Source organism: Lepus europaeus, chromosome 7 (genome assembly GCF_033115175.1).
Source record: "Lepus europaeus isolate LE1 chromosome 7, mLepTim1.pri, whole genome shotgun sequence".
Lineage (NCBI taxonomy): Eukaryota > Metazoa > Chordata > Mammalia > Lagomorpha > Leporidae > Lepus > Lepus europaeus.
This window is the reverse complement of record NC_084833.1, coordinates 14136184-14188252: the sequence shown is the minus strand read 5'-3', so window position 1 is coordinate 14188252 and position 52069 is coordinate 14136184. Positions and strand designations below refer to the sequence as shown.

General features: G+C 51.4%; 2 protein-coding genes across 2 annotated transcripts; both read right to left on the bottom strand.

The window, feature by feature from the left end:
* Positions 1-692: 692 nt before the first annotated feature.
* PRG2 (proteoglycan 2, pro eosinophil major basic protein) lies at positions 693-22295 on the bottom strand. Its single transcript, XM_062197423.1, has 7 exons — positions 22226-22295; positions 3160-3257; positions 2800-2868; positions 1951-2273; positions 1596-1727; positions 1003-1114; positions 693-816 (listed from the first exon to the last, which is right to left on the bottom strand). Exons 3-7 carry the CDS (start codon positions 2855-2857, stop codon positions 758-760), a joined length of 684 nt encoding a protein of 227 aa, XP_062053407.1. The 5' UTR covers positions 2858-2868; positions 3160-3257; positions 22226-22295; the 3' UTR covers positions 693-757.
* SLC43A3 (solute carrier family 43 member 3) lies at positions 20329-39775 on the bottom strand. Its single transcript, XM_062197422.1, is given in 14 exon segments — positions 20329-20433; positions 22226-22349; positions 22974-23160; positions 27170-27274; positions 27486-27578; positions 27581-27661; positions 28951-29051; positions 30697-30836; positions 35047-35211; positions 36542-36555; positions 37498-37544; positions 38981-39110; positions 39354-39461; positions 39464-39775. Coding segments are annotated over 14 exon segments (1446 nt in total). The 5' UTR covers positions 39510-39775.
* Positions 39776-52069: the final 12294 nt, after the last annotated feature.

Sequence of the window (52069 nt, the reverse complement as noted above, 5' to 3'; positions counted from 1 at the left end):
GCTCTGCCTCTTGAACCAAGATCCAGCCCAGCCCCACATTATGCAGAGGGTAGGTCTTGCCATCTTGAAATTTGGGAGGTTCAGAGACACTGGTAGGAGAGCAGAAAACTCATATGGGGAAGAGAAGGTAGCCAATGAGATGTGTCTTATAAGATCATGAGTATCTGGAATTTAATCCCACTGGGAAATCCTTGGAAACAGCACCCAGTATATGCCTTAGATTTATTCCACTTGAGGGCCAAGGGACTGGAGTACTTATACATGCACTTCTGAGAGTGGCCTTGGATGTTCCCAAGGATAGGTTGGTCTCCTTAAATGCCAAACCAACCACCATTCTGGAGTTTGGAGACCAAGGGAAAAGCATCCTGGAATGTGGCCACTGGGAGTCCACTTGAAACATTGAAAGGTCCAGAAGATGTGTTTGTGGTCCTGGCAACACCTGCTACACAGGTGCCCAGCAATTGGGTGTCCCATGGAGAGACCCACAAGAGCACATTCCTCTCTGTCCACAGAAGGCTCCAGACTGCCCCTCTTCCTCCACGACCTCTGACCACTTCGGTGAAAGTGGAGCGGGGAGGCGTTATCAGGAACTTCAAAGGTGGAGGGCTAAAGAGCATAGATCAATAATTCACAGAGAAAAGAAGTCTGTTTCAGTGAAGCAATTTTATTGCAGGGAGATGGGGGGAGGGGCATCAGGCAGGGGAAGGAAGGCAGGTGCCCCGAAGCGGATGGCTTTAAACTCCTGGCTGGGGTCTGTTCAGTAGGAACAGACAAAGGGGAGCCTAGTTGCACAGTGAGATCGATGCCAATGGCCTCCTGTGAAGGCAGAACAAAGGGGATCTTCAGCTTCTTGTCCATCCCCCACCTGACCCACAGCACCACCAGCAGCAGCCCCACATCTCAGTGGAGGTGAAGGCTAAAGACCCAAAAAGCCTCTTCCTAGCCCCTCCTCTGAAGAGCACCTCATAGGCCTTCCCATAGTTCACCCCAGACCCACCTCACCTTGGGTACCCAGGCTTATGCAGGTGCCACTACAGCCCCAGGGCTGCCGTTGACTCCAGTATGCAAAGTTCCAGGAGCTGCCATCAATCCAGTGAAAGCGTTGGCAGTTGCTCTAGGGAGGATGGGGGGAGGAGACGCAGGTTGGAGACAAGGCAGACAGGAAGAGCCAGTGCTGCCCCTGACTGCTGCTCCTGTTGCCCACCAGCCTGTGGCTTTGGTCTCTGAATCATTATGGACACTTCTTGGTCCGTTAAACTCCTGGTGCACGGTGATTATCACCACCATGTTCTTTGCATCCCAGTGACACAATTGTCCCTCTGGTGCTACCAAGAGGTAGGGCAGGTGCTGCCAACCTCACCCTAGAGATAAGGAAACATGCTGATAGTCTTACACTAATCATATAGTGAGTCAAAGACTGAGAAAAAATTGGACCTAAACTTCCTGTGTGATGTCTGGGCAGCCCCCTGCATCTCTTCTGGGGGTCTCTCAATCCCAATTCTTCAGGGGACCATAGAGCAGCACAGATATGCAGCCAGTAACACACTGACTAGGGTCAGGAGATGCTCTCCTATTAGAGCTGGAACCCCTCTTACCGGGCCTGTGACTGTGGCCCCAATCCAGACTCGAACATTGGTGAGTACATGAACGGCACACTGAATTAGGTAATTGAAGTTGAAGCTGTGGATGGAGACCAGGTTGCCCCGGTAGCACTTCTGGCACACAGCCTGCAGGGCAGGATAGAAGAGGAAGATTGGCACATGCCTCCCTCAGGGACTCACATCTTGGGTCCCTGAGTCTGAAAATCCACGCCCTCCTTCCTCCACTACAGCCCTCTAAAGGCTGTAGGCCTTTGTTCCACGTAGCCCTCCACTCTCACCCCAGCACCTCTGCAAGCTTCAGCCCCTGCTGACACCCCCCTCTGAGGGTCTTCTGCCCTGGGCCACTCACCTCAGCTGCATTAAAGGTCTGGGCATGCCTCACCAGGATGTAGCGCTTGCAAGTCTTGCATCCAGGGCTGATCGCCAGTTTTACCGTGTCCTCTTCCTTAGGACATTGTAAGGCCGTGTCCACCACATCCAAGTCTGAACCTGACTCAGCAGCTCCCTCTTCCTCAAGGGCACCTTCACATCGGAAGCACCCCTCTTCCTGCACCTCCTGCAGCTTCGTCAGCGCTCCAGGGGGCGTCTCCTCAGCCTCCTGTCCTGCCACCTTCCCATCCTGAGGCAGGGTCTCATCTCCCAAGGGGCTCTCAAAGTTGGACATTTTAGTCCCTGCCAGGGAGAAAGGGCAAGTGGTGTCCTGGCTTCGCATCTTTCCGTTGCTCCCCAGAACCATGGACAGCTCCTTGTTTACCCTGGGCACCAGTGTGCTCAACCTTGCCTGGAAGAGGAACCTGGAACAGGTCTCCATGAGGAGAACCCAACCTCCCCCAGGAAGTCAGAACATAGGCTTAGAGTCAGGCCGCTGTGAGCCTGGGTGTTGATTCCATCATTTTCTGGTTTGACTTCTTTGTGAAATGAGAATAGGAGACAACTTACCTTATATAGAAGATGCTCAGTGAAGGAAGCTATTAATATTATGAGCAATATTAGCATTATGTGGGAAGGACAAAAAACAGCAGAACCAAGAACATAGCAGATGCCCTCAGGGGGTTCCTTCGATTCCTAGTGCCTGCTCCTTCAAGTGTACAGAAAATCTTGGGTAGGGGATGATCAGAGAAGGGCATGGGGATGTGACTCTGACCCCATCTACTGCAGAAAGGAATGAAGAGAGAGGCTGAAGTCAAAGAAGACTTACTGAGGTGGAGAGCAGAAACCGCTCCAAACAGAAGAGCCAGAAGTAGGGGGAGTTTCATGATGTTTCGTCCTGCAACGGAGAACACATTTTATCACTGAGATGCATGCGCATGTGTGCGCACACACACACACAAACACAAACACATATCACAACCACCCCACTGGGGGACATTGGGAGTGAGGTGGAGGAAAAAAGGCACAAACAGAAATCAGGATAGGTCACAAAAGGGAATGCTGAGCCCGGTCCGTGCCTCTGCAGGGTGTAGCAGAGCATCCTGCAGGCCTGGAGCTGCAGAAGAGGATGCTACATTGATTCATTGGCACTTAATGGTCCCACAGAGTTTGTGGAGAAAGCACTCACCTGATCAGAGGGCTTTCTTCAGGGCTTTAGAAGTTCCCGAAGCACAGCCCCTCCATCTCACAATGATCTCTTATATAGGGGCCTTGGAGGAAGTTCCCCTGAGGAAGAAGGGGTTAGCCTCAGCCCAAGGGCAGTAGGAGGGCTGATAACACCCATTTCATCACTTTCCTGGGGAGCCCCATCTGCTGCTATAGTCTCTCCCAGCACCCCCCTTAGGAAACTGGGGGCCTGCTCAGGACTGAAGGTTCTCCTTACGGGCTGCACCTAGGAGTCTCCAAAAGAGCACTTCCAGAATACACATCAGTCCTGCTGTACCTGCAGGGATCGGAAGTGCCACAGACATTTTGCAAACATATCTGTCCATGTCTACTGGGGTAAAAAATGTGTACTTGATCATTTGATCAATTTCACACTTTGTTTTTTTTTAAAGATTTATTTGAAAGTCAGAGTTACATGGAGAGAGAAGGAGAGGCAGAAAGAGAGGTCTTCCATCCACTAGTTCACTCCCCAATTGGCTGCAATGGTTAGAGCTGTGTTGATCCAAAGCCAGGAGTCAACAGCTTCTTCAAGGTCTCCCACGTGGGTGCAGGGGCCCAAGGACTTAGGCCATCTTTAACTGTTTTCCTAGGCCATAGCAGAGAGTTGGATCAGAAGTGGAGCAACTAGGACTTGAACAGGTGCCTATATGGGAGCCCAGCACTGCAGGCAGCGGATTTACCTGCTAAGCCACAGCGCCAGCCCCTATTGAGTATTTTTTTTGAATGAGTGAGTGGATGAATGATTCAGAGCACTGAGGCTGGCCCAGGATTGCCTCCCTGGTGAGAGAGGCTCAGAAAGTACCTGTAGAATTGCAACAAATACGCTTAACTCTTAAACTCAGCTAGACTTTCTCCAGGGGGTAAAGTCAATCAATTCAACTGAGCAATTCATTCAACACATAATAAAAAAGCTCCTGCCATGGCCTGGGCAGGGTTCTAGGCAGTGAAGGTCCCTGTTGTCATAACATTTACTTCCTGCTGGGGAACACAGAAAACAAACAAGAAACCAATAGATAAACAAAACCATATCATTTTGGTCACTATTATGATGGAAATCAGTGGAATGATGTGGAACAAAGTGACCAAATGAGAGAGTGGGGAGGGTGGGCTTCCGTCAAAAGAGTTCCCAGAGGAGGCATCTCTGGGAGGTGACATTAATCTGAGACCTGACAGATGGGAGGAAGTCAATGCAAAGGCTTTAGCTTGGCCAGTGGAACTGGAGGGATCACTCCTCCTGGTCAGGTTGGATCAGTAGGCAAGAACCCAACCGTGGAGAGCCTTGCAGGCACTGGCGATGAGTTCCTAGTGCACGGGAAGACTTTGAGGGTGAGCCTGGGGATAATGGGCCTTGAGGTGTTACCAGACGTGCTGGTGTGGGCCAGTGAGGAAGAAGTAGATGGACTGGGGCTGTGGAGAGGTGGGAGGTGGGGTGGGGGCACTGCTGCAAAGATGGGTTCCTTCGAAGCTTGCTGAGTGTTCTCCGTCTCTGGGAGAGTGGAGGCCCGCAGGGGAAGGAAGTTAACGTGTAGCAGGGAGTGGGAAGAATGCTGACTTGGGAATCAGGGTATCTAGGTCCACATCTGAGACACGGAGACCACCCTGGATCATCTCTAAGGACCCTTCCAGCTCCAGCTTGTCAGTCCCCTTGGCCTCTGTCAATCACTGGGACGTGCAAATAGAGAAGTTCAGAGGAGCTGTTGTCAAGGCCGATTTCACAGAGCAACGGTCCTGGTCCCTATCTCCTGAGCTGCTCACCCCTGGGATGGTGTTAGCCCTTTCACCACCTCTTATCTGCCCCTGTGGGGATGTTGACCAAGCCTGGCCATCAGGCAGTTGATCAGCTCTGCAGATCAAGCCCCTGGAGCCCATCACTTCTCTGAGGGCCAGAGGAGTCCTCCTGAGCAGGACTGCAACTACCAGGAGCTTCCTGGCTTCCTGCAGCCTGAGGCGAGCAGTGCTGAGACCTTGAGCTGAATGGAGGCTCCGTTCTCTTCAACTTCGCTGCTGCGCTGTCCCCGGGCTCTTTGCCAGCAGGTCCTCAAGCCCACTCCTTTGGAATACTTCTCTGGACTGATCGCCCCACCAGTAGCACCAACCATGAATTTACTCCTGGGAAGGAGACGGGTCTTGAGCACTGCAGGCGTCATCATTCCAGCTAACACATCACCACCCACATGAAGACTTCAAACAACATTCAGCCATCAACTCATAGCTCTCTAAGAAGTGTGGGTACCCCAAGGCTGGGTTTTGTGCTCTGGGTCCCCCAAGGCCAAAATTAGGATGTTGGGTGGGCTGTGGGATCTCCTGGACTTCAGGGTCCTCCTCCAAGCTTATGTGGTTTGGGTAGAATCCATTCCTTGAGGTTGTTGGATTGAAGTCCTTGTTTCCTTGTTGGCTGTCGGAAGTGGGGAACAATCAGAACCTCGAGGCTGCCCCTCTCCCTTGCCACATGGTCTCCTCCATTCTCAAAGCCAGCAACAAAGAATCTCCTTTGGGTTGATTTCCCCCCGTGCCTGCAATCTCTGATCTCAGGAACTGTCCAGGTCCTTTCAAAGGGCTCATCTTGCTACCGCTGATAGTCTTCATTCCTGACAAAGCCACCAGAATGAAATCAATCATATTCATAGCCCTAGGAATTGTACATTTTATGTGCTGCAGGGTTGGAGATCTTGGAGGGCATCTTAGAATTCTATCACAAGAGTCAAACAGGACTCTGTTGGCAACCAAGGATAGCAGGGTCATTCCTGCCTCTTTGGCGACAAATCCTGCAGTAAAACCAGAGGATTTTTTTGGTTTTCTTTTTGGCCTTTGGAGAGGTTATGAAAGAATTGAAATATTGACCCCCACCTAGGATCATCACATCACACACAGTCTATGATTGCAAGGTTCATGTCTCCTTGAAGTCTGTTCGTGTTTCCAGATTGAGAAACCCTGGTGCAGGTTATGCAGGAGGGATGCATGTGGAGATGAGGGCTGGGCTGATCTGAAGCCAGGAGCCACAAGCCTCCTCCAGGTCTTCCCATGCTGCTGCAGGGGCCCAAGGACTTTTGCCATCTTCCACTGCCTTCCCAGGCCATAGCAGAGAGCTGGATCAGAAGTGGAGCAGCTGGGACTTGAACCGGTGCCCATATGAGATGCCGGTACTTCAGGTGACAGCTTAGCAACTATGCCTCAGAGCCAGCCCCAATTTCATACTTTGGAAACTAAACTTCAGGTGTAAAAGCATCTGTAAGAACAAAGTTTACAAAAGTGTGTATCACTAGACTGTTTTTAATATTTATTTTATTTATTTAAAAGGCAGAGAGAGAGAGAGAGAGAGAGATTCCATCTGCCGGTTCACTCCCCAAATGACTGCATGCCTAGAGCTGGGCTGATCTGAAGCCAGGAGCCAGGAGCTTCTTCCCGTGTTGTGCAGGGGCCTAAGCACTTGGACAACCTTCTGCAGCTTACCCAGGCACATTAGCAGGGAGCTGGATCGGAAGTAGAGCAAATGGGACTTGATCCAGTGCCCATATGGGATTTTGGTACCACAGCTGGTGGCTTTACCCTCTATGCCACAGCCCCAGCCCCAAAGATTCAAATCTGGTTCTCTCTGGGACAAAGCTCTTCCCCCTCCCATGTACCTGCTGTGTCTCAGGACACTGTGCTTTCTAGGTGGAGACAAAACAGAAGGAGTCAGGGACCTTGTCTTCCATTTGCTAAGAGGAGACCGATCCAGGCAAAACCAGAGAAGGGTTAGAATTCAAACTAGGATGCACACCACTGACTGATGAGGAAGTCTGTCTATAGTAGAAGACAGCATAAAAGGCTTTACAAAAATATGGAGCTGGCTCCTGTCCCAGTGGAAAGGAGGGGAATAAAAGAGAAGGAAGCAGGCATTCAGATGGGAGGAATGGCTGAGAAAAGGTGTGGAAGGAGATGACCTTCAAGTATGTGCAGGACAGTGTCATTCTGGTGGCTGCAGAGCCCACGGTGCCAGAGGATGGATCCTGAGCCCAAGCTGTCCCTGTGACATCCTGGGTGCCAGCCACAAGGTCTGCATCTCAGAGAAGCAGTGTGGTTCTCCCTGGACCCGCCCGTTCTGCAGCCTGGTTTTGATCTTGAGTCTGGGTCTCTAGTCCCTCCTTCAATTTTATGAGCTACCTCATTTCCTCTCAATAAACTCATTTTTCTACTCTGATCAGCCCAGGAGGGTTTCTGTTGCCTGCTACTAAGAGCCCTGACTGATGCTGATGTGCAGCATTTAGCACAGGAACTGACATTTAATTACTGCTCAATAAATGAATGCGACTCATATTATTAGGCCCAGAAGTGATCAGAGTCTCTGGGGTTGATGCACATTAATCAAAGTCTCAAGAGACTGAAGTCTACATCTGGTTCCAATAATATCATTTAAGTCCACCTATACACACAAGGGGCCTACTTGCCTGATCAGCACATTCTGTCCCTGTATCACAAGCTACAGTTTGCTCAGAAGACCTGGATTTTGAAAGGAAGCAAAGAGCTGGAGGTTTTGGGGTCTCACGCTTTTGAGCAAGAGGGGGCTGAGGCCCACCATCTCAGCTAGAGCCCCAGCCTTGCCTCCTTCTCCAAGAAGCATTCCATCAACACCACAGGATCCTGAGCCTCACAAAGCCCCCTTTTGGGGTCCAAAGTTAATTCAGAGTCCAGGAGCCACTCACCTCAGTACCTGTGCTCCTGTGGGGGACACTAACAGGTCAGCCCTGCCTTTAATCTTTCCTGATTTCAAGGCACTATCCCAATCTAGTCCCTGCTTCAGCCTGTCAAAGGGCAGAACTGGCACCCTTCTGTGCCACTGGTATCACATGTGTGTCCCAGACATGGAGCACAGCTCACCTGGGTATCACGGCCAATACTCAGAAGCTGCTTTATGTCCTTCACATGCCCAGCCCTCAACTCATGGAAGTTTGAAGGTAGGAAGCACTGCAGCTCAGGCTCCCAACTCATACCATTCAGCCCTCATCTCCACATGCATCCCTCCCCCATAATCTGCACCACAGTTTCTCAATATGGAAACACGAACAGACTTCAAGGAGACATGAACCTTGCAATCATTAGACTGTGTGTAATGTGATGCTTCTAGGTGAGGGTCAAAACTTTCCATTCTTTCATAACTTTTCTTTTTTTTAATTTTTTAATTTTTTTGACAGGCAGAGTGGAGAGTGAGAGAGAGAGACAGAGAGAAGGTCTTCCTTTTGCCGTTGTTCACCCTCCAATGGTCGCCGTGGCTGGCGAGCTGCAGCCGGCGCACCACGCTGATCCGAAGCCAGGAGCCAGGTGCTTCTCCTGGTCTCCCATGTGGGTGCAGGGCTCAAGCACTTGGGCCATCCTCCACTGCACTCCCGGGCCACAGCAGAGATTTGGACTGGAAGAGGAGTAACCAGGACAGAATCCGGCGCCCCAACTGGGACTAGAACCTGGTGTGTTGGCGCCGTAGGTGGAGGATTAGCCTATTGAGCCACAGCGCTGGCCTCATAACCTTTCCAAAGGCCAAAAACAAATAAACAAACAAACAGACAAAAAAATCCTCTGGCTTTACTGTCACCAAAAGGCAGGAATGACCCTGCCATTCTTGGTTGCCAACAGAGTCCTGCTTGACTCTTGTGATAGAATTCTACGATGCCCTCCAAGATCTCCAACCCTGCAGCACATAAAATGTACAATTCCTAGGGCTATGAATATGGTTGATTTCATTCTGGTGGCTTTGTCAGGAATGAAGACTATCAGCGCTAGCAAGATGAGCCCTTTGAAAGGACCTGGACAGTTCCTGAGATCAGAGATTGCAGGCACGGGGGGAAATCAACCCAAAGGAGATTCTTTGTTGCTGGCTTTGAGAATGGAGGAGACCATGTGGCAAGGGAGAGGGGCAGCCTCGAGGTTCTGATTGTTCCCCACTTCCGACAGCCAACAAGGAAACAAGGACTTCAATATGACAACCTCAAGGAACGGATTCTACCCAAACCACACAAGCTTGGAGGAGGACCCTGAAGTCCAGGAGATCCCACAGCCCACCCAACATCCTAATTTTGGCCTTGGGGGACCCAGAGCACAAAACCCAGCCTTGGGGTACCCACACTTCTTAGAGAGCTATGAGTTGATGGCTGAATGTTGTTTGAAGTCTTCACGTGGGTGGTGATGTGTTAGCTGGAATGATGACGCCTGCAGTGCTCAAGACCCATCTCCTTCCCAGGAGTAAATTCATGGTTGGTGCTACTGGTGGGGCGATCAGTCCAGAGAAGTATTCCAAGGGAGTGGGCTTGAGGACCTGCTGGCAAAGAGCCCGGGGACAGCGCAGCAGCGAAGTTGAAGAGAATGGAGCCTCCATTCAGCTCAAGGTCTCAGCACTGCTCGCCTCAGGCTGCAGGAAGCCAAGAAGCTCCTGGTAGTTGCAGTCCTGCTCAGGAGGACTCCTCTGGCCCTCAGAGAAGTGATGGGCTCCAGGGGCTTGATCTGCAGAGCTGATCAACTGCCTGATGGCCAGGCTTGGTCAACATCCCCACAGGGGCAGATAAGAGGTGGTGAAAGGGCTAACACCATCCCAGGGGTGAGCAGCTCAGGAGATAGGGACCAGGACCGTTGCTCTGTGAAATCAGCCTTGACAACAGCTCCTCTGAGTTAAGTGTATTTGTTGCAATTCTACAGGTACTTTCTGAGCCTCTCTCACCAGGGAGGCAATCCTGGGCCAGCCTCAGTGCTCTAAATCATTCATCCACTCACTCATTCAAAAAAATACTCGGGGGGTAATCTCTGATGTCAGGGAGGTTTAATTTTACTGATGAATGAGACAAACAGAATGAATCTGTCAGTGAAACAGGTCACTGTATTGAGCAGATCCTTAGAAGTGGGGAGTTGACACCATCTAGAAGACAGGAGCTTTCAGGGTCGTGGGAGTCACTAAAAGGCAAGGGTGGGCAGAGAGGATTTCCTGGAAGAGGCTGTTTGGCTGAGCTCTGAAGCCGACAGATGGGACAGAGTGGGCAGTGCACAAGTGCAGGCACTTCAAGTGCCCAAATTATGGCCTGGGACTGCTGGAATTTGAGCCAGGATATGGACAATTGGGTGTTCCCCGAAGGTTGAGTGGAAGAACAAAGTGGCTTCTCAGCTTTGCATCAAGGCTGAGCTCCTCCCAGCAAGCTGTCCTGTCCCTCCACCCCTTCTTACTCCTCTCCCCATAGAAATCCGGTTTCTGTTCTCCCCACTGCACCACTGAAACTGCTGTTGCCAAAATCCCCACTGACCACCCAGTTACCAAACCCGACAGACGCTCTGCAGTTCCTACCCTTGCGCCCTCTGCTGTAGGTGATACCGCCACACTTCCTTCTTAACGTCTGCCTCATTCAGCAACAGCCTTTGCAGCCATTCACTCCCAGTTCCTGCTGATGGGTTCCCCAGCTTCTTGCTTAAGTTAAATGGTGGGGCTCACCTGGCTTCTTGAACTCTGAACTCTGCACATGTTCCATGAGCCATTTCAGCTACTCTCACAGCTCGAGCTACCAGACCATAGGCTAGTCACCCCCAAATCTGCTCAGGCCTGCTCCTGAGCTGGGTGGTCAACCAATAAGCTTCTTCACTTAAGAATCCCACTTAGCATTGTGAATTCAACACAACTCAGACTGAACACAAGGTGCACACCCACATCCCTGCATCAAACTTCTCCTTCTCTTCTTGTGACCACTTTCTCAGGAGAAATCATCACTTTCTACCCAGACTCCCAGCCAAGGATCCTGGAACCATCCTTCCCTCTCCTGCTCCACCCCTTACACATCCAAAAATCACTGTGCTCTTTCTTTACCAGCTCATCTTCCCACCCCCCTCACTCCCTCTGCCACTCTCCTAGATGAGTGCTGACTGTCTTTGACTTAGACCATTCAACAACTCCCAACTTGCTTTTCCTGCCCCCAGTCTTACCACCCTCCCCCACCTCCAATGCATTCTCCAAGTGCTGCCCAAATGAGCTTTCTAAAACCCAGCGCTAATCACACAAACATTTTTTTTAAATTAATCTTTCTCGCTCCTGGGCAAACACTCTGTGTGTGTGTGTGTGTGTTCTTGTCTCTATTTATCCTCACCCTTGGCACTACTGACATCTTGGACTGGATACTTCTTTGTTAGGGGTACTGTCCTGTGCATCATTAGAAGTTTAAAATCTGTCTCTGTCCCTGCTAATGTTACCTTCTGGCCCTGGTTGTGGCAATCAAAATGTCTCCATGTAACTTCTTAAGTGGAAAATCACACCCAACTGAGAGCCACTGCTTTACAACTATAACTGCTCAAACACTAAATACGCACACACTGACTGCTCCCATCACACTGAACTCTGCTATTCCCCTAACATGCCCGATCGCATCAGGCCTCCATATTTTTGCACCTGCTACTCTATTTGCCCAGAATGCTCTTTCCTCACTAACCACTGTGCTTATCCTTTCTCTTTATCTGGGTCTTAGCCAAGGACCACCACTTCTATGAAGGCTGCCTTGACTTCCAGAGAGTGGAGACTAACTGGCTCTTCTCTTCCCCAGTGCCTGTCCCACATCATCGCACCTCTTCTCGTGCTGTTTCCCCGGTAGGGCCTGAGCCTTGCTTAATTCACCTACATATCTCTGGAAACGTGATAGAGGCTCAGTTCCTATTTGCTGAGTTAAGTGAATAAATGATGAAAAGCACCTCTTGTCCAAGTTGCACACATATTGAGCTGGGCAGATGCCCCTTGCAGTGAGATCTTGGGTAGGAATTTTAATAATGGTAACAACTACACAACTACTACTTAGGAATTACTTTCTACGTGCTAAGTATTTTAAGTGCTCATTATCATTTAATCATCTAAACAATGCTATGAGACAAGAATCATTGTCATCTCCAAATTACCTACAAAAAGGTTGAGGCTTGGAATGGTTAAGCTATTTGCCAGGTAAGCATTAGATCCAGGATTTGATGGAAACCTCCCACTGTTACCCTTCATGGTGGCGAATAGCATGCTCCTTCTCCAATATAAGGGGTACTCACAACAATCTTTAAGTTACAGGAGGAAGGTGATGATATGAAAAGCATGAAGAATGTAGTCCAAGGGTTGGAAAATATCTCTATTCCCGGCTCTTGGCTTGTGAGCTGAACCACCTCTGGAACTTCAGGATAAGCAGTGAGGTCGGAGTGCAATGATCTCCTAAGGGCCCGGAACATGGTAGGTCTTCACCAAATAATCTGCCCTGAATATTCTCCCCACCCCAGAGAACTTAAGTGATGGCCCAAATGTCACACGCTAGCAAACGGCGGAGCTTGGACAAGAACACTAAACCATCCACCATCCACAAGAAGAGATTTTTCTGAGCCTTTTCTACATACAAGCTCATCCCTACACAGGACAAGTCACAGTGCTCTCCATTGAAGAGCATCTGGAACCCCTCCCCCTCCGCCCAAGCACCAAGGACACAGGTGGCCAATGAAAGACCCGGTTACTGCCTTCGTGGAGTTCCCAGCCTAAAGGAAGACCCACAGTCAGGATTTTTCAGCATATGACCACACATTAGACTACAGTGGTGGTGAGGTCTGCGCTGGAGGGGTACTTGCTGCTATGAAAACCTGTGCTGGGTAGCAGGCTGGGACGGAAGGCGCAGCTATCTGACCTGAGCACTGACTGAGCTGTAGGGACTGACTAGGGGAGGGTGGGATGCAGTCCAAGCACAGTCATCAGAACTGTTTTACTGGCCTCGCAATGTGATTTTGCACCTAGAATGAGTGCCAGCTGCCACAAATGAAGGGCCTACCAGATGCCTGAGCTGAGCCCTGTTCATACACAGACCCGAGGGTCTCCACTCCTCTCTGAGGGAGGCCCTCCAGCCCCCATCCTCAGGGGAGGAGAGAAAGACATGGGGAGTGGGAGCCCTGTGGCTTGCTCAAGGACGCCTGAGACCAGCAAAGGAGGCCAGAGCTGTCTGACCACACTTGTCCCCTAGTCCCTCTGGGCCCAAGCTCAGGGCTCCAGAAGGAATACACAGCCCTGGCTCCCTGCTATTTGACATTTGTGTGCACTGAGATTTTCGGCATTGACTGCCAGCGAAACAAAAGTAGTGCAAAAATTGAATATGAAGATTGGTATTTTTCATTGCCTTCGGCTTAAGATTTGGGGTAATTAGGAAGTCTTTTTTTTTTTCCTGCCTTTGAAGTTTTCCCATTCCAAATAGTAAAGAACGCCTTGGGACACTTTGTTAGGTACAAGGAAGTGTGGGCAAATGTTTACAGGGTGGCTTTCTGACCTGAACTGAGGTGACAGCATTCCAGACGCCACCAGGCGTAAAATACGGACACGCCTCACTCCATCTTCCTCCTAGGACGCCACGCGTGTTGCGAATAACATCCCTCCGGGTGGTTTATTCTGAGCATGCACTGCCTAGGTGCCAGCTTCTCTTTGAAGTGCCTGATGCTCACTGAGTCACTTACTCCTTACAGCTGCGTAATGCGTGCTTCCCGTTACACCATTTTACAGATGAAGAAATGGAGGCGCCGTGAATGTAGGTGCCAGGGCTTGTGTGGGAAGGGCTGGAAGTTCAACTCCAGAGCCCGGGTCACTTCTACTCTTTATTTCCAAGGTTTCCTTCTGCTCCTTGCAGCAAACTTCTGTGGTGCTTCCTATCTCTATGACAGGTGGGGAAGCTCCATGTGGCTGCAGGTTGTGCTGCAGGCTCACAAGGCTGGCCAGCACCTGCAGGGTCCAGAGACTTCCCTACACACCAGACTAACTTCAGGCTGCAGGGTAACCCTGGCCCAGGAAACAAAAATACCACATGGCCTCTGACCGGATGTTTGAGTGTAGAAAATAAAAAGTCAACATCCTTGGAGCAAGGGCTGGTGTCAACACAAGACCCGGTCCTGATCTAATTGCCCTGCCCACCAGGGGCAGTGATGTGGACTGAATTATGCTAGAAGCCATCAGATATATTCATTGTGTGAACCTTTCATTGCCAGCAAAGGACCAGAGATCCTGTGCCTTAAAGCATGGGTAGAACATGTCCTTCCCCAAGCACATTAGTGAAAGGACTCCCTGCTGTGTCCAGAGTCACCCTGGGTACAGGCAGGAGTCATCAACCCTCTGCAAGAGGCAGGACATGACCACTTGGGGTCCTCGATCCAAGCTGTGAGTTTGGGAGATCAGCCGCACCTTGGCAATTGGCAGGCAGCACCTTCAGCCAAAGAATGGTGACACCATAGGATAGACGGTGACTCAGAGGTGACTCGGGGAACCCCCAGAGTGGTTTTTCTTGGATAAGCCCCCATGACCTCGTCATGCCTCTGAGTTTCACTGTCACTCATACTGTCCGATCTGCTGCTCCAGGCTGCCCCATGGTTCACTGTCATCTGGGATCCCTGTGCCAGCCGCTACGGGGAACAGAAAACAAGGGGGACATCATCCAAGAAGCGGGTGTGTATAGGGGAGGTCCCACAGTGGGGTGGCTGGGGGTGAATAAGACGCAGCATGGCCATCAGGGAGTTTGTAAGCAGATGCTTAAAATCATGGGTTGATGATCACTAGATGATGTACAGGAAAGCTTATGGGTTGTTTTAAGTGTCGTGCACACCAACCTGTCACTCAAGATTATCTCTGAGCAGTGTAATTGACAGCAGCAGTGTTGCTACAGGGAGCTCTTTATTTTCTGGTCTTTGCTACAACCTTACATTTTTTTACATAAGACAAGCATCAAGGTAATGACTAAAATAAACGTGACCTTGGAAGTCAGACAGCTCTGTGTTAAGTAATCCTATGGGCAGGTGTTTGGTGTAATGGTTAAGATAGAGCTTTGAGTAACAGAAACCCATAACTGAGTGCCTGGGTTCTTTAGTCTTGGATCTGCTCCGGATTCCAGCCCCCTGCTCATGTGGACTTTGGGAGGCTGCCAAGGTGGCTCAAGTATTTGGTCCCTGCCACTCATGTGGGAGATCTGAATTGAGCGCCCAGTTCTTGGCTTTGGCCTGACCCAAATCTGGCTTTTATAAGCATTTGAGCAATGAACCAGAAGACTGGAGATCTCTCTCACACACATAAATAAATAGAATAAGTTAAAAAAAAAACATGAAAAAGTACCAGCTCCATGGGGCACCAGTTGGTGAACCTAACTTTCCTCATCTGTAACATGGGGCTGCTCATGCACGCATCCCTGGGTTTCAGGTTTACAGGAAGTCGTCACCCAAGGACCCATGTCGTTCCATGGGCTACTCTTTTTCTGTGCAAGGTGCTGTTGTCTCTGAGAAGGCCCAGCTGGGCACCCTGGGACACCATGAGGCACAGCCACTTCCAGTCCCTCCCTGCTGAGCCTGGTGGCAGGAGACAAGGGTTATGCAGAAACCTGTTGCTGAATGAAATCACAACTTGTGCAAAGCCTGGCTGGCCGGCTTCCTCATTTGAAGGAGTTGGTTGTACCTGTGAGAGGCGTTGAGGGAGGGGCTCTCGGGCAGAACCGCAAGGCTGTGCACGTGGACTGCTTTTCTGACTGCCTCTCCCCTTGCTCTGACTCAGGAGATAGGTATTCTCTGCACTGCTTGGGAAACTTAGGCAGTTTATTTCTTAATTTAAAAAAAATTTTTAATAACAGCTCGAGGAGTTGGCATTGCAGCACAGAAGGTTAAGCCACCACTTGCAAAGCCAGCATCCCATATCAGAGGGTCAGGTTGAATCCTGTCTGCTTTGCTTCTGATCCAGCTCCCTGCTAATGTGTCTGGGATGGCAGTGGAAGATGGCCCAAGTGCTTCGGCCCCTGCATCCACCTGGGAGAGCCACATGGAGTTCCTGGCTCCAGCCTGGTTCCAGCCTAGATGTTTCAGACATTTGGAGAGTGAACCAGCAGATGGAAGGTCTCTCTCTCTCTCTCTCTCTGCACCCCACTCCCATCACTATAACTTTCAAATAAATAAACAAATGAATCTTTTTTAAAGAGAAGCTTGAGGGGCCGGCACTGTGGTGCAGTGGGTTAAAGCCCCAGCCTGCAGTACCGGCATCCCATATGGGCACCGGTTCGAGTCTCGGCTGCTCCTCTTCCAATCCAACTCTCTGCTATGGCCTGGGAAAGCAGTGGAAGATGGCCCAAGTCCTTGGGCCCCTGCACCCACGTGGGAGACCTGGAAGAATCTCCTGGCCCCTAGCTTCGGATCAGCTCAGCTCTGGCCATTGGGGTCATTTGGGGAGTGAACCAGCGGAATGGAAGACCTCTTTCTCTCTCTGGCTCTACCTCTCTTTGTAACTCTTTCAAAATAAATAAAATATTTTTTTAAAAAAGGAAAGAAGTTTGAGATATGATATGCATACCATACATCATACAGTTCATCCATTTAAAGCATCAACTTTAGTGGTTTTTTAGTGTATTCAGACCTCTGTGACCATCACCACTATACATTTTAGAAAACTGTCACCCCTTCCCCAAAGAAACCCCTTACACATCAGCAGTCACTGCCCATTCCCTCCTCACCCAGGCACCACCAGTCACCAAACCACCGTCTGTCTCTGTCAAAATTCAGCCATGCTGGATACTTCATAAATGAAATCAGACACTGTGAGGGCACTTTTTAAAAATGTTATTTGTTTGGGCCGGCGCTGCGGCTCACTTGGCTAATCCTCTGCCTGCGGCACCGGCACCCTGGGTTCTAGTCCCGGTTGGGGCGCTGGATTCTATCCCGGTTGCTCCTCTTCCAGTCCAGCTCTCTGCTGTGGCCCAGGAATGCAGTGGAGGATGGCCCAAGTGCTTGGGCCCTGCACCTGCGTGGGAGACCAGGAGAAGCACCTGGCTCCTGGCTTCGGATTGGCACAGCGCGCCTGCCGTAGCGGCCATTTGGGGGGTGAACCAACAGAAAAGGAAGACCTTTCTCTCTGTCTCTCTCTCTCTCTCTCTCACTGTCTATCTAACTCTGCCTGTCAAAAAAAACCAAACTTTATTTGTTTGAAAGGCAGAGCAACAGAGAGAGAGGGAAAGGTGGAGAGAGAGAGAGACAGAGAGGGATTTTCCAGCCGCTGGCTCACTCTCCAAATGCTCACAACAGCCAGGGCTGGGTCAGGGAGAAGCCATGAATTAGGAACTCCACTAGGGCCCCCCACAGGGGTGGTGGGGACCGAGGGACTTGGGCCATCCTCTGTTGTCTTCCCAGGGGCAGTAGTAGGGATCTGGATCAGAAGCGGAGCAGCTGAGACGCAAACCAGAGCTCCCACATGAGACACCAGCTTTACAAGCCATGGCTTAACCTGCTGTGCCACGATGTTGGCCTCCATAGGAGAATTCGAAAAATTCTTGATAAAATAGCATTAAAAGACACATTATTTTGGTGCAAAAACAAGTTTTGGACCTGTGCATAGTTTTTTTCATGAACTTTTGAAGATCGTTCATATGTGAGCTCTTGACTGGCCTCTTTCACTTAGCAGTCTATTCTCAAGTTCACCCATGTCATGGCAGGTGTCTGACTTCATTTCTTTCTGCTGCCAAATAGCATCTATTCCATGGCATGGATACGTTAGTTATCCCTTCACTAGTTGCTGGACCCAAGACTGCTTTCTCACTTCACTATCTGATCTGTCATTCCAGCTGTGGTACTTTCATTCCCTACCATACACCAGGCAACTGACTCATTTCTAGTCCTTACAACAGCCCACAGTGGGAGTCTGCTTCTCCCATTGTACAGTCAGAGAAACTGCGAAGTTGTGGGGAGATGGCTCATCCAAATCACAGTAGTAAATGGCAGAGATGAGACTGAAAAGGGTTCTTTCTGCCACAGCCCCTTCCGATATGCCCGTCTAACTCTTTCCAGTTGAGTCTGAGGCCAGAACAAGAAAGAATCTCCTCCTGCAATGCTCCTGAGTTCCACAAGCCTTGACTGGCACCAAGCAGATGGCAGGCACTCCTTAGGCACTGAGCCAGGCGAGACTCAGACCCCACCTCCTGGAGTTTACTGCCCAGGCGAGGGAGGCAGGTGCCAGTTCCCAGGAAGGATGTGACCCAGTGCCAGGGACTTGGAGCCGCTGGAGGGCCCAGGGAAGGATTCCTGGAAGAGACTGCCTTCTGAGCGTGATTCCTGCAGGTGGGGCGGATTTCCCAAGCAGAGACGGGGCCAGCTGCCCCTGCAGAGGGATCGGCGTGCACACAGACCCAGAGATCAAGAACATCAAGGGCTCCCCCTGCTGAGAGTCTTGAATGCCAGGCTGGAGTCTGGGTTGCCCTGTGGGCAATGGGGGAGCCATCAAAAAGTTTTTGAGCAAGAAGATCATAAACATCTGTGAGAACTCTGGTATCCCTCTTCAGTTTCCCTGGCCCCACAAATGCCACCCTCAGCATCCCATAGGACGAAGGGAGAGCTGAGCTTCGGACCCTGGGCTTCTCCACATCCCCAGCACCCAGTACAGTGCCCGAGGTTTTGTGGGTGCTCAATAAACATGCATAGGATGACTGGACGGAAGCATGGATGATTCTGCCTGCCAGCCCCCTCGCTTCTCCCCCACCTCCCTTCTCCTTTCCTGGGCCCTCTGCTGGCTAAGTAGAATAAGACAGCTGGTGCGTTCCAGATTCCCCCATCTCGCCCACCTGCCACCTCGCCCGCTGATCCCTCACCTTCTCCCTCCCTGCCACCCTTCTCCCTGCCGGGCGTGAGTAAGTGAAGGAGCAAGCACTCACGTGCTCCCACCACGTGTCGAGCACATGTCACCTTCTCACAGTCACCCTCAGGGAGAGAGATGATTAACTGCACTTTGCAGGTGAGGCGATTGTGACTCAGTGGTTACAGGACTTGCCCAGCTGCCGAGGGGGCAGAACTGAGACTTGACTCAGACTGGGACCTTCTGCTTCTTTTTGTGCTTCTTGCTAGGGCTGTGCAGTGGGCGTGGGGGACCCTGTTGAGGCTTAAGCATGTGGGGAGGAAGGTGGGAGGGGGAGGCTCTGAGCTCACATCCCAGGACCAGGGCCAGGAACGTGGAGCCTAGTCTGAGGGCTCCTGCCCCGCCTTTGAGTCCAGCTGTCCTCTACCCCCCTCCTGCACTCACTCCCCCAGGGACACACAGAGGCACACACTCACAAACGCTCACACACATGTTCACACACATACACATGTATGCTGACACACACATGAGCTTACATGCTCACGTTCATGCTTTCACAATGCCCAGTCACACACATGCTCATTCTCGTCCATGCATGCCCATGCACTCACACACACTTCTCACACGTATGTTCAAGCATGCGCTCATGCTCACACACACAATCTCACAACATGCTCATGCATGTGTTCGCACACAAAACACACAGAGCCCAGCTGCTTCACAGAGCAGGAACGGTAGCTGCCTTACTCACAGAGGCTTTATTTTTCTATAAAAATTACCCCTTAGAAAAACTCTATACAATGCTCAAAGTAAATAACCATCGCCCACCTTGAAAAGAAAAACATCCCCAAGAGAGTTGGTCAGAAATCCTCCCACCCAGCGGGCCCGCTGGTCCCCAAGGCCCTCGGGGTGGCCTGACTCTGTCCTGTCCTTCATAGCTCCAGAAAGAACCTCCAACTCCAGGCCTCCTCTCATTCTACAGATGGAAAATGTCACGCTCAGGGTCAGCCCAAGGCCCCCCAGCACCAGTGGCCAAGCAGGAACTCTGCCCAGGGCTTCCCGTCCACTGGTCTTCCCTCTGGATGCTCACTGTGAGTTCTGTAACCAAGGCTTTGCCATGGCGGACAGGCTGGGGCTGCTGGGCCGTGTAGTGAGGCCGTGGCAACCTCGGGCTGCCCCTGGAGGCCACCTGGCAGCAGAGGTTCCAGCACCTGCGGCCTAAAGAAGCAGGTGGCACACCTCCTTCTGCAAATCTCCTCCCAGGGGCCAAGGGTCACCAAGGCCACAGCCGGAGAGACACCTCCTGTTGGAAGCAAAGGGGAACTTCCCCGTGCTTTTGCTTCAGGTCTGTACTGCATCAACCCACTTGGCAACCAAGATTCTTCCTTGCAATCAGAAGTCCTGGTGGTGGTTAGATATGTTTGGATTTTTTAAGAAAAAACAACGGCGGCTTAATAGTTTGGGCAGGTGCAGTCTTTGCACTGGGGATCCTCTGAGGTGGGGGAAAGATTGGTAACAGCATCTTTGGGGCTGATGAGGGAGGGCTTTGAACTACGCGGTGGCACAGGGGGCTTCTCTCTGAGCACGGCACTCCCGGTACACCAGGAAGGGGTGGATGAACGTCAGGAGAGTGACCAGCACCAGCACCACGTTCACCTGTGGGAGAGAGGGTGTGAGGCCAGGTCCAGGAACACTGAGCAACACCCACCACCTGTGAAGAGGCCCGAGACCTACCCCAGTATGGTCTATCTCCCACTACCACCACCACCAGCACCGCCACCAGGCGCTACGGTCCCCTGGAGGAAGGACTTTGGGTCATTTTCATTCTGCCCTATGGAGTCAGTTGGATGGGGAATATTATGACCATTTTACAGATGAAGAACCAGAGGCCCCCAGAGAGCATTCAATGGCCTGTTCAAGGTCACATGGGAAACCAGCGGAGGCACTGGCTGGAATGCACATCTGAATATTAGGTTTGGTCACTGATAGAACTAATTCCCCCCAGTTTTTAAATTTATTCCTCCTTATTCTCCCTATGTCAGATTTTAATTCCTCTTTTAGACTTTTTAAATAAAAGATGTTTATTTATTTATTTCTCCTTTTTAAAAAGATTTATTTGCAGAGTTACAGAGACAGAGAGAGGGAAAGCTCTTCCACCCAATGGTTCATTTCCCAAATGGCAACGACAGCTAGGTCTGGGGCTAGGTCAGTCCAAAGCCAAGAGCCTGGTATTTCATCTGGGTCTCCACGTTGGGTGCAGGGGCCCAAACACTTGGGCACTTGGGCCATCTTCTGCTGCTTTCCCAGGTACATTAGCAGGGAGCTGGATCAGAAGTGGAGCGACCAGGACCTGAATGGGCACTCACATGGGATGCTGGACTCCCAGGCAGCGGTTTAAACCACTGGACCAGTGCGTTGGCCCCTCCTTTTTTTTTTTTTTTTTTTTTTCCATCTACTTGAAAGCCACAGAGACAGAGAAATCTTTTATCCATCAGTTCACTTCCTAAATGCCCATGACCCAGAGCTAGGTCAGACCAAAGCCAGGAGTCAGGAATTCCATCTGGGCCTCCCACATGGGTGGCAGAGGTCCAGGCACTGAGGCCATCATCTGCTGCCTCCCAGGAACGCATTAGCAGGAAGCCGAGTCAGAAGTGGAATGGCTGGGACTAGAGCTGCTGCTCTGATAGGGGAATCGGGCAGGCCAACCAGCGGCTTAACCCACTGCGCCACAACACCAGCCCCTTAGTGATAGGTTTCAAACGCGGCCAAGAGAGCTGTGCAGTAGTCAGAACGCTGCAGTCAGACTTGAAGGACTTCTGCTCACAGCTGTGTGTATCTGAATCCCTAAATCATACAACCTCTTGGAGCCACGGCTTATACAAAAGGCTGGAGAGTGGTGTGCACCTGCTGGTGCCACGTGAGCATCCCCCCGGGTGTGGAGACCTGGAGGCCACACCAAAGAGCACCTGCCACTTGGGCAGCGGTGGGCACCAGCACCTGCTGCAGCCCGAGGAGAAAGCCCAGGCTTGGCTTGTGTTCTGGCAGGCAGGACTTTGCAGTCTTGAGTTTTCGCTTGCAATGTTGCTGGTATCATGCATCTTACTCCAGGACACGTCTGTTACACACACACACACACACACAGCTATTTTCCCCCCAGATTTCTGAACAGTGCAGGCTGCACCGTGTGAACCCAGTGACTTCGAGTATCCCCAGCACACAAGCCGGGGTGCTCCTGCTGACCCCAGTTTGAGAGGCAAGATCAGGGGTGTGCCTTGTGCAGCTCTTGCTGCAGGTACCACACCCAAGCCTCCTGAGCTGGCTTTGGGGTGCCCCCTGCTGGGGCATTGCTGTGTTACCCAGCCTGGTGTCCTTGCAGGACCAAAGCCAGCATCCCCTGCTGGGGACAGGCAGGCCAGGACCTATCCTCTCCCTCCCCCACAGTACTCACGTAGAACAGGTCATTCTGGAGGGGACCTTTGATGAGGGTGAAGAGGGGGAACTGCAGCAGGGACACAATGGCCGACAAGGCCATCACCAGCCCAAACAGCTTCCCAAAGTGCTCCGAAGGGAAACTGGAAGAGAGAGAAACTGGGTTCCAGCGAGCTTTGGGGACTCTTGCTCCAAGCCCACCCTTCACCCATCCACACCTGCACTGCCCTGCCCCCCCACACCTGTGCTCAGGCATCAAACCACAGAATTCAGAGAAGGGACTGTGCTGGGCCCTGGGAAAACAGCAGGGCCCCAGATGCAGGCTGTGCCAGGGGAGGAGTCAGTGACAGGACAGACACAGAAGCAGCCCATTGCCTGCCAGATGCATGCCTGATCAAAGGTAGCAAGAAGAGAGTGTCTCCCACAAAGGGAGGACGCTTTCTTGCCGACTCCTCCGTGGATGGTGTGGAGCAGAAGTGGGCATTGCAGGGTGAATAGGAGTTCACCAGGCAGGTAACAGAGGCACAGGGCACAGATGAAGCAATGGCTCAAGAACATGAGTGTGTCAACCTTTGCATCAGCCTGCCCCTGTCCAGCCATCGCGCCCTCCACACCTGCGCCCAAACCCGGTCATCCTCACCTGACCACCTCCAGGCCCACCCTCCCCTCACCACTTCTTTACCTCTGCACTGCTTCCCGGAGTCCCTGTGTGCCCCGCCCCTCCCCCCCCCCCCCGAGGGGGCACACCCCACCTGCAGCCCACTTACGCAAGGGTGAGGTAGGCTGCATTGCCCCCGCACAGGAAGGAGCGACTGATCACTTGCAGGACAAAGGTGACGTATTGAAGGGGGAGGAAGGGGACCGAGGCTCAGAGGGCAAAGCCCAGGCACAGCAGGGACGTCAGGGCCAGCGAGGGCACGGCAGAGAAGAGGGCCACCGATGCGTCAGAGAAACCTGGTCCGAAAGGGAGCAAGAGAGGCTGCCTGCGGGAGAACCCAGCAGACGGCAGCGAGGTGCCGAGAAAAACCGGGGGGGGGGGGGGGGGGGGGGGAAGGGAGGAGCCACCCCCACCCTCCTGGGATCCTCTTTCTCCCAGGTGCCCCCACGCCAGCCCATCAATCATGTCTATAATTCACCTCCCAAACATCATTCAGATGGGACCATCTCTTCCTCACCGACTCTTCCTGGTTTTATGCCCTTAACACACTCAGATGATTTCAACGCCTGGAAATAATCCCCGCAGCAGCCAGCAGGGAACGCGGCATGAGCTGCACTGCAGCTATGCCGTAGAGAGCCAGGGAGCAGTTAAAAGGAAGGAAGAGAGCCCAGCATTGTGGTGCAGTGGGTTAAGCTTCCGCCTGCAACAGGGATGCTGCTTTGAGTCCTGGCTACGCTGCTTCTGATCCAGCTTCCTGGGAAAGCAGCAGAGGATGGCCCAAGTACATGAGCCACTGCCACCCATGTGGGAGGCCAGAATGGAGTCCCAGGCCCCAGGCTTTGGGCTGCCCCAGCCCAGCCCAGCCCTGGCCTTTGTAGCTATTTGGGGAGTGAACCAGGGGATGGAAGCGCTCTCTGTCTCTCCCTCTCTTTCTGTCACTCGCCTTTTAAATAAATCTTAAAAAAAGAACCAGGACTGGTCCCCACAAGGGAGCAGGCTCAGGATACAGCCACACACATCAGTGTGTACAGTATGCTGCTTTTTATCTAAGAAAGAGGGAAATACGGGGCCGGTGCTGTAGCATAGTAGGTTAAGCCTCCACCTGTGCCATAAGGGTGCCAGTTTGTGTCCCGGCTGCTTCCCTATTGATCCGGGTCTCTGCTATGGCCTGGGAAGGCAGTAGAAGATAGTCTAAGTGCTTGGACCCCTGCAGCCATGTGGGAGACCCGAAAGAAGCTCCTGGCTCCTGACAGGCCCAGCTCCGGCCATTGTGGCCATTTGGGGAGTGAATCAGAGGATGGAAGATCACACTCAGCACCTCACCCTCTCTCTTTAACTCTGCCCCTCAAATAAATAAACTAATCTTTAAAAAAAGTGGGGGGGGGGATAAATATATATGAGTACACTTCAAAAAGTTTACCAAAAGTGGAATTAAAAGGTAAGTTTTATTTCGGTGCAAAAAAATTTGAAATCCAGGCATGCAAAAGATCTTCAAGGTGTTCTCTGAAAAGGCATATTACAGAAGAAACTATGCACGGATTTCAAAATTTTTTGCACCAAAATAAGCATTGTTTTAATGTTTAATTTTTTAAAAATGTTTATTTACTTGATATATGCCAGAGTTTTTAAAACTTCATTGTTTATTTATTTGAGAAATGGAGAGAGAGTTTGTTCCCATCTACTGGTTCACTCCACAGATACCCACAATGGCCAGGATGTGGGAACTGAAGCCAGGAGCCAGGAACTCAATTAAAGTCTTCATCGATGGCAGGAATCCAACTACTTGACCCACCACTTGAACTTGTATATAATGTTTGTAGTTTTAAAAAAAAATGCTGGGGCAGGGGCCAGCATTATGGAGTAGCAGGTAAAGCTGCCATCTGTGATACCAGCATACCATATGGGGGCTGGTTTGTGCTCTGGCTGCTCCACTTCCAATCCAGCTCTCTGCTATGGCCTGGGAAAGCAGCAGAAGATGGCCCAAGTCCTTGAGCCCCTGCACCCACATCAAAGACCCAGAGGAAGCTCCTGGCTCCTGGCTTTGGATTGGTGCAGCTCCAGCCATTGTGGCCATCTTGGGAGTGAACCAGCAGATGGAAAACCTCTCTTTCTCTCTCTCTCTCTCTCTCTCTCTCTCTCTCTCTCTCTGCCTCTCTTCTTTCATGATGGCCATCTCTGGAGGTCTCCAGGCACTAACTCTGAAACTGGTAAACAGAGAGGGGAACCAAGCATTGATTCCAGAATAACAAAACAGTAAGGTAATGTTCTCTCTAGAGGAAGTCAGGCTATTAAAAGCAGAAGGGAAGACAGAAATAGAAACTCATCCTTCCACAACCTTAATAAAATAATGAGTCTAGGCATTGATCACCAATGACTGCTAAAATCATTAGGCCCACAGTTGATGGGAAATTTTGTAACAGACGGATCCAACGGACAAAGTCTGAACCAGGTGATCAATCTTAACACCATCACAACAGAGACAGCAGATATCAGGGGCCAGCTGATGGGAGGCCAGAGGAGGCCCAAGGCTCCATCTCTGAATTATCCTTGCCAAAAAGAATTAAACTGAGGCTTCTCCGAGCCTCGAATCTGCCTGTTTACAGGAAATTCCTAATCTAAGGGACACTTCTAAGTGACACCAAGAGGATGCCAAATGCAAACTGGGAAATTCAACAGTGTGGGGAGGAACAGCACACCATTATACATCTTAACAGATACAAAAGGCACATGATCCAAATAGCAAACCAACTGTGGAAAGATATATTGGAGATGACAGGGAAATCTGAACAGAGGTTGTATATCAGGCAAGAGAATAATTTTTTTAAGTGTGATCATGATGTTACGGTGCTGACAGGTGACAGGACAGGATGTCTGAGATTTGCTTTGGAATACTCCAGCAGGCATCAGAGAAGCCGGGCAGCCAGGGAGCACAGGGGTGGAACCAGCCAGGGGAAATGTTACTGTCTACTTGTTAACACGCATCTGACCTTGTGTCTTGTTGTTCCTATCTAGTATTTAAATGCTGCTTGACCCCCCTCCCCTGCCGCCAACTGCACAGTCAGGGCACTCGGCAGCCCTGTTCTTCCAGTCCTGTCCGAGGATCAGGCCTAGAAGCTTTGGCAGAGGGAGCAGCTGACCCCTGCCTCCCTCTCTCCCCAGCACCTGCCCTACGACTGCCCCACATGCTGTATGCCCGGGCCTGCCTGAGTCACTTGTTAGGATTCCTCAGGTGCCTCAGCTTCCCTCTCTACCTGACCACCTGGATCCCACGATGCTCCTTAGCCCCTCTCCTGCACCCACCCCTCCATTTCTTCACCTCTTTTTTTTTTTTTTTTTTTTGACAGGCAGAGTTAGTGAGAGAGGGAGACAGAGAGAAAGGTCTTCCTTCTGTTGGTTCACCTCCCAAATGACTGCTACGGCCAGTGCTGCGCTGATCCAAAGCCAGGAGCCAGGTGCTTCTTCCTGGTCTCCCATGCCCAAACACCTGGGCCATCCTCCACTGCCTTCCTGGGCCATAGCAGAGAGCTGGACAGGAAGAGGAGCAATCAAGACTAGAACCCGGCGCCCATATGGGATGCTGGCGTCGCAGGCAAAGGATTAACCAAGTGAGCCATGGTGTCGGCCCCATCTCCTCACCTGCTACTCACCCTTCAGGTCTTGGCTTAGACACCACTTCCTCCAGGAAGCCATCACTGACAGCCCCACCATCCTCTCCCAGAACAGCTATTGGGTCCGTCTTTGTGTAGGTGTCGAGACACTTCCCGACTTACAATGGGGTTACATCCCAATCAACTCGGCGCAACTTGAAAGCATCCCAAGCCAAAAATGCATTTCACCCACCTGACCAACTGCCTCCTAACTTAGCCTAGGCTACCTTCAGCGTGCTCAGAACACTTAGCCTACAAGGCAAGCAAAAGCATCGCACACAAAGCCTACCCAATCATGAAAGAACTGTATATCTCATGTTATTTATTGAATGCTGTACTGAAAGTGCACAACAAAACAATTGCATGAGTACACTTCCAAACCAGCGTAAAGTTGAAAAGTTGTTAAGTCAAACTGTCATAAACTGGATTCTAACTATAGGATTGCCTCCTTTCTCTGCTCCCTAAGGTAGTATCTGTCTTGTCCATTGATGAATCCCTGATGTCTGGCACCACAGCTGACACACCACTGTCACTCAGCGACTAATGTCTGAATGAGTGAGTGCAAGTACAACGGGCTGGACAGAAGAGAAGGTGGGCATGCAGGTGAGCACAGATCTCTCCCCTCCTGGTCCCTTAACTCCCTTGCCCCAGGTCTCACCGGTCTTTCTCACGTCCCTCAGCCGGTCCATGAGCAGGCCATTCCAGGGGGCACACAGCACTCCGAAGAACTGAGTGATGGCGAAGGCATTTGTGTAAGTGCTGACTGCAGAGGTAAGAGAGGGGTTGGGTGACGAACACGTCCAGGCCTGCCTTGCAAGGGAACACTCTCCCACCTTGCCCGTGCCCAGCCTGGCTCTCCTCCCCAGACCCTCTGACCTTGCTCTGCGCCACACAGCCCTTACAGGGCTTCGTATGCATCCCCCATGTCCCTGGGACATGCAGATGAGCTGTTGCCTCCCAGCCCCGCCACGTACCAAGCACCATGTTCCCGTTCCCGTTGGCCAGGTTGGTCAGCAGGGAGTTGAGAGTGCCAATGAAGAGGTAGTGCCAGAGCTGTATCACAGACACACCAGATGCCAGGTGAAGCACCAAGAGAGAGCATAGCTCCAGAAGGAGCCGGATCCCTGCTGCTGCCCTGGTCCTGAGGTCTCTGATGGGGAGGGAGGATCCAGGCATGGATTATAAGAAGACAGGAGGGTTAGGAAGAGCCAGAGTGTAGGGCACTTACAGGGTCAGAGCCCACCTTCCACCCTTGTCCCAGCTCATCCTGCGGGCTCCTGGAGCTGCCTGCAGCTCACCCATCCCCTGCTCCTGCTTTGTCATCCCAGCCCTACCACCTTGAGTGACCCGTGCTCCTGGCCTATTGAAATCGGATCTGCCTCTAACAGCCACTTTGCTGATCCTTCTCAGCCCCAAGGGTGAAAAGAAAGACAAGGCGAGGACAGCAGCGGTTCCACCGGGTTCCAAATCCCTTCTCTCCCTTTTGGGGCCTGAATCCTGCATTTCCTTGAGAGGCCTTCCCCTGCCCTGTTCGTCATGACCACACGGGACTGTGAATTCAGCGTCCCGTTGACCAGTCGCTCATTCCCCTGAAGAAAGGGACCGGCCTGAACCGTAGATTGGGCAGCCCAGAGCACTCCCCGGTTCGACTTGCCCAGCGAATTCAATTTTCCTCTTGGCTTTGTGAGTTTCTCAGAATCCTATTCGACTTTCATTTTTTAAAATACACTTGATTGTGTATATTTAAGGTATACAACATGATGTCATGGGATGCATATAGATAGTAAAGTGGTTACTATAGTGAAGCAAATTAACATATCTATCATCTCACATAGCTACCCATTTTCTTCTGGCAACATTAGCTAAAATCCACTCATTTAGCAAAAATCCCAAATACAGTGTAATTCCATCAACGACAGGCGTCACGTCGGACATAAGACAGCCAGACGAATTCATCCCACACACCTGCCATGTGCATCCTTTGTCCTGCGTCTCCCCATTTCTCCCATGCCTCCACCTCCCCTTCTTACTCCCACTGTAGCCAGCAGTGGTTTGTGATGTTTGTAACCAAAGACCCACAACAGAGAGAGAGGAGAGGAAGGAGGCAGTGCTGGAGATGGGGCAGTGAGACAGAGCAGACCCAGAGGACTGCAGAAACGGGGACAAAAACACCAGACTTCATGCATCACCATCACAGGAAAGGGTGGGACCCTGGGGTGGGGGAAGAGAAGGCAAACAATGGAAGGCAGACTTCAGGAGGTGGGAAAGACAGACGGACAGGAGACAGGAGTCCTGACCTTCCTGCGCCCCGTAGATAGTGAAAGATGCCGGAGGTCCTTTCTCTGCCTGACTTCTGCCGATCCCGAGTGCCTCCACAGTTCTCTCGGTGAGGAGCAGGTGCAGTCACAAGGCAGGGCCAGGCCACCCGGCAGGCCTCACCATCCTTGGCGGAAAGGAACTCCTTTGACTGCAGCTCCCTGTTCTCTTGCTCAGCTGTTTTCTTCTTTTCTGTTGCTGTGGTACCATTCCCAGCACACAGGCTGTGGAAAGAAAGCGCTGGCCAGGGACTGTGAGCTGAACCCAGGGTGCAGACTGGAGGGAACAGTGTGGGGATCCCTATTTCACTGCATAGTGGAACCACACTCTCACAACCCCAACGCTCAGGTCACAGACAGAGCAGGTAAATCAGAATGTCTAAGGCTGATAGGCTCCCATTTTAGAAAATCATCATCATCATCATCATCTCTGGAGCCAGCACTGTGGCGTGGTGGGTAAAGCCGCCACCAGCAATGCCAACATCCCTTGTAGGTACTGGTTCGAGTCCTGGCTGCTCCACTTCCAATCTAGCTCCCTGTTAATGCACCAGGGAAAGCAGCAGAAGAAGAGTCCACGTGCTTGGGCCCCTGCAGCCATGTGGGAGACCTGGATGAAGCTCCCGGCTCCTAGCTTCCTCCTGGCCCAGCCCTGGCTGTTGCAGTTATTGGGGAGTGAACTAGTGGATAGAAAATTTCTCTCTCTCTCTCTCTCTCTTTTTCTTTCTGTAACTCTGCCTTTCAAATAAAAAAATCTTTTTTAAAAAGGAAAAATAAAAAAGACGGTTAAGTTACAGTAATATGCAGTAAAATTTGGGTGCCACTGGAAGCAGGGCAGAGGTGGGCAGGTCTGAGCTCAGATCCCAGCTCTGCCCCTTCCTAGCTGCAGAAACACTGCCGAGATGGAAACTCCTGAGCCTCACTCTCCCTGTTTGGGAAGCACAGGACCATTGTGAGGATGCAAAGAGCACATGGGCCTGGTACGTAGTCGGCGAGCGGCCAATGAATGCTCTCCAGCCCCCCTGTAACTGACTGCGAGTGCAGTTACCTCACTTCACCTATCAAAACGGGCTCCTGCACCCCTGATTCTTTCTCCCCATCCCCTAACTCCGAGCTGGCCTTGTGCCCTGCTGTAGCCAAGAGAACGAAGCAGACGTGATGTGCTGCTGCCAAGCCTAAACCTCAAGAAACCCTGTGCACTTTCCACTTTCTTTCTCTCGGAAACCTAAAACCACAATGTGAACAAGTACAAGCCAGCCACGGGAGGAGGACAGCCGTGTGGCGGACACAGCCAGGTCACTCCAAACCCCATGTGTGTGTGAGGCCGTCCTAGACCTGCTAATCCACCAGATGATCAGGGGACTTGGCCCTGGTCAGTGGAACTAGCCAGCTCCCCACAGACTTGCAAAAAAATAATAAATGCTGGGACCGGTGTTGTGGTGCAATGGGTTAAGCCATTGCCTCATGATACCAGCATTCCATACAGGCACCAATTCAAGTCCTGGCTGCTCCACTTCTGACCCAACTCCCTGCTAGCGGCCTGCAGAAAGCAGCAGAAGATGGCTCGAGTACTTGGGTCCCTGCCACCCATGTGGGAGACCCAGATGAAACTCCTGGCTCTTGACTTCAGCCTGTTCCAGCCCCAAGGCCCCAGCTGTTGCAGCCATCTGGGGAGTGTTGGCGGATGGAAGATTGATCTCTATCTCTCTCTCCCTCTCTCTCTCTGTAACTCTGACTTTAAATAAATAAATCTTTTTTAAAATTAGCTAAGTGATACGCCCCTGGTTCCAGTCTTCCTCTCCCATCTGCTCACCCCGTTCCTACCCTAGGACGATAAGGTTGTGGCCCACAGTCACCAGATCGCAGTTTTTACCCATAGCTGTAGTTGGGTGGCAGAGGGCAGGGGATGTGCCCCTGGGGCATCAGGAGAAAAGTGCGTCCCACGTGCCAGACGCTGCAGACAGAGAGGAAGATGAAGGAGGCCCTGAGGCTGATGTCCTGTTCATGAAGAAGCTACGGGAGAAGGAAGGAAAAGTTGATGTAACATCTGTATCCAAAGCAGCAGCATTATTCACAGCAGCTGACACTCACATCTGTCAACGGATGAATGGATAAACAAGATGTGGTATGTACATACAGCGGAATATTATTCAACTCTAAAACAGGAAAGAGGGGCCAGCACTGTAGTGTAGCAGGTTAAGCCACTGCCTGCAACACCGGTATCCCATGTGAGCACCAGTTCGAGTCCTAGTTGCTTCACTTTGGATCCAGCTCCCTGCCTGGGAAAGCAGCAGAGGATGGCCCAAGTGTTTGGGGCCGTGCACCCATATGGGAGACCTGGAAGAACTCCTGGCTCCTGGCTTCCGCCTGACCCAGCCCTGGCCACTGCAGCCATTTGGGGAGTGAACCAGTAGATGAAAGATTCTCTCTATCTTTCTCTCTCCCTTCTTCTCTTTGTAATTCCTCCTTTCAAATAAAATAAACCTTTAAAAAACAAATCTCTCTCTCTCTCTCTCTCTCTCTCTCTCTCATTGTGCCTTTTAAATAAACAAATAAATCTTTTTTTAAAAAATAGGAAAAAAAAATGAGCAGACTTTTGGCTTAACAGTTAAGACACCAGTTAAGATACAATGTCTGGGGCCAGCGCTTTGGCATAGCGGGTAAAGTCGCCACCTGCAGTGTTGGCATCCCATGTGGGCACTGGTTTTAGTCCTGGCTGCTCCACTTCTGATCCAGCTCTCTGCTGAGGCTTGGGAAAGCAGCAGAAGATGGCTCAAGTCCTTGGGCCCCTGCACCCGTGTGGGAGACCTGGAAGAAGCTCCTGGCTTCAGATTGGCACAGCTCTAGACATTGCGGCCAACTGGGGAGTGAACCAGAGGATGGAAAACCTCTCTCTCTGCCTCTCCTTCTCTCTCTGTGTAACTCTGCCTTTCAAATAAATAAATACATATTTAAATAAAAAGATACAATGTCCCACATCACAGTGCCTAGGTTCACACAGGGCTCCAGCTTCAGCTTTCAGCTTCCTTCTAATACAGACCCTGGAAGGCAGCAGGGATGACTCAATTACTTAGGTTCCCGCACTCATGTGGAACACCAGGATTAAGTTCTGGGCTCCTGGTTTCAGAGCAGGCCTAGCTTTGGCTGTTGTAGGTATCTGGGGAGAAAACCAGAGAATAGGAGTGTTCTCTCTCTCTTCCACTTACATGAGACACCTGCAGCAGTCCGATTCACAGAGCTGCAGAGAGGAATGGAAGCTGGGGAGCAGAAGGAGAGGGGAGCTGGTGGCAATGAGTGTAGAGCTGGGTTTTACAACATGAGAGCAGTTCTGGAAACGCTGGGTGCAGAACAGTGTGCATGCGCTGAACGCCACTGAACTATACGCTTACAAATGGTTACCATGGTGAAGTGTGCATTATGTGCATAGGATCACACACACAGAGCCAGCCCAAGAGGCAAGGGCTGAAACCCCAGCTTCCAAGAAGGAGCCTTAGCAAGGCTCCTGTGGAGCACCCTAGAAGCTGATGGAGGACACTGGGACACACACCCCTCTCCCCAGGACCCAGCCTGCATCCAGGAGTCACCCTGTCATCCATCCCCACAGCCCAGAGGCCTCCTCAGAGATCTGGGCCAGTGCCTCCCCACACCGACTCCAATAGCAATAAGGCCCTTTCGTGCACACAAAATTTTACCCAAAATGTGGCTCACAAAGCTATCCAGTCAACCTCCCTTTCATTCTCCTTGATGACCAACAAACATCACAGTTCCTCCACGCCCAGCTTGAGAGCCCAACCTCCCAGCACGACAGAGGGCAACACAGAGGTTCACAGGGGTGCAATGGATTGCTCAAGGCCAGAGCAAGCATCAGATTAACCCCAGAATGCAAGCTCCTGAGAGAGGAAAGGGAGGCACACCCAGGAGAAGGAGAAAGAACCCAGAGAGCGGCTCCTATGCCAGGAGTAGAGGCTCAAGTGCCCAAGGGCTCAGCCTCTGGATGGCCCTGCAGGCCAAGGCCATGTTTGAGTAGTGACTGCCAGGGGTGCTTTTCTCTGCAGCCATGGCCCATGGGCAGTGCCACCTGCCTCTGACCTAACACAAAGTCCACAGGGAAGGCCCAGGCCCACAGCCTGAGACCCACATCCACTCCTTCCTTTCACTCAGCCATTGTTAGCACCTGCCTTATGCCTTCTAGCTTGTTGCCTCTTTGTCAAAGCATGGCTGCCATAACTCCAGGTATCACGGCTTCTCACTGCAACCTTAGAAGAAGGTTATGAGAGACCAAGGGGCAGGCACTGTGGTGCAGCATGTAGAGTCCACTTGGGACACCTGCACCCCAGACTGGAGTGCCTGGGATCCAGTCCCAGCTCCACCTCCAATCCAGCTTCCTGTTAATGCACACCCTGAGAGGCAGGAGGTGGTGGCTCCAGTACTTGCATCCCTGCCACCGATGTGGGAAGCTCCTGGTTCCCAGCTTCTTCTAGCTTTGACCTGGTCCAGCTCTGGCTGTTATAGGCAACTGGGGAGTGAACAAGCAGATGGAAGATTTCTCTCCCTCTCTCTCTCTCTCTCTCTCTCTCTCTGCCTTTCAAATAAATAAAAAATTTTAAAACTTTTTCAAGATAAGGTTAAGATTTTTTTTTTAGAGATTTACTTATTTGGGGCCGGCACTGTGGCATGGCAGGTAAAGCAGTGCCAGCACCCCATATGGGTGCGGGTTCAAGACCCGGCTGCTCCACTTCCGATCCAGCTCTCTGCTGAGGCCTGGGAAAGCAGTAGAAGATGGGCCTCTGCACCAGCGTGGGAGACCTGGAAGAAAACTCCTGGCTCTTGGCTTTGGATCGGCAAAGTACCGGCCATTGCAGCTAACTGGGGAGTGAACCAGCAGATGAAAGACCTCTCTCTCTCTGCCTCTCCTTCTCTCTCTGTGTAACTCTGACTTTCAAATAAATAAATAAATCTTAAAAAAAGAAAGATTTACTTATTTGAAAGGCAAAGTTAAAAGGAGAGGGAGAGACAGAGAGAAATCTTCCATCCGTTGGTTCACTCCCCAAATTGCTGCAATGGTCAGAGCTGGGCCAGGCCGAAGTCAGGAGCCTGGAACTTCATCCAGGTCTCTCATGTGGATGCACTTGGGCCATCTTCTGTTGCTTTCCCAGGTGCATTAGCAGGGAGCTGGATTGGAAGTGAAGCAGCCAAGACTCGAACTGGCACCCCTATGGTATGCCAGCACGCAGGCAGTGGTTTAACCTACTATTGCACAATGCCAGCCCCATAAATAATTTTTTTTATAAAACAAGGAAAACCAAGGAGGCAGATTTTCTTTCCAGTCGGCTCTCAACTTCCATTAGCAAGGAGATGTTCCCTAACGTCCTCCTCTTACATCCCCTTTATCTCATGGACAAGGACTGGACCATTGGTCACCTCTAGCCATCACTGACAACAGGGGAAGGAAGTGCCACGGTTGGCTGAGATGGATCAGGCTTCATCCCCTGTCCTGGGAAGATCACGGCCCAGATAAAACTGTCAGCAATGAACAAGGCAGAACAGTTGTTGGTGGACCCCAAAACCACTGGCAACAGTTCATCACCCTGTCACTCAACAGCAGCTTTAGAAGATGTCTGCTCCTGGGCCTCCAACCCCCAGCCACCCATTGCAAAGGGTGCCCAACACTGGCCCAAGCACTGTGACCGTGCCTTCCCTTGGCCTCTGCCCAACACGCTAAGTGAAGTAAGAAGAAGAGGCTCTTGGTGATCACACACTCAGAGTCTGGAACCAAACAGTTCCATGGTCACCACTTGCAGAAGCTTAAGCAAGCATCTTAAAAAAAAAGAAAGAAAGAAAGAAAAGAAAAGAAAATATTTGAGAGACAGAGCTCTCATCTGCTGACTCATTCTCCAAACAAATGGCCCCCAGCTGGGGTCAAAGACACGAGCCAGGAACTCAAACCAGGTCTTGCACATGGATGGCAGGAACCCAATTGCTTGAGCCATCACCTGCTGCCTCCCAGGGTCTACACTGGCAGGAAGCTGGAGTCAGGAGTGGACCCAGGCACTCTGACATGGGATGTGGCATCTTCACCTCCTTGAGACTCAAATGCTTCATCTGTAAGATGGAGATAAAATAGCACTCACCTCCAGATGGATGGAGAGAAACCACTCATGGTTCACAGGACAAGTGTCACTCATATGTAAGTGCTCGCTAGACCTCGGCCCTTGCTCCTTACCTTGATGATAAGGAAGACTGCTGAGGAAGAGTCAAATGTGCCATTGCAGAGGGTGATGATGGTCGAACGATGCTTGCCAAATAGGTTCCCAATCTGGGTCATCACATCAACACAGGAGATCCAAATGGAGTTCCTGGCTCCTGACTTCAGTCTAGCCCAGCCTAGGCTGTGGTGGGCATTTGGGGAGTGAGCCAGTGGGTAGATCTCTCTCTCTCTCTCTCTCTCTCTCTTTTTTCCTCTCTCTCTCCCTCCCTCCCTCCCTCTTTGTCTCTCTTCTCTGCCTCTCTATCTCTCTCTGTCACTCTGCCTTTCAAGTAAATAAATAAAAAGTAAATAAATAAAAAAAGAAGCAGAGGCAGGACTTGAACCCAAGCACTCCGATATAGAATGCAAACATCTCAAGTCACCTCTCAAGCACAGCACCAACCATCCCTGCACCAATCCTTGAAGAACACTTCGTATCACTACTATACATGAAAGCACACAGGTTGCTTGTCATCAATAGAAAGCGACTAAAAATAAATAAAAGGAAAGGAAAACAATGTTATTAACTTGGAGCTTTGTATCAGAGCAGGTAAGCAGCCACTTTCTATTTTGGTATCCATATGTGAGTGCTGGTTTGAGTCCTGGCTGCTCCACTTCCATTCCAGCTCCCTGCTAATGCACCTGGGAAAGCAGCAGAAGATGGCCCAAGTGCTTGGGCCCTCGCCACCCACAAGGAAGCCCTGGATGGAGTTTCTGGCTCCTGGTTTTCACCTTGCCCAGACCTGGCTGTTGTCCTCATGTGGGAATTGAACCAGTGAATGAAGATCTCTCCTCCCTCAACATGTGCTACCTTTCAAATTAATTCACCTTAAAAACCTTGTAGCTGGATACAGTTGCCTTTGGCACTAAAGTCATGTTAGCCTCACATCAAGACTTTATTTCATGAAATCAGAGGACAGAAAGAATAATAGAAAAGCAATAACCTTTCCCTCGGCGGTTTGATGATTATTAATGTGGTAGGTGTATGTCCCTGATATCCTCTTAGGTAATTAGTGTGTTACACCTTCAGAGGCCCTGTGAGGAACTAATTTTAGAGTTTTCACACTATTTACCATTCAGCGTCTGCTTTTATACACTTTATGCACATCTTTCCTAAAGAACTGAGGGCTCATGGCAATTCTTTTCGCAGTGGAGTCATTGTGGGCTCCCAGCTTCTTCCTAATCAAAAAGCCCTATTTTATGGAGGGAGAGGGGGGGATTTCTGCCTAAACGATTCATAAATGAGTCAAACATTACCCAGCTTCCAGCTCCACATTCAGTCTTGGAAATTATTCACAGGCTAGATTACAGGAAGCCTATTTGCTGGGCAGAGAGTAATTGGCTGCAGGTGCCACGTTATCTCTGTTTGGCCTAACACCCTTACCCTCCGTGTTGGCCGAGCACGAGTAGAGCTGACCTCATGCCACCATCTGGCTTCCACGCAGCCACTACACACACCTGAGTTACATACCAGATCTTCACTTCCTAACCCAAATGCAGAGCCATGTGAAATGACACTGGAGGCCGGCACCGCGGCTCAATAGGCTAATCCTCCACCTGCAGCGCTGGCACACCGGGTTCAAGTCCCGGTTGGGGCGCCGGATTCTGTCCCGGTTGCCCCTCTTCCAGGCCAGCTCTCTGCTGTGGCCCGGGAGTGCAGTGGAGGATGGCCCAAGTGCTTGGGCCCTGTACTCGCATGGGAGACCAGGAGAAGCACCTGGCTCCTGCCATCGGATCAGCGCGGTGCGCCAGCCTCAGCGCACCGGCCGCAGTGGCCATTGGAGGGTGAACCAACGGCAAAGGAAGACCTTTCTCTCTGTCTCTCTCTCACTGTCCACTCTGCCTGTCAAAAAAAATGACACTGGAGAGCCACATTGGGAGGCATCTTGTGGCCCCCATAACCAAGGCACCAGCATAGCTAGGGTCAGTAACTTTCTCTGTGGCCTTGGGCAAGGGGCTCCTCTCCAGCCTCGGTTTTCTCCTCTGCTTAATGGGAGAGCAGGACAAAACAGATGAGAATTTCCAGACCTTTGTGGGCCAGTAAAATCTGAAAACCAAGCCTTTTGAGTTCAACAGGGTTGCTGACTTTTTCCCCCACTAAGTCAGGTTGTGTGTTTTCCAAAACCGTCATTCATATGATCACTTCGTTAAAAGGACAGAGAACACCGGGACACACAAGAAGGATGTAGTGCTTTGAATGAATTCTCCTCTTGAAGCAACCTCTCTCCACTGTCTTTCCTTTTCACATTTTCTCTTTAACTAAACTGTTTTCCTAGACCAGCAACAATTCAATATCCCTTCAAGATTCTTTAAGCTGTGGACCTCAAAGTAACCATGGGGTCCATATGTCCTGCCTACTACCTCCTACACCTGCTTCACTTGACATCCCTAGAACCATGTCCCTCTCACACACTTGGCAACACTTACCTGCAGAGGTGAAGGCTATGGTGAGGGTGGCACTCGTATAGAAAAATCTGAAATACAGAATAGGGCATGGAGAATATTGTCAAGAAAAGATAAACCTGGGGCTGGTGTTGTGATGTAACAGGTAAAGCCACCACCTGCAGTGCTGGCACCCCCATATGGGCACTGGTTTGATCCCCAGATGCTCCACTTCCAATCCAGCACCTGGATGTTAATGCACCTGGGAAAGCAGCAGAAGATGGCTCAAGTGCTTGGGCCCCTGCACTCACAGGGGAGACCAGGAAAGAAGCTCCTGGCTCCTGGCATTGGTCTGGCCCATCCCTACCCATTGAGGCCATTTGGGGAGTGAACCAGCAGATGGAAGCTCTCTCTGTCTCTGTTTATCTATCTCCCTCTGTAATTCTGCCTTTCAAATAAAATAAAATAAATCTAAGAGAAAGAAAAGGAAGGAAGGAAGGAAGGAAGGAAGGAAGGAAGGAAGGAAGGAAGGAAGGAAAGGAGGGAGGGAGGGAGGGAGCTGGGAGGGAGGTGAGAGGGTGGGAGAGAGGGAGGGAGGAAATGGCTGGACTGATCTAGACTCCAAGCTTAAAGTTCTAGAACGCTACAGTTTCAAGACCACCATCCCAAAGTTATAGGAATCCCTTGGCAGCTGACAGGGGAGTAGGAGGCTTTTCTAAGGCAAAGGCTAAGAGAAGCAGGACCCTGAGAACCCTGCTGGAGAAAGGGCAGGAAGAAGAGCATCCAGGGAGCCAAAGACCAGAAGGACTGAGATAGTCAGTCAGCTTGTACCTAAAGAGACATGCTCTATTCCCCAACTATTTCCTGGTCCAGGTCCAGCTGCCCCTCCCGCCCCGCCCCCAGCTTCCCTCTGCCAGCTGATCTCACACCTGCCAGCCTGGGATCTATCAGCCCCCAGCAGGCCACTGCTTATCACCAAACCCCACCACAGAGACCAGGATGCAGGAGCACAAGAGTTCTTGGCCCTCCCCCACTCATTTGCATGGGAAGCCCTATTCTCACCCCCTGTAGCGCAAGGGGGACCTGAAACTCCACCACTGGAGGTATCCACAACATTCTGTGATGATTGAGTGATGAGGGTGACTAGGAGGAGGAGAAGCCTTGGGTGTGAGGCTTCATAGGGAGATGACAAAAAGAATCCAGGGTGAAGGCAGAGAGCAGTTGCTAATTTCGCAACTCAGGCCCTTGGGCAGCCCTCATGGGAAGTCAGCCCTGGCTCCTGTGCTATCAGATGCAGAAGACAGCTGCAGTGCTGTGGAGTAGGGGAAGGAGGCGAGGAGAGGGAAGCAGGGCTGTGGGCAGGGGGCGGCCCCACACCCTGCCAGCTCTGCTCCTCACAGCTGTGTCTGCCAGCTGCTGGCTCGGGGCCAGGCAGCGCTGCCCAGCTGTCTACCCTCCGTCTCCCTTCCAGCCTGACCAATGCCTCTTGCCCACACCGTTAGCCGTGCGGGGCCCCGGGGGGACTCACATGGCTAGGAGGCGGGCCACAGTGGTCTTGAATCGGTCAAAGATGTAGCCGGTGGGGAACGTCATGAAGTTGTTCATGAACGACGCCAGGGTGAAGATGAGCGAGAACCTCTCATCCTGGGCTTTGCAATCTGCAAGGGGGGAGGGGGAGGCTCAGAAGCCCGGGGCAGACTGGCCACACTGCCCCATCCTCCCAGCCCTCCAGCCCGGTGAGCACCTGCCCTGGGATCCCCTCCATCCGACTTGGACAGCTTGCCTAGAGATGTGACTGTCCCTAAATCCTCTCCCGGGCACCCCCCTGCAGCAAGGGGTGGCAGGAGGCACAGGGGTGGAGCCAGAACTCACTTCCCGGGAGAAGGCATCACCCTCCTTACCAGCGGTGTTGCCCAGCGTTCCAGACGGCGGCTCACACAGCTCCTCAAAGTAGTGCTCTTTTTTGAAGACGAACACCAGGGAAGTCCAGCCAAAGAGCACTCCCGCAGCCCCACCAGCAGGGTGGCCACGTGAAGGGGCAGGCCCTGGCCCGCCATGGCCCCAGGGTCTGAGCCTCAAAGCCCACGTTGTCCTCCCTGGCTGACCACGGGAGCTGCAAGTCCTGGCGTCGGAGCCCTTGGAAAATTCCTTTGGCGAGCCTTTCCTTTCCTGGAGTTCTCTGGTTCTGTCTCAGGCTTGGGCACAAAACCAGCCTGTGAAATAAACAGAGGCTGCCTGAAACAGGAGGCTGCCGGAGGGGAAGTTCAGGTGGGAAAACTGTTCTCTGTGGCAGGCAGGAAGGAGCAAGATGCCCACCGGTGTTAGGAGGGCAGCTCCCTCAGGACAAAGATGACCTTAATGACTTATGCAAAGTTCCGCCAGCAACAGGTGAGGAAGCAGGCACCCCGCTGAGCTCCAATTCTGAGCTCTGTCCACTGAAATACTATCAGCCCCTCTGAGTGAGGCCAGGGGCCTAGGGGGCTGTGTCTCATAACACCCAAATTCTTGTAACCGCTGGGCAAAGTTGGAGTTTCCTTTTCTGCAGTTGGTTGACAATGAGACCAAAGCTCCAGGGAATATCAGGAAACTTGTCCAATGTCACACGCTAGTTACTCACCACCACGCAGGCCGTGCTAGAGCCAAAAACAGCCCAACACCCAAGGACCCGGGCCTAGGACCCCATCCACCAATTTCCCCACCACCACCCCCGGAAAGCGCCCAGGGCCATTCCAGCCCAGCGCAGCGCTCCCGCTGCCCGTGGCCGCCCCCCGCCGCGCGCCGCCTGCCCTCCCGGCCGGGTCTGCCCGGTCTCAGCGCCCTCACGCCCACTCCTCGCAGGGCGCCGCTGCCCGCCGACCCGCCCTGCCGCGCTCCTACCAGCCCGCTCCACGCCGCGGCTCTCCGTGCTCTTCCCGCGCGCGTCGTAGTTCAGATTCGCGCTTCTCCCCGCCCCGCCCGGCGCCCTGCTCGCCTCCGCCCGCGCCCGCCTGCCCGGAAGAGGCTGGGACAGGCCTCTGGTTCTCCATCACTTCCTTCCCCTTCGCCCGCGCTCTCTCTAGCCCTTTTGGACGGATTCTTCTCCCTCTGCAACCCTCTTCCTTCCCAGCAGTGTCTCTGCCTCCCGGCTCCCTGGCCGCTCCCGCCCTGAGCCGAGTTAGTTGTAGGCTGTTCCAGACGCAGGTGCGCTGGCCCCGCAGAGGTAAGGCGCGCACCGCGTTCTGCGAGCTTTACCTGGAACATGGATCTCCCCATGTTGCCCACCTACTCAACCCGCTCTCAGTCTCTCCCAGAGCCGCCGGAAAATCCCGCGGAAGATCCCAATCAGGGAACCAAGAACCAGAACCGCAAGGCTTTTTGGAAACCATCCCCTGCAGGGGAGCCCTGCCTTCTCACCCCCAAGGCCCCCTTTGATGACTCTGCCTCACCCCCAGCCCAGATTCTGCAAGAGCCTTCCTGCCAGACTGCATTGATTAACTATTCATTCATGGCCCCATTTTTTATTAATCAAAGACATATATAATTGCCCATCCGAGCTTGTGATCAGCGTGAGATAGCTGGCCTAACCAGCTGCCTGGCTGGCACCGGAGCCCAGAGCAAGTGAGCCGGGGTCTTCCTTAGCCTGTATGGCCATTTCCTTATCAAAAGCTCCTCTGGGGGGGAAGGGGAGGGGATTCGAGCCTGTTAGATGAGGTCCCCCATCCCCATCCCTATCCCCCGCCTTTCCCGGACCCCTTGGAGGTCCAGGAACTCAAGCTATTCCAAGCCCATCTCCCCACCACCACCACCACCACCACCACCCGTTTTAAGGAAGAGATGAAGGTCAGGACTGTGGGAGGCCAGAACCAGGAGGTGTTTCCAGATCACTGTGAAAACACCAAGATAAAGCAAGTCCAAGGCCACAACAGAGACTGGACTGCAAAGGGCAGCTGTGGCCCTGCACCCCCAGAGACTTGCAAATTACACAGCCTGAGGCAGGCTCCTGGCTGCTCCACCTGCCAAATGAGGGCCAGAGTGTCTTAGGAACAGGAACTGCCACAACAGAAACGTGATAGGTTTACGAGGTCTCTGCTAGGAGCGGAAGGTTTGCAGCTTTCGTTATGCAAATCAAGTTAGAGAAGTAGCTTTGGGAGGGGATCTCAAAGGAACTGGCCCAGGGTCACTGTACCAGGTGGCAGTGTCTATCCAATTCCCAAACTTGTGCCCTCAACATTCCCAGGCTTAACCACAGACACTTGAGCACGGGGGTGGGGGGGGGGGGGTGTTTATCTTCTTAAAAAAATTAGTTGATGGGGGAGGGGTGGGGAAAATCTATCTGCTGTAGCTCAGGATGCACAGGACTCCAGATGCAGGCTTTTCTATTTTACTGCAAGACACAAAGACACTGAAATTAATGCAAGCCCTAGCTCCTGCTCTGGATTACACGCTGCTCTCCTGGGGACCCGCAGGATCAGTGAGTGTGGAAGAAGCAGGGGAAGCACAGAAAAGCTCAAAGCAAAGAGAGATCTTAGAATGTAAATTGGCAGGGGCAGTCCGAGAGGCCCAGCGCACAGGCTCTGCCTGCATCCAGGACTGGAGCATGGGACTCAGGACAGGTCATCCATATCCTCTCTCTCTCTCTCGGCACCCCAAAATCACACTTTCCATTGAAGCCCACAGAAGGCACCAGCTCTGGTGACACAACAATCATACTGAAATGACTGAGAGAGAATAGAATAGTCTCTGAACCAGTCCATGTTCTTGGGATCGGATCCCATAGACAGCAGAGGCAGATGTTACTCTTTTTAAAAAAAGATTTATTTATTTGAAAGACAGAGTTACACAGAGAGAGAGAGAGAGAGTCTTCCATCCACTGGTTCACTCCCCAAATGGCTGCAACAGCCGGAGATGCTCTGATCCGAAGCTAGGAGCCAGGAACTTCCTCTGGGTCTCCCACACAGGTGCAGAGACCCTAGGTCTTGGGCCATCTTCTACTGCTTTCCCAGGCCATAGCAGAGATCTGGATTAGAAGTGGAGCAGCTGGGACTCGAACCGGCACCCCCAGCTGCAAGCTGGGGCTTTAACCCACTGTGCTACAGCACCAGCCCCTGGACCCTTTTGTATCTTAGGGGGGCTGGGGTGGGGGACAGTAGGCAGAGGTGGACTTCTCCATACTAGTCCTTCAGGTTTGGCCCACTGGCTTCCAAACCTGGAGCAGAACGCGGGGCGGGGGGCACTACAGGGTGGGAGCTGGAAGTGATCTCTTGAAAGAAGGTAGGGGTAACAAGAAACCTAAAGTGACTGAGGCTTATGTCTTTGTTCCCTCAGAGCCCTGGGCTGCGTGTCAGGTGCTGAGACTCAGGGACTCAGCACTTGCCCTCAAGGAGCTCATTCTCTTGCAGGGGGAGCAGGTGCAGAAGCCTCGTGCATCCGGGGTGAAGGAATGCTCTTCCCAGCACCTGCACAGGCACTGGGCTGCCACCCAGCAAGGTGTGAGGGCAGAGCGGTCACCTGCCAAAGGCATTGGGATCTCAGCCCACGTCCATCAATCATGCCTATCCCTTAGTGTCTCTCCTCTCCAACCTTGGCCACTGCCCTAGGCCCACGCACATCCTCTCTCGGGCAGGTGTTACCCGCATCCCTGCCATACATAGCCTTTCTGCTGCAAGAGCTTATTTCCAAGTTTCCCATGGGATGACACTACCGAACAGCTCAAACCCACCCCCCGGCCCGGGGCCAGAGTCCAGTCAACCGGGCTGGGGATACCAGCCAGAGGTACTGTATTGAGGGAAAGGGAAGCACAGAACAGGGTCTCTTGTCTTGCAGGTGCTGATGCGGGGGCTTTTCTTCCCCACCCCAGTGTATCTGAATGGCCAGGCTCAACCTTACAGAGGCTGTAGTGGGAGGGGTGGGGAGTGGGTGCATTTATTTAAGTCAGGGGAGAATTTTCCAAACAGGGTGAGACCTCAGCAGTGCCACTCCCAAGGCAGCCCCTGCCTCCCTGCTGACCTCTGACTTCTCACAGGACCTGCCCCTCCCATCCCCAGCGGCCACTCTCTGAGTAGGGTTTGCATACTCTCTGCTACTCGCCATCCTTCCCACGTTTGTCTGTGTACATCCACTCTGAGCCATTCACAGAGAGGACTTTGCTGCCACGCCAAGCACACAAACAGATTCTTTCTTTTCAAAATCTGGGCTCCTGCCAGTCAGAATGTTTGGTTTTTCCCACCTATAGTCTTGAAAGGATTTCAAGAGCCCACTTAAGAAATCAAGGCAAAGGTAAATGCAAACATTTTCTCTTTTATTTCAACTGGGGAGAAAAATTTCAATCATCTTGAGGCAATGCCAAAAAAAAAAAAAAAAAAAAAAAAACAAGAAAGAAAGAAAAAGCACATTGATACTGAGCCAATTACTGAATTCTCTGATCTTCCATCTCCTTATCTAAAAAAGAAATTGAAATTGAGTTACTACATGGATTAAAGATAATGCATGAAATTTGCCGAATTAGTCCATTAGCTGATTAATAAATAGCAGCTATTGTTGTTAGCAAGAATTATTTAATTACTGGAAAATCAAGAGAAAGTCGAATCAAAAAGAAGAAATTAAGTCATATTTGAGAAGGATTGCAAAGTGCTCCTCACTCTAAAAAAGAAATCAATGAGGCAAGAAGTCAATGTGTAATGGCTGAGTTCAGTTACCCAGAGAACCCGTCTCTAGTGAGCCTTAAGTGTGCATCCGAGTGGCATCTTCCACATGGTCATCTTGGCTTGCCTGAGCTTTGGGAAGGAAGTCTGCTCAGGAACTGGAGGGGCCAGGAAGGGGAGGAAGCATTAGAGCTGGACTCCTCAGGGTGTCCCCCAGGGTGTTCAAAGCAGCTCTGACAAGGGTGGGGCCCTTGCTCTGGGAAGACCTTTTTTTGGGACCAAGGGAGAATCTGAAATTAATGAAGCCCACAGAGGCGCCGCAGGGTGAGGAGCACTCTGTACAATGAAATCAGCCAGTTCAGTCGGACCTAGCAGGTGTTACACCAATGTCAGCCTCTCTTCTGTGTGCAGACAACAGGACCCCTGGCCAGGCCCGCCGCCACACCTGGCCGTATGAGTCTCTGTTGCACACCCTCCCTGCCCCTAGCTCTTCTTCCCTGCTCATCAAGCAACCGTGTATGATGCGACTTTATCCAACACAATCCTGTTTCAGGCACTGTTCAAAGTGCTTTGTGCTGGGGCCAGCGCTGTGGCATAGCGAGTAAAGCCGCCGCCTGCGGTGCTGGCATCCCATATGGGCACCGATTCAAGTCCTGGCTGCTCCATTTCCGATCCAGCTCTCTGCTATGGCCTGGGAAAGCAGTAGAGGATGGCCCAAGTCCTTGGGCCCCTGCACCCACGTAGGAGACCCGGAGGAGGCTCCTGGCTCCTGGCTTCGGATCAGTGCAGCTCCGGCCGTTGTGGCCAATTGGGAGTGAACCAGCAGATGGAAGACCTCTCTCTCTCTCTCTCTCTCTCTCTCTGCCTCTGCCTCTTCTTCTCTCTCAGTGTAACTCTGACTTTCAAGTAAATAAACAAATCTTTTTTTTTTTTAAGTGCTTTGTGCTTATTCTCTCCCTGGATCGCCGATAACTGTTGTTTTTCTCACCCAGTATCAGAGCCAGGCAAGGCCCTAATGAGTTCTTCAATGCCCCCAGGATCACATGAGTAGAAAATGGCAGGGCTAAAATAAGAATCCAGATCCCAGGAGGGTATTGTGGCAAAATAGGTCAAGCTGCCACCTGTGACACCGGCATCCCATCTGGGCGCCAGTTCATGGCCTGGTTGCTCTGCTTCTGATCCAGCTCCTTGCTAATGGCCTGGGAGGGGCAGTGGAGGCTGGCCCAAGTCCTTGGGCTCCTGCACCCATGTGGGAGACCTGGAAGAAGCTCCTGGCTCTTGGCTTCTGCCTGGCACAGCTCTGGCCATTGCAAACATGTGGGGCATGAACCAGTGGATGGAAAATCTCTCTGTGTAACTCTTTTGAATAAATAAATCAATTAAAAAAGATCCTCTGATCGCAGCCTCTGTTCTTAACCTGTGCCCTGCCCAGCCTCCCTGAGAGCTCCCTCCCCAAGCTCTAGCCGGAGGGTGAGCCCTGGAACTGGGCTGATGGGTATTAGTGATTTCTGCCAGGAAGTGGGTGGGCATGCCTTTCGGAATCCTCATTGATTACAAGGAGGGAAGCCTCTCCTTTCAGTTATGAGTCTGGGTCTCCCAGCCCCACTCACGCAGCCACCCACACCCGCCCACACACAGTCTCTTGAAGAGAGGAAGTGGATCCTCCAGGAGGAGACAGGACTTTGCACAAGCTGAGCTCCCCAAGACAAAAGAACAGGAGTAGCTGGGGCCAGCTGAACCCTTCCCCCCGACACTTTTGCTACTAGAAATGCAAAGGGGATCAAGAAAAGACTGGAAGTGAAGGGGGTTGGGGTGGGGAGGAGGAGGAGGGCCTGGGGTGAAGGGGCACCTCCACTACCAGGAGACCACGTGGAGGGTGAAAACCCCGGACAATCCTCCAGGGGAGCCTGCCCAGCCCCTCCGTACCCATCCTCCCTGCCCATCACACCAGAAGCAAGTTTGAAGTGAGATTAGGGAAGTCCCCATCAGGATCTGGACAAGGACGCAGGAGAGCGGGGTCCAGTCCTGGATGTTGGGCGCCACCCTGGCTGGGCGGCTCCAGCATCGTCCCCACAGGGACCTCAGTTCCTTCATCTGTAAACCAAGTGCTGAGCATCTCTCAGATCTCCATGCCTGCGTGTGGCAAAGGCAACTCTGGGACCGCCCCCCACCACCACCACCACATCCCCTCCCCCTGCCGAGGCTGCAGCTGGGCGGGAAGTTGTCCCCGGGCGCAGCCCACTGCCCACCCCCTCCTCACAAGGGTGAACCTGCCCCGGGAGCTTCTGCTTGGAGACTGAAGTGGCCTGACAATGACTCAGAAACCACGGAAGTTCCAAGACTGATGGGTTCGTATAGATTGTACGTGCAGCTCTCCTCGCGGGCTACAAAACCGCAGGACAGGCAGGGATCGCTCTCAAGGAAAGAGCCCTGTGCTGCCGAGTGCTTGTTCTGCCCTCCGAGTCTTAAACGGATTGAACGCCCATCCCCTTGCAACAGAATCACCTCTGACCATCAGGGATGCGTCCAACTTCAAATGTGTTCCCTTCTAGAACGCTCTTCAGTGAAAATGCCACTCGGGCGTATTAAATGGCAACCATTTACTGAATGCTGCTTGTGAGCCAGGCATGTGCTAAGAGCTATAATTTATAACTATAAGACAATATAACAATTATAATACTATTTTAAATATAATATATAAATGATATGACATTGATATATCAATAGTATTACAACATTGGTTAATATAACCAATAATATGTTAATATGCTTATATGGTATATTAATATATTATGTCAATATATAATATATTCGTTAATATGCATATTGATTATATATGATCAATAATAATTTATAAATAGCATATAACAATTTATGGATCGTATAATAATTTTATATAGAATATATAGAGGTGAATTTCAAAAAGCTCATGGGGGCCGGTGCTGTGGTATAGCAGGTAAAGCCATCCCCTGCAGTGCCAGCATCCCATACAGGGGCTGGTTCTAGTCCCAGCTGTTCCACTTTTGATTCAGCTCCCTACTAATGCACCTGGGAAAGCAGCAGAAAATGGCCCAAGTGCTTGGGCCCCTGCTCCCACACAGGAGATGCAGATGAAGCTCCTGGCTTCAGTTTGGCCCAACTCCGGCCATTGAGGCCATCTGGGGGATGAACCAGCAGATAGAAGATCTTGCTCGCTCTCTCTGTCTCTCTCTCTCTGTAACTCTGCCTTTCAAATAAATAAATAAATCTTTTTTTAAAAAAAAGGCTCATGATAAATATAATTAAATAGTAGTTTTTTTAGTGAAAAGATTTTTGAGATATATATGTATGTGTATGTATATTCATACACAGTGGGTCCTCTAAAGCTGCAGGTCTCAACCAATCTCTGATCAAAAATATTAAGGAAAAGATTGCAACTCTACTGAGCATGTACAAATTTTTTTCTTATCCTTATTTCTTACCCAATATGGTATAACAGCCTTTTATAAGGCACATGCATCATGTTCGGGATTGTGAGTACCCTAGGAGACGATTTAAAGCATACAGGAGGATATGCACAGGTTCTATGTAAATGTTACTGCGTTTTATATGAGACTTGGCGATGTGCAGAGCTCGGTGTCCGTGGGGCATCCTAGAACTAATCCCCTTGCAGACACGGAGGGATGACTGGAATTGCTCAGGGCTCACAGCCACCCCATAGGCAGGAACTATCAGTGCGCCCACTTTGTAGATGCGAGGCCTGAGGCCAGCTTCGTAGCACAGGGTGCTAAGCAGGTGCTGACAATGCTGGCAACCTGTATCAGAGTGCTGGTGTGAGTCCCGGCCCCTCAGCTACCTGCCCAGCTTCCTGGCCCTGACACTCATGTGGGAGACCAGAATGGAGCTCCTGGCTCTTGGATTTTGCACAGCCCATACAGCCATTGGAAGAGTGAACTAGTGGATGGAAGATTTCTTCATGTGTGTTTCTCCTTCTCTCTCTGTCACTCTGCCTTCCAAATAAATAAAGCTTTTTCTAAAAAAGATAAGAGCCTAAGAGATGAATAAACTTGGTCAATCACTCAATCACTAGAGGGAAGCAGAAGACTTCCAACCCAGGGCACCACTCCTGTTTTAGCCGCCGTGCTGAAATGCCTCTCCTCCTAGGCCAAGGTCATCCTCCTAGGCCAAGGTCATCCTCCTAGGCCAAGGTCCTCCTCCTCCAGGAGCCTTCCCTCTGCACCCCAAACAGAAATCCTCTCTCTGTCCCCTTTGTCACAACATCCTTTTCATTCCACTCTCCATTTCTCTTGTGATAATCTTTCCTCCCCGGCTCTCTCTACAAGCTTGATTGTTGTGATTACCTATTAGGGAAATGATGCACACTAAACAAACTCATGAGAGACTGATTCATGAACCTGAAATGCAATATATTAATTTACACTGAGAAATGAAACCACCCAGCAGACAGGAATCCTGAGGTTGACTGGTCAGCACAATCTCTTTCAGGAAGGGTAGACTTTTGGGAAAGGAAATCAATACCGGAAGGTTCTTTGTTCAGTACAAAGTCAGGGTGAAGGGAGTTGATGGACTGACACGGGGGCAAAGCCTGATATCCCCCTCTCCAGCCTCGTGCCTGCCAAGGACCAGAATATCCACGGAGGGAAGCCACCAGGGTGTCCTCTCCGTGGGACACGGCTGGACTCATCTGGATCCTTCGGACATCGTATCTTCCTGCCTGAGCTTATCATGACTGCGGCTGTCTGTTTGTTTGCATGCTCGCCTGGACGAGTCTCTGCATATTGAGTAGAACTGAAAGGCAATTTCCCATTGAGACCCACCGAAGAAGCGTAATCAATACACACCAGCTGGCCCGCCCTCTGCAAGCCCTCTGTTCCACGTTCCATTTTATCCTTGTGTTTCCTCCCCGTGGAGGGGCAGACGTGGGGAGAAACATAGACTCGGAAGCCACGCTGCCTGGGTTTCTACCCCGCCTCTGTTATTTGCAAGCCCTGAAACCTTGGACAAATGATCCAAACCAGTTCCCCCTCCTCTAAATTGGGGATAATAATGGCACCCATCCCAATATTCGGCGAGAGAATTCAATGAGTGGCTACATGGAAAGTGTTCAGAACGGTGTCTGCCATCTGCGAAGCGATCGATACTTGTTAGCAATGATTAATAATTCATCTCATAGATGAAAAAACTGAAGCCTGCAGAGATAAAAAGTCAACGAAGATCCTACAGCCAGCAAGTGGTAATGACAGCACTCAAAATCAAACCGGCATCCTTCAGGTGCCAACGTCTTTCCTCAACCAGTGTCCTGCCCCTTAGCTGTCATGCAAGGCCAAAGGAGAGCTCACTGGAAAATACAGATTCCCACCGACCCCAGTGGGTAGAATTAAAAAGAATGAAAATATCAAGGGAGGACAAGGATGCGGACCAATTGGAGGGAGTGAGCAGGAACAGGCGCTTTGGAAAAGTTAAACAAACACCTACCAAACCAGCCAGGTTCAACCAGGGAAGCAAGACCACTGTGCATATGGGTTTGCCACTGAGATTTGGCCTTCCTCCGTTGTGGAAACCAGTTGAGCAGTTTTGCAAAGCAACTATCTTGGCATATCATTTTAAAGCTTGAGTCCTAGGGGCCGGCGCTGTGGTGTAGTATGTTAAGCCTCCACTTACAGTGCCAGCATCATACGTGTGGGTGCCGGTTCATGTCCCAGCTGCTCCACTTCCAATCCAACTCCCTGCTAATGGCCTGGGAAAGCAGTGGAAGATGGTCCAAATGCTTGGATTCCTGCACCCACATGGGAGACCTGGAAGAAGCTCCTGGCTCCTAGCTTCGGATGGGACAAGCTCTGGCTGTTGCGGCCATTTGGGGAGTGAACCAATGGATGGAAAACATCTGTCTCTGTTTCTCCCTCTCTATATAACTCTGCCTCGCAAATAAATAAATAAATCTTTAAAAAAAGCTTTAATTCTACAGGTCAAACAGTCACCAACAGCTGTAAAATGGGGGACACCAAGGGCAGGATGGACCCCATAAGCTCAACTGGAACACCAAGAAGATGGACCCAAGCCTTTGAACCCATGCCAATTTCTGTTGCAGAAGCCAGAACCCTTCTCCATGGAGCTAAGCGCATTCATGCTTGGCTCAAGAATCAGAGAGGCCACAGGAGGAGGCAGCTGGTGCTGTGTGACACAGGGGTGTCAGTGTCAGATCTGAGATACAAACTGACCGCCACCTCCCCTCCACCCTCCACATTCCCTCAGGAATCCCCTTGTTGGAGCAGGGCTTGGCCTAGCAGTTAAATCCCTGCTTGGGGTGTCCTCATCCCATACCAGAGTTTGAGTCCCAGCCCCTCTCCTGATTCCAGCTTCCAGCTGGTGCACACCCTGGAAGGCAGGAGGTGATAGCTCAGGTACCTGGGATCCTGCTACTCATGTCAGAGACCTGGACTGAGTTCCGGATTCCCAGCTTCAGCCTGGCCTAGCCCCAGCTGTTATAGGCACTTGGGGGAGTGAACCAATAGGTGGAAGGCTGCTCTCCTTCTTTCTCTCTTTCAATTAAATAAAATCAATTAATTAAAAAAAAAAAAACTCCCAGGCCAGCGCCGTGATGCAGTAGATTAATCCTCCACCTGCGGGGCCAGTATCCCATATGAGCGCCGGTTCTAGTCCCGGCTGCTACTCTTCCAATCCAGCTCTCTGCTGTGGCCTAGGAAAGCAGTGGAAGATGACGCAAGTGCTTGGGCCCCTGCACCCACATGGGAGACCCAGAAGAAGTACCTGGCTCCTGGCTTCGGTTCGGCGCAGCTCCGGCCGTTGTGGCCATTTGGGGAGTGAACCAACAGACGAAATACCTTTCTCTCTCTCTCTCCCTCTTACTGTCTGTAAACTCTACCTCTCAAATAAATAAAATCTTAAAAAAAAAAACCCTCCCTTGTGATCCATCCTGACCAGAAACACACAAGAAAATTCAACCTAGGCAAGGCAGTACATGACAAAGCCACCACAGTAGCCCGATGAACAGGCAATTTTACTCAAGCTAATTACCCAAGAGATGTGTACACAAATATACATAATAGCCTTACTCATAATAGTCCCTAAACTGGAAAGAACTGAAACATCCACCAATGGGAACTTGGCTAAGCAAATTGTCCTATATTTAGACAATGGACTATGGACCCATAATAAAGAGAACAAGCCCTTGGAACACACAACACAGATTAATTTCACAGGCATGATGATGTTGAACAAAAGAAGCCAGAGACCCACATCAAGTATGCAATGTGAAATTCTATTTGTGTGAGGTTCAAGAATTGACCAGACTAATGGATACTGGTGAAAGAATAGTGGAGACACCTGGTGGGAGGGAGGTAGGTTAGTTACCTTGGGTGGAAACGGCTATGATGGAGTTCTTGGATACCTCGCAGAGTTCTATTTCTGGTACCAGGTGGAAGTTAGATAGCTCTATACTTTGTAAAACTGCATCAGGTTATATGTTTAAGGTGAGGGCCCTTAACTGTAAGTACATTACACCTTGACTTTAATTCTTTTAATTTTACTTATTTATTTGAAAAGCAGAAAGACAGACAGTGAGAGGTCTTCCATCTGCTGGTTTACCCTGCAAATGCCCACAATAGTAGAGACTGGGCCAGGCCAATGACAGGAGGCTGGAACTCAATCAGGGGTCTCCCATGTGGGTGGCAGGGACCCAAGTACTTGAGCCCTTACCTGCTGCAGCCCAGGGTGTGCATCAGCAGGAAGTTGGAACTGAGAGTGGAGCCAAGACTGAACTATGAGATGCAGGCATCCCAAGTGGTGCCTCGGCAGCTGCACCAGTGCCTGCCCTGCCACAAGCTCACTTTGAAATGAACTGCAGATTTCCAGGCTCTACTTCCCAGCACATTTGATGATTTGGATGCAGTACAAAGATCACTCTCGGGAGGGTTCTGCCCTGTGCCTCATTTCTTCCAGAGTTTGTTCCCATTCTAGATACTCAGTCATCGTTGAAT

Coding starts and splice junctions, on each gene's coding strand:
- PRG2 (XM_062197423.1), bottom strand. CDS start 2,857: ATGAAACTCCCCCTACTTCTGGCTCTTCTGTTTGGAGCGGTTTCTGCT. Junction 1,115..1,595: donor GGGCCACAGTCACAGGCCCG/GTAAGAGGGGTT, acceptor CATCCTCCCTAG/AGCAACTGCCAACGCTTTCA. Junction 817..1,002: donor CATAAGCCTGGGTACCCAAG/GTGAGGTGGGTC, acceptor CTGCCTTCACAG/GAGGCCATTGGCATCGATCT.